This window comes from Callithrix jacchus, chromosome 9, assembly GCF_049354715.1.
Source record: "Callithrix jacchus isolate 240 chromosome 9, calJac240_pri, whole genome shotgun sequence".
NCBI lineage: Eukaryota > Metazoa > Chordata > Mammalia > Primates > Cebidae > Callithrix > Callithrix jacchus.
In genome coordinates, this window is record NC_133510.1 from 88,193,464 (window position 1) to 88,265,552 (window position 72,089).

Genomic DNA, 72,089 nt, shown 5'->3' on the forward strand with positions numbered 1-72,089 from the left:
GGTAAATTTCATTTTGGGACAATTCAGGCATTTTTACAAAACTGAATTATAAATCTAGTGATAATTATTTTTGAAAGACAATGGAAAATAGAAACAAATTTCTAGAAAACATTGTATTTTTACTGGCTCTTCCAAATGTTCTGCTATATTATTGAGCAAGTTTTTTTTTTAACATCAGGTTATTGAGGTTCTTAGTATTGGAAGATTATTAAAGAAGAAACAGTATAAGCAGTTGACATTTCCTTCTGGGGATTTTGCCCAGGATTTAGGAAACTGAATGAGGCATGTGAGAAACATTAACAAGGCAGTGTTAGCACATTATACAAACATAACTGTGCATTATTTCTTAAAACTATGACACATTTTTAAAGTAGATATTTTAAGAGAGAAAGAGATAAGTTCACTGTAGCATAAAAGACGGTAAAAAACCTGTTATAGAACTCCAAATATACTAGGAAACAGCAGTGGAAGTAGTAATTCTCTCACGAGGAAAAAGTGAGACATTATTACCAATCAGTTCTGCTTCTGTGTGCCCGTTTAGCCTTCTACTTCCTCTCCTTTTTCCATAGTGGGAACTGGAAGGGAATTAAAGTATCTGGCGCACCTGTTTCTCTGATAATGTAACAGCCTACATAATTTCCACTAGGGCAAGATCCTCATCAAAACTCAGGACAAAGCTGTTTTGCCTGAAAATTTCTGGGCCATCAAGCATGTCCTAAATGTGACCTGATTCTCTGTGATTGCTTTTGAAGATGATGAAAAGAGTTTATTTCGAGGTACCTTGTGCCTGCTAGGTGATACTACCTAATTTTGAGCTAAAAAACCAAACAAACAAACAAACAAATAAAAAATAAATACTCTGTAGATAAAATATAGATCATCTTTTTTTCTTGTTGGATTCTTGAGAAGCCACTCCAAATTTGAGAGATTTTAAAGCAGAGCTGATAAATGCAGGATTTTAATTGAACTATTTTATGTAAATAGTAGTATCCATTTGTGAAGATATGAGATAAGGTTGTGTTAGGATAATTTCAGTTTTTTAGGAACTATTCATCTTATGGCATCATTTTAATTAGAATAAAGACATTCTTTATGTGGTACGCATTGTAAGTAAATTAATAACTTTTCTTTCACAGTTTATATGTACTGTTGGTTGTATTATTTTGAAAAGCCTGTGCTAAAAGTCAAGTTGCCATTGTATATATATATATTTAAGTGAAAACTCTTCCATTTCTCACTTGTATGTAAACAAAATACCAAGGCCTGAAAAATCTGCTGAAAAGCTCTATTAATACAGAACAATTAAATGTGGTCATCAAGGAAATAGCTGAACATAAATTTTAAAAATTTCTTAAGCCCAGAAAAACATGTTATTTCTTTCCTACAAAAATCTTGAAAGTAGCCCTGAGAAGACTAATGATCGAACATCAGTCTACTATCATTTGGAGAATGTGACATAAACTCCAGTTTTGTTTACTTTAGAGTTGAAAAATGATCTTCATTTCCCTGATTTTCTTCACAGTTTATTCTCATGTAAGCATAAAGTACATATTTTAAAAATATTGTTGAGCTTGCATATCTGGTCACTTGAGGACATGAATTACAAATCACAGTATAAAATAGTGTTTTTCCTGGCCAGAGAAAAAAAGAGACAATGAATGACTCTATTTCATTTCATTGGAGGCAGGTGAAAATTAAATGTAATGAAATCTGCAGCTCTAAATGGATATGATTAGACACAATGGCATTGGAAAGTTAGAGGATAATATTAATGAAAAGCATATTTTTATTAGGATATTCCATTCCTAAATGCTAACAAACTTAAAAAATAATAAACTGTGTGAATACATAAATATATACTCCGTATATCTTTTAAAAATGTTTTTAAATTGTCATGGCTTATTGGGCAGAGAGAAACACCTCTTGTGGCAATTATAAAATCTCCCAGTTGGGTATGAGTTATGTGTAAAGAAAAAGTATGTTTTGCCTCTGTACTTTACAGACAATGGTAAAAAAATGAGAAACCATTAATTTAGAAAATAGACAATGAGATACTTTCTAATTAAACAGAAAGTTTCAGGAGCTGGACTTTTGCTTCTCTTCTACCCATCCCTATTATGTGCATGAATGAGCTCAGTGCCTTAAAGATTGGAATTTAGTCTAAGGTAATTTAGATCATAGAAAATAGGAATATGCAATGGTACCTGAAACATATAACTGTAGGGGAAAAAAGATATATGTGGTGCAAAAGTAGTCTCTATTTGGAGATATTATGACTTGATTTATGTATTTTGCTGGGAAATAATTTTACTAAATTAGTTTTCAATTTTTCTATATTAATAGAAAACCTCATCAGGCAATTTGGTGTGCCTAACACCTGCTATGACTAATACTGTTAATGCTTTCAAAATTGGACATAAACACTAGGAGGTATTCATCTAAATTAACTTAATCATAATTTAGTTACTCTACACCAAGGCACACCCATTGAAAAATTCAGACCCATATTGGCCAAATAATAGATTACAAATACAGTGGGATCACGCAAGACTGGATAATAAACTCACTTATAGATGATTGAGAACATATTTTAAGAAAAATTCTTAGTTTAGTTGTAAAGAAGAGAAAAACTCCACTTTTAAACTCTAGAATCTTAATTTTCCAGTCTGCTATTTTTCTAGTTTGATGATTGTTGGAGGATCAATGGCACTATTGGGTTCCAAAATATAAATGGAAACTTATTACAATATATCCTAACTCTTGCAGCTTCAACAATTGGATACTCAATTTCTTTTTTCTATGATACTAAAATTAACAGAAATAGATCAGAATATTTTTAACCATTAATACTTTCAATAAGCGAAATTTCTGATGGGAGGTGCTCATTTGCCATGGAGAAAATTCCCTCCCAGTTTTTCACAAGTCAATCCTTGTGAGAGTAAAGGTTTGAGAGTCACCTTCTTTAGAACACTCAAGTTGTGGGATAAGAGGACTGACTCTCTTGTTAGGTAGGACACAAGTTTAAACATATTTGTCTGGACTGTTCTAACACAAGTGATTTTTATGTGAGTTCAGTAAGAAACTGTTTCAGATTAAGCTAAATCTAGCTCCAAAAATGTTTATAGAGCACATAGTGTTTCTTTTTTTTTTTTTTTTAGATGGAGTTTTGCTCTTGTTTCTAAAGCACAATACTGAAGACTAAAATCAGTTCCCGGCATCAGCCTATACAACACTCAAACACATGATCCTTCAGAGTTCTCTTCTTTAAAACAAAGCTTACTGTATGGAGATTATAACCCACGAAGCTTAAGCAAAAAGGGGATGCAACAAGCAAGCAAGGTCAAGGACATTGCTCCAATGCTTCACATTGCTCTCTGTACACAATCTAAATTTTTTACCTTGAAGTACAACTTATCTCAGAGCTTGGACCCCATGTGGGGCTAACCCACATTCCTGCCCTCCTGTTTATTATTTTTTCTTTCTATTACCTTTCCTAAAACATCTAGATTAATCATATTCTTTCATTACATGGTTCATTCAATACCACTCATTAGCTATAAAAACCCTTCCTTCATTTTAAGAGCCAGATGAGGTAATAAATCCTTTGAAACCTCTTGTCTCCTGGGGGAGAGTTGCCCCATCTCTACATTTCTAGAGTTTGTTGCTTATATCACTGTAACTGTGTTTACCATATTATCTTGTAACTTAAAGTATGTAAGTTTGTCTCTTGAGAGCAAGAACTTTGTATTATTCATTTTCATATATTTAGAATTAAGAATATCAAGCATTTACTGTTCAAAAATGTTAAATGTTCATTAAGATTTTTTTTTCTGGAGGGATCTCATGAGCTAGTCAAAAAATAAGCATGAAAAGAAGACTACATCACAAGAGTAAGAGCTAACTTCTATTATGTCCTTACTCTGTGCTAATTACTGCTCTAAAGTATTTTTAGGAATTATATTGAAACTTCATGCCAATTTTAGTAGACATTTTCACTATTTCCATTTTATATATGATGCTGTGCTCTCACATGGTATCGGCATTCCTTTGTTGTCTGTCTAACCCACATTAGACTGAAACTCTTTGACTACATGGACTATACCTGGCAGTGCTTCATCCTCAGAATCTTACATGGTGCTGGACACCTAATTGATAATCAAAACACTGGTTGATACATTTGTTAATGTATTCGTGCATTAATGAAAGGATTCTTTTTCCCAGTGTTTTAAAGATTATGACAGCACATGCTTATGTAATGCTTATGTTGTGCCAGATGCTGTTCTAAGTGCTTTACAAATATTAGCTTACCAAACCCTCACTACACCTTGGGAGCCAGCTTTTGTCCCAGTATACTGAGTAATATTTTACAGATGAAGAAACTGAAGCACACATAGGTAAAGCAATTTAGCTAAGGCCATATAGCTAGTTATCTATTGTGGATAAGGCTCTTAAAGAGGACTAGATAAAACCTAGACTCTGAAATCAGCCATGCAAAATCTACTAAAATGACAATTTAGAGATCGTAAATAGTTTTAAGTGGTTTGATGATGAGTTTTCATCTTTCTTATCTGGTGAATCCCTTAGCCTATTTTGATCAATTTTCTTTATTTTCTCTCATCACTAACCTGTGCTGTAAGCTTAGCTCTCCTTTGTTGATACAAAGAAAATGCTCACTATGTATTGTATATGCTTTATCTTGGAAATTTCTCCTTAAAAATACAATTTTTGTTATAATAATCCAGAATTAGGGTCTGTCTGTCAACTGCCTTTATAATTTCTGTTCCTAATTAGTATTGAATAATTTTGTATGTACTGGAAATTGCCAGAAATAAGATCTTTCAAATGTAAATATGGCTCTGATTGAGTTTTGCGTATCTCTGCAGTTCTAAGTAGGAGGAAAAATCTTTCATGCACATTTACCACATTGTTCAAAATTTCTTTTCTCCAACAATTTTTTTCTTAATTTATTTCACAAGTGTCTTTTGTTTTTCAAAGATAAAATTTTGTGTATTTAATATGCAAAAAGATGGCTTATGGGACATATACATTGTAGAATGATAAAATCTAGTTAACATATACATTACCTCATGTAATTATTACTTTTGTGGTGAAAACAGTTAATGTTTGCATTCTTCAGTGTGTCTTCATATGCTATAGTCATTATGCTGTATAACATATCTCTTGAATTTATTTCTTCTATCTAACTGCAATTTTGTATCCTTTGACCATCTTCTCCCCCGGGTCCTGTCTGGTACAACTTCTGCATCCTCTGATAAACACTATTCTATTATCTGTTTCTATGAGATCAACGTTTTTAGATTCCACACATAAGTGAGGTCTTGTGATATTTCTTTTTCTGTGTCTGGTGTATTTAACTTTTCTTCCAGTTTCATCCATGTTGTTACAAATGACCGAATTTCCTTCTTTTTGTGGCTGACTCGTATTCCATGTGTTACCACATTTACTTTATCCATTCATCTGCTGGTGGACACATAAATTGATTCCAAATCTTGGCTATTGTTAGTACTGCTGAAATAACAGTACTAACTGGAGTGTAGATGTTTCTCTACATACTGATTTTATATCCTTTGGATTTATACCCATTAGTGGTATTGTTAGATCACGTGGTAATTCCAGTTTTAATTTTTTGAGGAACTTCTATACTGCTTTCCTTAGCGGCTGTACTAATTTACATTTCTATCAACAGTGTGAAAATGTCTCTTTTCTCCACATCCTTTCCTAATACTTATTTTTTATGTTTTTGATAACAACCATTCTAACAATAATGAGGTGATACCTCATCATGGTTTCAATTTGCATTTCCTTGATGATTAGGTATGTTGAGCATTTCTCATATATCTGTTGGCCATCTGTATAGCTTTATTTTAGAAATGTCCACTGAGGTCCTTTATCCATTTTTAATTATTTGTTTTTCTTGTATTGGGTCATCAGAATTCTAATATATTTAGGATATTCACTTATCTGATATATATTTTGCAGATATTTTCTCTCATTCTGTAGATAATCTCTAAACCCTTGATTGTTTTCGTTGCTGTGCTAAAGATTTTTGCTTGATGTAATTTCATTTTTCTATTTTTGTTTTTGTTTTCTGTGCTTTTAAGGTCAGATCCAAAAAATTATTGCCCATACCAATGTCATGGAGCATTCCACCTATAATTTCTTCTAGTAGTTTTGTAGTTTCAGGTTATATATTTAAATTTCAAATTCATTTTGGGTTGATTTTACATATAATGTCTGATAAGGGTCTAACTTTATTCTTCTGCATATGGAGATCCAATTTTCCCAGAACCATTTATTGAAGAGACTATTCTTTCCTCATTGTGTTTTTTGGAACCTTTTGGAGATAATAATTGGCTGTAAACATGAATTTATTTATGGGATTTCTATTCTGTTTCATCGGCCTCTGTGTCTTTTTAGATCACTACCACGCTGTTTTCAGACATCCTTGCATCCCTGGGAGAATCTCACTAGATCATGATGAATAATATTTTTAATATTTTATTGAATTTAATGTACTATAACTTTATAGGATGTTTTGAAGTCAAGTAATGTGATGCCACTAGCTTTGTTCTCTTTTTTCAAGATTGCTTTGGCAATTCAGTGGCTTTTGTTGTTCCATATAAGTTTTAGGATTGTTTTTTGCTACTTTTTGTGAAAAATGTCACTGCTATTTTGATAGAAATTGCATTAAATCTGTAGATGGCTTTGGGGAATATAAATATTTTAACAATATTAGTTCTTCTACTCAATCACATGGATGACTTTTATTTGTGTCTTTTTCAATTTCTTTCATAAATGTTTTATAGTTTCAGTGTAGAGATCTTTCACCAGCTTGGTTAATTTTATTCCTAATTTATTTTGTAGCTACTGATAGTTTACTGTTAATACATAGAAACACCACAGATTTTTGCATGTTAATTTTGTGTTTTACATCTTTATTGAATTTGTTTATTAGTGCTAACGATTTTTTTCAGTGTTTTATTTTGAGTCATATAAATGTAAGATGAAATCATCTGCAAACAGCAGTAATTTAACTTCTTCCTTTACTGTTCGTATGCCTTTTATTTCTTTCTCTTGCTTAAATCCTTTGGCTAAGACTTTCAAAACTATGTTGAATAGAAATGGTAAGAGTGAGCATCCTTGTCTTGTTCTAGATTTTAGATGACAGCGTTCCATTTTTTTTTTTTTTTCCTATTTACCATGAATCTTAGCTGTGGTTTTGCTATACATGGTCTTTATTATGTTGAGATATATTACTTCTAAATATAGTTTGTTGAGTTTTTATCATGAAAGGATGTTGAGGGCCGGGCGCGGTGGCTCACACCTGTAATCTCAGCACTTTGGGAGGCCAAGGTGGGTGGATCAAGAGGTCAAGAGAGCGAGACCATCCTGGTCAACATGGTGAAACCCCGTCTCTACTGAAAATACAAAAAATTAGCTGGGCACGGTGGCGCGTGCCTGTAATCCCAGCTACTCAGGAGGCTGAGGCAGGAGAATTGCCTGAACCCAGGAGGCGGAGGTTGCGGTGAGCCGAGATCGCGCCATTGCACTCCAGCCTGGGTAACAAGAGCGAAACTCCCGTCTCAAAAAAAAAGCGAAAGCAAGTGGACCCCAGCGGCTCTGTCATCCGGTCCCCAGGGAAGTCGCTGCGCGCCTCCGACCCTGCCGGGCAGCTTTGTGGCTTCACTGCTTTCGCAACAAGCCCGGGCCTCCCGCGCCCCACTCACCCTGGCCCTGCCGCCTAGTCGCCGGCCGCCTCGCCGCCTGCCGCCTAACCGTCCGCCGCCCGCCCCCCGCCACCTTGCCACCCGCCGCCCGCCGCCTCGCTCTGCTCTCCGCGCTTCCCCTACCTCCCAGGCTGGGCCTGCCCCACCCGTCGCGGAGTCTTCCTGTCCCGACGCCCGTGACCGTCCGCGCCCGGCCGCCGCCTACAGGCAGCCCGGAGCAACCTGGAGCAACCTGGTGCCCGGCCCCGCTGAGAGCAGCGCTCTATCCGCAGAGGCGGCGGCACGATGCTGTGCTTCCTCAGGAGAATGGCTTTCCTCCCCTTCCTCTTGGTGACCTGGTCGTCAGCCACCTTGTTCACCTCCTATATGGTGGCCGCGCTCTCCGGGCACGTCAACCCCTTCCTGCCCTGCATCAGGTGAGTGGCAGGGTGGGCGCCAGGGCTCCGGGAGCAGGCGCAGGCGCCACAGGGAGCGCTGCCGAGGTGGAGGGAAGGCGTCCGGACCCAGCTGGGGGCGTCCCGCCGTCAGGCCGAGGTGTGAGCAGGAGGAGAGGTGCTCCCTGCAGCCTGGGGTGTTTAGGGAGGCAGCGGGTGCGGCGCTGAGAACCTCTGCCTGTACCTGGAGCACGGAACGATGGCGTGATCCTCCTCAGGTGGGTTCCAGCGTAGTGCCTTTCTTATAGCGGCAGGATTCGTTACACATTAGAACCATCCATCCTTATCTAAGTACCGTGACCCCTCTGGACCTGCATTGGTTGGTGAATAGATGATAAGGTTGGTGACACCCAAGTTTTGTTACTGCTATGATAGAAAATGTAGGGCGGCTTCTTTCCTGCAGCCATTCTGTCTGGTGAACAATGTTCTGTGGTTTTTGTCATTTTGGGGGTGGGGGGAGGCTGTATTTTTAATAGAGACAGAGTTTTATTATGTTGGTCAGGCTGGTCTCCAACTCCTGACCTCAAACGATCCTCCTGCCTTGGTCTCCCAAACTGCTGGGATTACAAGTGTGAGCCACTGTTCCCAGCGGAACTAGCATTAAAAGATGCAAGAAAGAGAACAATAGGTAGAATACTGCATAGAAGCAAATTTGCAGCAGTGGTGGTGGTTTTGCCTATGAAAGAAGATGTTCTGTGTATCGAGGAGACTTTCCCATCTGGCCTTTTGGTTTTTTGTTTGTTTGTTTGTTTTTTTCCATTTTTAAATTATTTGTAAAAATTTTCAGTAGAGACAAGGTTTCATTGTATTGCCCAGGCTGGTCTTAAACTCTTAGGCTCAAGCAATCCTCCTGCTTTGACCTCCCAAAGTCTCAAAGTGTTGGGATTACAGGTGTGAGCCACTACGCCTAGGCCTTGCATCTGGTATTATGCTTGGAAGAAATGTGGGCTTGGTTTCTCATGACACATCTCAGGCCTAAGCACCATCATCTTGCTTCGAAGGCAGAATAGATCCCTCTAGACTCATGTAAAAGTAAAGACCTGCTTACCTGAAGTGCTGCATTTTTTTTTTCAGACAAAGTCTCATTCTGTTGCCCAGTCTGAATGCAGTGGTGGGATCAAGCTCACTGCACCCTCGACCTCCTGGGCTCAACTGATCCTCCTACCTCAGCCTCCTAAATAGCTGGAGACTGTAGATAGGCACACACCACCATGCCCAGCTAATTTTTTGTTGTTGTTGTAGAGATGGCATCTCTCTCTGTTGCCCAGGCTGGAGTGCAATAGTGTGATCTCAGCTCACTGCAACCTCCTCCTCCTGGGTTCAAGCAACTCTCCTGCCTTAGTCTCCCAAGTAGCTAGAATTACAGGCATACGCCACCATACCCAATTAATTTTTTTTTTTTTTTTGAGATGGAGTCTCACCCAGACTGGAGAGTAGTGGCACAATCTCAGCTCACTACAACCTCTGCCTTTCGGGTTCAAGCGATTCTCCCACCTCAGCCTCCTGAGTAGCTGGGATTACAGGCGCGTGCCACCACACTAGGCTAATTTTTGTATTTTCAGTAGAGACAAAGTTTCGCCATGTTGGTCAGGCTGGTCTCAAACTCCTGACCTTGTGATCCACCTGCCTCGACCTCCCAAAGTGCTGGGAGACAGGCGTGAGCCACTGCACCTGGCCTTTTTTGTATTTTTGTATTTTTTTGGAGACAGATCTCTCTCTGTTGCCCAGGCTGGAGTTCAGTGGTGTGATCTTGGCTCACTGCAACCTCTGCCTTCAGGGTTCATGTGATTCTTCTGCCTCAGCCTCTGGAGTAGCTGGTACAGCAAACATGTGCCACCACGCCTGGCTAATTTTTGTATTTTTAGTAGAGACAAAGTTTCACCATGTTGGCCAGGCTGGTCTCGAACTCCTGGCCTCATGATCTGCCCTCCTGGGCTTCTGAAAGTGCTGGGATTACAGGTGGGAGCCACTGTGCCCAGCACCTTTTTTTGGTATTTTTAGTAGAGATGGGATTTCACTGTGTTGGCCAGGCTGGTCTCAAACTCCTGAACTTAGATGATCCACCTGCCTTAGCCTCCCAATGTGCTGGGATTACAAACATGAGCCACCACACCAAGCCCACATTTCTTCTTCTTTTTTTTTGGAGATGGAGTTTTGCTCTTGTTGCCCGGGCTGGAGTACAATGGCACTATCTGGGCTCACTTCAACCTCCGCCTCCCAGGTTCAAGTGATTGTCCTGTCTCAGCCTCCCGAGTAGCTGGGATTAGAGGCATGAGCCACCATGCTTGGCTAATTTTTTTTCTTTTTAGTAGAGACAGGGTTTCACCATGTTGATCAGGCTGGTCTTGAACTCCTGACCTCAGGTGATCCACCCGCCTTGACCTCCCAAAGTGCTGGGATTACAGGTGTGAGCCACCGTGCCTGGCCACCTGCAGTGCTTCTTATTGAGAAAATAGTAGCCATGTCCGTCCCGGATCTGAAAGTTGAGGACAGATAATAAGTAATATGTGACATGCATTGGCCAGGCTGTAGAAGGCAGGTTTTGAATGTTCGTGGAGGTGTCTGATGTAGCTGTGATTAACATCACTCCAAGGTGAAGTTGAAATGGGAAACATTCAGAAATGGGGAAATAAACTGACAAGGTGAACCACAGACACTATAAGGAAGGGGCTTAACATTTAACAAGGAAGCCTTTAGGAAAAGCAGAATGACAGGAGAAAAAGGCATGGAATTGCCCTCTTGTTGCCAGGAGTTCTCAGCCAACCCACAACAAACACATATATTGATTGCTCCCTTGTGCCTGGGGCTTTTGGGTTGTTTGCCGTCTGCTTACCTGAGCAGCTGGAGTACTGGATGGCCTCTGCCTCCTCCTAGAACACAAGTCCTTGGTGCAGCAGCAGGATGTGGATAAGAACCACACAGAGAGAAGAAGGCTGGGCGTGGTGTCTACTAAAAAATACAAAAAATTAGCTGGGCGTGGTGGTGCATGCCTGTGGTCCCACCTACTTGGGAGGCTGAGGCATGAGAATCACGTGAACCTGGGAGGCAGAGGTTGTAGTGAACTGAGATTGTGCCACTGCACTCCAGCCTGGGTGACTGAGTGAGACTCTTTCTCAACACAATAAAAGAACCAAACATAGAGAAGTGATGGAAGTAACTCTATATTCATCCACTGGCCCTGAAATATTCGACCTTATCTGTTTTTTGTTGTTGTTGTTGTTGTTGTTTTTCTGAGATGGGGTCTTGCTATGTCGCCCAGGCTGCTCTTGAACTCCAGAACTCAAGCAATCCCCCCACCTCAGCCTCCTGAGCACTTGGGATTAAAAGTGTGCACCCCCTTGCCAGGCTGACTTTATCTCTTAGCTCATCACCTCCTCCTCTCCTCTACCCCTTTTCTTTGTACTTCCCTTTAACCACACTGGCCTTCCTGTGCCTTAAATGCATCAAGTACCCGTCCTTCTCAAGACGTTTGCAGTGGCTGTTCCCTCTCCCAGGTGTTCTTCCTGCAGCTATTTTTCACTTACCTGCTTTGTTCAAATGTTACCATCCTGCAGACTTTTTCATGTACCTCCTTTATTTAAATGTTATTATCGTGATGAGACCTGCCCTGATCATTCTTTATTTATTTATTTATTTATTTATTTTTATTTTTTGAGACAAAGTCTCCCACTGTTGCCCAGGCTAGAGTACAGTGGCGTGATCTTGGCTCACTGCAATCTCTGCCTTTTGGGTTCAAGTGATTCTCCTGCCTCAGCCTCCCAAGTAGCTGGGATTGCAGGCACCCACCACCACACCTGATTACTTTTTTGTATTTTTAGTAAAGATGGGGTTTCACTATGTTTACCAGGCTGATCTTAACTTGTAACCTCATGGTCTGCCTGCCTCAGTCTCCCAAAGTGCTGGGATTACAGGTGTAAGCCACCAACACCCGGCCCTATTAACTTCTTTATACTCCAGTTTAAATATAAAGTGTTAGCAAAACTTAAAAAGTTCCTTGGCAGGAAGGCCTGATTTACCTGGCAGAGTTAATTGTCTGGCAAAAGTGCTGCCCAGGGTAATGAGCTGCCTCTGCTTTTTCCTCCGTTTTTGGTTCCCATTCCTGCCTCCGTGCCCATTCAGCATTGTGCTCAGAAGGCCATCTTCCACTTCAGCATTCCTTTAGCGTGAAAAATGGTTATCATGGGAAAAGTGCTAAATTCTAAACCCTTCAGTTTCTTTTTTTTTTTGAGACTGAGTCTCACTCTGTCACCTGGGCTGGAGGGCAGTGGTGTGATCTCGGCTCACTGCAAACTTTGCCTCCGGGTTCAAGTGATTCTCCTGCCTCAGCCTCCTGAGTAGCTGGGATTGCAAGCACCCACTACCACACCCAGCTAATTTTTGTATTTTTAGTAGAAACAGAGTTTCACCATGTTGGCCAGGCTGGTCTTGAACTCCTGAGCTCAGGTTATCTTCCTGCCTCAGCCTCCCAAAGTGCTGGAATTATAGGTGTGAGCCACTGCACCCAGCCTGAATTCTAAACCCTTCAGGTTCTTGCAATTATCAGTGATGTTGAGATTGAATTAATTTGGAATAAAGGCATTTGTTGTAAGGGAGGCTATTAACTTCTTCTTTTCTTTCTTTTTCTTTTGAGATGAAGTCTGGGTCTGTTGCCCAGGCCAGTGTAATGATATGATCTTGGCTCACTGCAACTTCCGCATCCTGGGTTCAAGCGATTCTCCTGCCTCAGCCTCCCGAGTAGATGGGATTGCTGGTGCCTGCCACCATGCTCAACTAATTTTTATATTTTTTAGTAGAGACAGGGTTTCACTATGTTGGTCAGGCTGGTCTCGAACTCCTGGCCTCAGGTGATCTACCTGCCTCGGCCTCCCAAAGTGCTGGGATTACAGGTGTAAGCCCCCACGCCCGACCTATTAACTTCTTTATACTCCAGTTTAAATATGAAGTGTTCGCAAAACTTAAAAAGTTCCTGCTTTCTGCACACACAGGCTCCTTGTGGAATTCTTCAAACGCTTCCAAGTGCATCATTGTCAACGTGATCAGTTTTTCATTACTTGAATTTCAGAGCTGTTTACAGATGTAGAAACACTCAAAATGGGTACACATTGTTTCATGTTGGCAGCTCTTTGGCCATCAAAGTGGGAAAGTTGCTATGTGAGCCGCCTGAAAATAAAAAATAAGTTAAAGCTTGGCACTAATAGAAAATAGATTTTGTTGGCCAGACGCTCACACCAGCACTTTGGGAGGTTGAGGCAGGAGGATTCCTTGAGCTCAGGACTTCAAAACCAGCCTGGGTAACATAGCAAAACCCTGTCTCTAAAAAATAAAAAAAAATATAAAACACCAAAAGCATTGGCAACAAAAGCCAAAATAGACAAATGGGACCTAATGAAACTCCACAGCTTCTGCACGGCAAAAGAAACAGTCACTAGAGTGAATCGGCAACCAACAGAATGGGAAAAAATTTTTGCAGTATACCCATCTGACAAAGGGCTGATAGCCAGAATTTACAAAGAACTCAAACAGATTTACAGGAAAAAAACAAACAAGCCCATTCAAAAGTGGGCAAAGGATATGAACAGATACTTTACGAAAGAAGACATATATGAGGCCAACAATCATATGAAAAAATGCTCATCGTCACTGGTCATCAGAGAGATGCAAATCAAAACCACATTGAGATACCATCTCACGCCAGTTAGAATGGCGATCATTAAAAAATCTGGAGACAACAGATGCTGGAGAGGATGTGGAGAAAAAGGAACACTTTTACACTGTTGGTGGGAGTGTAAATTAGTTCAACCATTGTGGAAGTCAGTGTGGCGATTCCTCAAGGCCTTAGAAATAGAAATTCCATTTGACCCAGCAATCCCATTACTGGGTATATATCCAAAGGACTATAAATCGTTCTACTATAAGGACACATGTACATGAATGTTCAGTGCAGCACTGTTTACAATAGCAAAGACCTGGAATCAACCCAAATGCCCATTGATAATAGACTGGATTGGAAAAATGTGGCACATATACACCATGGAATATTATGCAGCAATCAGAAATGATGAGTTTGTGTCGTTTGTAGGGACATGGATGAATCTGGAGAACATCATCCTCAGCAAACTGACACAAGAACAGAAAATGAAACACCGCATATTTTCACTCATAGGCCGGTGATGAAAAATGAGAACACATGGACACAGGGAGGGGAGTACTAAACACTGGGGTCTATTGGTGGGAAAAGGGGAGGGCCAGTGGGAGGGGGAGGTGGGGAGGGATAGCCTGGGGAGAAATGCCAAATGTGGGTGAAGGGGAGAAAGGAAACAAAACACACTGCCATGTGGGTACCTACGCAACTGTCTTGCATGTTCTGCTCATGTACCCCAAAACCTAAAATGCAATAAAAAATAAAAATAAATAAAAATAAAAAAAATAATAATAAAAAAAATAACAATTAAAAAAAAAGAATATGTCGCCAGGCATGGTGGCTCACGCCTGTAATCCTAGCACTTTGGGAGGCCAAGGTGGGTGGATCACCTAAGGTCAGGAGTTCAAGACCAGCCTGGCCATCATGGAGAAACCCCATCTTTAAAAAAAAGAACATGTCAAACAGTATTTTCCAACTCAACTAATTAATTGAAAGACTATACCTGAAAAATGTTTTACAGCAACATTTTTGTTAAAATAATTTACCACAATTAGTATACCCTAGATACCTTATTATTTCCATAAAATACTCCTAGAGATCAGTAATATTCCTCAGCTTTTTATCATAATATTTTCAGCAAATAATAAAATCTGTTATTAGAAAATAAAGTGATGTGTTTACATAACATCCCAATATTAGAATTTTCAAACATGATTTTATTTTATTTTGAGACCAAGTCTCTCTTTGTCACCCAGGCTGGAATGCAGTGCTGCCAACTCAGCTCACTATAACCTCTGCCTCCCAAGTTCAAGCGATTTTCCTGTCTCAGCCTCTGGAGTAGCTGGGACTACAGGCACCTGCCACCATGCCTGGCTAATTTTTGTATTTTTTTAGTAGAGGTGGGGTTTTACCATCTTGGCCAGGGTGGTCTTGAACTCCTCACCTCAGGAGATCCTCCCACCTCCGCCTCCCAAAGTGCTGGGATTACAGACAGGTGTGAGCCACCACTCCTGGCTTCAAACATGATTTTAGATCAGTTTTTTTTTTTCAAGGTAGTCACAATTTACCACTGAGAATGAACACATATCAAGGTTATGGGTTTGATCATTTGAGAAATGGCAACACCATTCAATTTAAACATTTTCTGACTTTTTACTATGGAATCTCTCATGGTACACAAATAAATTTTAGATCTTTTAGAGCCAAAATGAAAATACTTTAGAACAAAATCAGGCCAAATCATTGAAATTCAAAGTGGCTGAACACCTAAAAGAAACACGATATAAAACTTGCCAATTACATGTCTTCTCAGAGGTCTGGACTGAATTTCTCTCTAATAATTTGGATATTTCTTCTCTTTGCCAGCGATACAGGAACAATACCTCCAGAGAGTGATATTTTTAAATTTATGATGAACATCTCTGCACTTCTTGGTAAGTACACAATAATTATTATAAATAATCAAAAAGCTCACAATTCCAAGTGAAGTCAGATGTGTTATTTTTACTTTGTGTATAATTTTTATTTTATTTTATTTTATTTTATTTATTTTTTCTGAGACAGGGTCTCTGTTGTTCAGTCTGGAGTGCAGTGGTGTGATCACAGCTCACCGCAACCTTGACCTCCCCAACTCAGGCAATTCTCCCACCCCAGAGTAGCTGGTACTACAGGCATACACCACCATGCCTAGCTAATTTTTTGTAGAGATGGGGTTTTGCCATGTTGCCAGGCTGGCCTTGAACTCCTAGGTTTAAGTAATCTACCTGCTTTGGCCTCTCAAAGTGCTGAAATAATTGGTGTGAGCCACTGCACACGGCCTGGTGTATAATTTTTAAAAAGCACAACCTTTGCAGCTAGATTTTTGTGCTATTTTGAGAAACTGAAATGAAAAGATATCCAAAATTATGGCTTTATTAGAGAACTATACTTTATTTAGTAATTTATAACAGGATTTTCTGTAGGTGGTTTTAAATACCAAACTCTGGAATGGATTTTAAGTGTAATTTGGGTTTTAAAAATGTTGATTTATATTCAAGACACTTATGGAAACCAAAGACACCCAGTGCGTAAGCGAAGTTTCTCAAAGTGTGGTCTGAAGGCAACTAGATGCCACACTACTCAGCCAGAACCTTTGGGAGTGTGGGTTCATGACTGTGCCTTCTAAACAAGCACTCCAAGGGACTTGGATTCTCACTAAGTTTGAGAACCATTGACAAAGGCACTATCTTACCTGTTAGAGAAAGGGAAAAGGTGAAGCAAGAAATAGTATGATTTTTCTTTTCAGTTCCCCAGATACACCTGAGATGCAGTTGATAGGATACAACCTCATCATGAGCCAATTAATGTAATGCACAGTAATTACAACTATTGCACAATTAATGTAAGGCTCAGTCTTCTATAAGGCGATCCAAGTATATAGATGTTAGATGCAGGGCTTTTTCTCTTAGTCCTGCTGTAATCTACCCCCATGGAACAATCATGTGTTTGCCAAGGGCCTATCGCATAACCAGCGCTTTCTGTTTCTCTGTACTGGTACAGGGTGGGAAGGGACAGTGATGCTAACCCTACTTAGCGACTTGGCATCTTTAGAATTTGTTTGTCCTACTTGGTAGTGGCAAAGTTTCACCACATCACCCATTTGTAGTCCTAAGGTTTTGGAGGTGAGCAAGGGGAAGTAGGAATATGGAGTCTGTCAATCCTAGTGCCCTCTTATGCCATCTTTGCCATGAATCCCAACTTGGAAAACAGAGAGATTATTTTATCACAGCAAGTGATAAATATGGCGTTTGCTTCTGAATAAAGCAGAAGGTGACATTAATATATTCATTTAAAATAGTCTGTGTGAGCTAGGTGCAGTGGCTCATGCCTATGATTCTAGCATTTTGGGAGGCTGAAACAGGAGGATCTATTGAGCCCAAGAGTTCAAGACCAGCCTGGGCAATGTAGTGAGATCCCATCTTTACAAAAAATTGAAAAGAAAGAGAGAGAGAAAGAAAGAAGAAAGAAATTAGCTGGGTGTGGTGATGTGTGCCTATAGTCCCAACTACTTCGGAGGGTAAGGTGGGAGGATTGCCTGAGCCCAGGAGGTCAAGGCTGCATCATTGCGGCACTACACTCCCACCCAGTTGACAGAGTGAGACCCTGCTGCCAAAAGAAAAAAAAAATATTATGATAAGTTGTTAGTTTTTAGCCTGCTTTTTAAAAATTCAGGCATATATTATGGCCACCATACTATGTCTTTATACTTTATACTTACCATGCATGCATGCTATCCTTTGCAAGGATGTATTATGATTTATTTAATTAGTCCCCTATTGTTCAACATTTAGGCTATTTCTGGTGTTTTGTAGTTACAGTATTGAAGTGAACATCTTTTAAATATATCTTTGCATATTTTTGTTTTTCTATAAATTTGCTGAGTTAAAGGGAACACATATAAAAAATTATAACTATTCATTTATTCAACATTTACAAAGAACGTACTATATGATAGGCTTTTGCTTGTTTATGCTTAGTGTCGAGGTCACAACAGCAAACAAAACAGACAAGACCCCTGCTCTCATGGAAGCTACATTTTATTGCCAAATTACAACAAATGATATTTGGTTAATTGACTTGCTGTTTCGAAAAAAATACCTTTACTATCCTCCTCACATCATACACAAGAACCAATTGCAGTTTAGTAAACATGAAAAGCAAAACTATGTGGTAATTAAATTACAGGAGAATATTTTTAAACCTTGGAATAGAAACTTACACAAAACCCAGAAGCATGGACTGATATGAGTATATAAAAATTAAAACTTCTAAATGATGGAAAATACAAGAAACATTGTTAAAAGACAAATAGCAGAGCATAAAAAATGTGCAATGTTTATAACAGATAATAGACTAATGGACATAGTGTGTAAAAAGTAACTACAAATTAGAAATAGATAAGCCCAACAGAAGAATAAAAAGAAAATTGTAAACCTGCATTTCTCAGAAGAAGAAATGCTGAAAATTGCTAAATCTCACTAATCATCAGAGAAATGCAAATTAAACCAACAGGTTGCATTTTTCATTTATCAGATTAAAAGGAATAAAAAGGCAAGGGCATACAACATTGCTCTCAAATTCTGCCAGTGGGAGTCTAAATTGTTAACTGTCCTTGGAGCAATTTGGAGGTGTTTCTAAGCATTTTAATTGTGCGTGTTTTTTTGACCCAGTAATATTGCTCCTAGGAACCCATCTTTCAGAAACACCTGAAAGTGTGCCCAAAGATTTGTATACAAGGATATTCAGTGAATGTTGTTTGTAGCAGGAAAAATGTGGAAACGATGTAGAAATTCATTTTTAGGAGAACAATGAAATAAATATAGTGTCTCATACCATAGAGCATCATGAGACCCCCGAAAACAATGAAGTAAATCTGTTTGTACTTACATGAAAAGATCTCTCTGCTACATTGTTAAGTAGAAAAAGCAAGTCACTGAATAATGCATGTACTATAATAGCATCTACATGAAAAGGACAACAGCCAAGATGTGTGTGTGTGTGTTTGTGTGTGTGTGTGTGTGTGTCCATGTTGGGGAGAGAGTAAGATGGAGTCAGGAGGGACAGGGGTGGGAAAGTGGGGAGACTTGTCATCAGTACATGTGATATGAAGCTGCTTCTGTTTTTCATTCTAAAGAAATCAAATTATGAACATTCATCAAAGTTCTCTTCTTTTTCAGCTGCGGCCACAATATACATAAGATATAAAATAGTAGAGAAGAAGAATCGAACCTACTGTTTCAGCACTCCTGCTCTTAACTTGGTGTCTTTATTTCTGGGATTGTTGGGGTGTATGGGAATGAGCATTGCCGCCACTTTTGAGGTAAAAGCTGAAGCTTTTCAGTTATCAGGAGCGGTGGAGTGTATGTGTCTGAGGAGAGTAGCAGGAATGCAAGAGGCACACTATGCCATTATAGCCATTAAATGCTTGATGAGTTTACAATAAGGGGGTTAGTCCACTTTTTAGAAACAAACTTTTAACATTTGAAAGTTAGGGCGGGGCACAGTGGCTCACGCCTGTAATCCCAGCACTTTGGGAAGCCAAGGTAGGCGGATCCTGAGGTCAGGAGTTCAAGGGAAATCTTTGGGCACATTTTTCAGCCGGGCCAACATGGTGAAACCCCGTCTCTACTAACAATACAAAATTAGCTGGACACAGTGGCACGCACCTGTAATCCCAGCTACTCAGGAGGCTGAGGCAGGAGAATCGCTTGAACATAGGAGGTGGAGGTTGCAGTGAGCTGAGATTGTGCCACTTGCACTCCAGCCTGGGCAACAGAGCAAGACTCCATCTCAAAACAAATAAAATTTGAAAGTCAGTTCTGTACTTGGGAGAAATGGGGTGCACATTTGCATAATTATGTGAGAGTGTGTGATTCAGAAGAGGCCTTGGGCTTTGCATTGCTCCATGTTCTCATAGATGTGGTTTGATGTGTTGGGGGAGCCACCTCAACTACTGTGATGATTTTGTTAAGGGTATGAAAATATTTGCATGTGTTTACCAATTCTACCATTTAACCTTCTGGTGTTCAAAGAGGAGGCTCTTGGTGACATTTCCTTATCTTTTATGGCAGTATGCATTCTGTTTTTCATAACAGCAAACATTTACTGAAATTTTCCTGTGATACGTTTATTGAAATATCCCATATTTTAATTCCTACAATTATAGTAAAAGCCTTGTAAGATATGCTCTATTATTTTCCCTATTTATCCATGGTGAAATGGAGGCCCAGAGAGGTTAATACTTGCCCAAGATGAGATAAGTAATGCATGGCAGAGAAGGGGTTTTTTTTTGAGATGGAATTTTGCTCTTGTTACCCAGTCTAGAGTGCAATGGTGTGATCTCGGCTCACCGCAACCTCCGCCTCCTGGGTTCAGGCAATTCTCCTGCCTCAGCCTCCTGAGTAGCTGGGATTACAGGCACACGCCACCATGCCCAGCTAATTTTTTGTATTTTTAGCAGAGATGAGGTTTCACCATGTTGCCCAGGCTGGTCTCGAACTCCTGACCTCATAATCCACCTGCGTTGGCCTCTGAAAGTGCTGGGATTACAAGCATTAGCCACTGCTCCCAGCCATGATTTTTTTAAATTTTAGTGGAGATGAGTACTTGCTATGTTGCGCAAGCTGCTCTCAAATTCCTGAGCTCAAGCAGTCTTCCTGCCTTGGTCTCCCAAAGTGCTGGGATTACAGGCTTGAGCTACTGCACCTGGCCCATGCTAGGTATCTTAGGTATACAGAAACTATACGATGTGTTGCAGAGTGTCCATGTGGTCATATTTGAATATAATAGAAATCATGTAATGAATTTCTTCCCTATTGCTAGGTTTGATACTTGAAAATATATTTCCTTAGAAATAAGTTAAAAGGTCTTTTTTCTGCATCTTCCTTTCTTATGTGGAGAATGACAATTTAATATCAGTTCATTTGTGCTCCAGGTTGAGGCTGAACTGTCTGGATGGCAAACACTGTGGTGCTAGGGGAGCCAAGGTGGCCTAGGTCAGAGGAAAGCTGGGGGAAGAGCATGTTCATGGTGATCTGGGGCCAAGGGGTGCTGTGGCCAAAACCAGGCTCTCCTGCACAACACTTTAACTTGCCCTTAGCAAAGCTTGCATTTTCAAATTTAAGCCAAGACCCAGTGGTTCCATCTTAATGTTCTTCTACTGGAAGGATGGTGCCCAGTGCACATTTAAAGGAGCTGAGGCCGGGCATGGAGGCTCATGCCTATAATCCCAGCACTTTGGAAGGTTGAGGCAGGTAGATCACCTGAGGTCAGAAGTTCGAGACCAGCCTGGCCAACATGGAGAAACCTTGTCTCTATGAAAATAGAAGAAGCTGAGCATGGTGGTGCATGCCTATAATCCCAGGTATTCTGGAGGCTGGGGCAAAAGAATTGCTTGGAGGAGGCGATGGAGGTTGCAGTGAGCCAAGATTTTGCCATTGCACTCCAGCTTGGGCAACAGAGTGAGATTTAAAAAAAGAAAAGAAAAAAGAGAGAGAGAAAGGAGCCGAAGGTGAGGTGCCTGGTTGGTTATTCTGAGTGTATACAGGATCTGCTCCAACTTTTTCCTAGACTGGCATAGGGGCTGCCTTCTAGTTGAAATGGCTGGTTACAGGATGGTCGGGGACAGGGAACTTGTTTAGAAGGTGCCTTTGAAAAAAAAAATTAGCCATAACTGGGCAGGGTAGCATGTGCCTGTAGTCCCAGCCACTTGAGAGGCTGAGGTGAAAGGATTCCTTGAGCCCAGGAGTTCAAGGCTGCAGTGAGCTATGATCATGCCACTGCACTCCCACCTGGGCAACAGAGTGAGACCCTGTCTCAAAAAAACCCAAAAAGTGAAGAAAAAAGAAGAAGAAGGAGAAGGAGGAGGAGGAGGAGGAGGAGGAGGAGGAGGAGGAGGAGGAGGAGGAGGAGGAGGAGGAGGAGGAGGAGAAGGAGAAGGAGAAGGAGAAGGAGAAGGAGAAGAAGAAATAGAAGAAAGTGCTTTTGCATGGCAAAAGCAGTGGTTTTACTTAGATAGTGTGTTCATTTGGGGTGCGTTGGGAGGAATGAGTAGGGATTATCAGGGAGCAGGGAGCCTAAAATCCCCAAACCACCCTTGGCACCATCATGGAATGAGTCATGTACTTTATTATTATTTTTTCAATCATATCATACCAAAGTTTATTGATTACATCAAATGAAAATTTCTGTAATAAAAAAGGCAAGTGGAAGTCATAAAAGATGGGATTCACATTCATTTTAGAAAGCACCAACGTCGATGTAAAGAAATTGCTTAAGAGAAAAACGTAGTATTGCAGTTCCATTTTGCAAGCTGAAAAATGATTCTGTCACCATACATAAAATCTGCACATTTATATGCTGCATGTTATTAGAAAATTCCACCCCTCAATTATTATGAATTTTACGAAGTTGGGCTTACAGTTATACTGTTGCTGATGTATATGTGGTAGATATGGAATGAGTGTTTTCAGTTTAGTAGATAACATCCTCAAACAATGAGTAGGTTGTGAAAATTACAAAGACATTTTGATAGCTCAAAATTATTCAAATTATAAATATATGATCCCATTATTACATTTTTTGAGTCATATACTTTTACACAAAATTTTTATATGGGCCTGGCGCAGTGGCTCATGCCTGTAATCCCAGTACTTTGGGAGGTCAAGACCAGCAGATCACCTGTGGTCAAGAGTTCTCTACTAAAAATACAAAAATTAGCTGGGATGGTGGCACGTGCCTATAATCCTAGCTACTTGGGAGGCTGAGGCAGGAGAATCTCTTGAACTTGGGTGGCAAAGGTTGCAGTGAGCAGAGATTATGTCACTGCACTCCAGCCTGGGCAACAAAAGTGAAACTCTGTCTCAAAAAAAAAAAAAAAAAAAGGAAAAGAAAAAGAAAATGTTATATGATGTGTATCCTATAATCTTCATTGCAAACATGCAAGACGGGGATGATTATGCCCATTTTTAGATACAGAAATCAAGGTTTTGCACTAAGGTCACAGAGCCTCATGGTGGAGTCAGGACTTTTAATCCAGGTGTGCCAGGCTCTGAAGCCCACCATCCTCAGCACTCCCACCTCTAAGGCAGACCTCCTCCTTTCCTTGTCCCATGAGTCCAGGTTCGCTGTGGAGCAACCAACTATTTAGCATTCATTCTAGCACCTGGAAGGCTTTTCTTCTGGTGGTCAGACAGCCACATTTTCCAAGGAGTGCTGCATCTGTGCTGAACAACGGCTCAAGGCAGCCTAGAGTGAGTGAGTGCTCACGGCTCAGCATTGACAGACTCATCCAGAGTAACAAACATTGGTGACTTTTTCTCCAGGAGTTAAATGCGCCAGTGGTTCATGATGTGGGCGCCCTCTTGGCTTTTGTCTGCGGTGCCATATACACTCTCCTACAGTCTATCATCTCTTACAAATCGTGTCCCCAGTGGAACAGTCTCTGGATATGCCATATACGGATCATCATCTCTGCCGTTTGTTGCGCAGCTATCGTCCTCAGTATCCTTTTTCACGTTTGTGGTTGTTAAAGAAATAAAGCATTCAATGACACTTGTTAAAGAAAGATAATGAAGACTTTATAGGGACCACTGCAATGGGGTCTGATGCTTGGGGTGAGAGATTGGGCTCTCTGAATACAGCATTGGCAAGTGCGAATTTATAGTCAAGGAGTAGGATGAGGTCAGTGGATGGAAAAGTACTAAAAGGAAACCTCAAGGATAAGGGGAATTTGGGCCAAACCAACCTAACATGATTCTTGCTGAGTACTGGCCATGTGATCAGACATCATCTGGGAAGGGTGGAGGAGGAGGAACCCAACCAGATACCAAGGGTGATCAGATATTAAGGTGTGGGGTCCTTGCTAAACTGACTTAGCCAGGGTTCTTTGCTAAAACTGGATCTTACAAGGAAGTGCACAGATGGACCTAGGAGAAGTATCAGGAGCTTGACTGAAGTTTGGCCAAGCTTGACACTTCCCTTCCCCCCAGCCAAAAAAAAAAAAAAAGATAAGAACCAAGTTTCCACATTTTTCAGAAAAACAATTGGGATAAAAGCGTAGATCATTAAGAAAATGTCTCAGCATTGGTTAGATCGAAAGTCTCTTTGAGGGAAAGAATGGTGTGACAGAAGGTGGGAAAGGTAAGAACACTTCAGTCTGTTTACTTTCCTTCTCACAGGGCCAGTTTCATGAACCATGTGAAAATATTTATTTTTCTTTGTAGTGCTTGGCTAAAGACACCAAACATTGATACTGTACTCAAAGGAATAGCCCCATGAAGTGCCTCAAGGCTAAACTTTCCCCCTCCCTGCACGTAGGTGGCAAGACAGTTTGATTTACTCGTCCATGTGAAGAGATTCTTAAAAAGCTCTAGGTCACTTATTACTGAGTAAATTAAAATACATTTAGCCTTTTCTTTTTAAAGTCACTAATTTCATTTTCAAAATGAAATCCATTTTATTTTCTAACTCAGCCATGTGAAAAGACATGAAAATATATATTTAGAATGCTTGTAGATTCCGATTTAGAGGAAATGAAAGCTTTTTCTTTCTTTTCCTTTTTCTCTTCTTTAATGAAATATTTAACAAAGGGGGAAAAAAAGCTGTGGTCTTAAAGAGATGCAGAATTCCCCATCTTTCAAAATACCATCTGTAGTCATATCAGAGAAAGCTGCAGGGTCATTAAAAAAGTGATGACTAATGTCAGATGGTAGGAAAATCGGAACTGCGTTAGCAGCAATTTTGTTAGTCTGGGTTGAATTACGGTATAAAGTGAGCAAGATTGAGTGAAAACACATCACTTGCTTCTAAATATTAAGCTTTGTGTTTCTTTTCTAAAATAGAAACTACAAAATGTGAAGTCTAAGAATGATTTTGGTTTTTCTTCCATCTTAGGGAAGGACATTTTTAATTACAAAATTTCTAAGCACAGAGTAGCCAAATCCTGGAACTGAGACATTTACCAACAAAATATATACCCTTGTTCCTAAGACAGTTGCTTCTCAAATTCCTTGTTCTGCTTATAGATTAAAAGCACACTTCCTCTTTGAATGTATCTCCTTCACATTTGTATCTTGTGTTAGTTGTAAAATGTATAACAGTGGTTGTAGTGTTACAAGTAAAGTTTCTCCATGCAGGAAACCTTCCTTGCTTCCAACTTTGGAAACAGATCCCCAGATATCAAACTCAGAGAGTTTTAGCAAAGTCAGCATTTCAGGCTTCAGAGTTTCACTTACTCATTATGCTCATTTCTAGGAAGTTCTTTTTTTTAGACGAAGTTTCGCTCTTGTTGCCTAGGCTGGAGTGCAATGGCGTGATCTCAGCTCACCGCAGCCTCCACCTCCCAGGTTCAAGCAATTCTCCTGCCTCAGCCTCCCAAGTAGCTGGGATTACAGGCACCTGCCACCATGCCCAGCAAGTTTTGTATTTTTGGTAGAGACAGGGTTTCTCTATGTTGGCCAGGCTGCTCTCAAACTCCTGACCTCAAGTGATCCACCTGCCTTGGCCTCCCAAAGTGCCGAGGTTACCGGCGTGAGCCACCGCACCTGGCCTCTAGGAAGTTCTTATTAGGAGCCATGCCAATGGGAAGCAGCCCCAGACAGAGAGGGATTATGACCCTATACCAGATTAACTTGAATGAATTCATCTATATGAAAAGGTCTCCTGTCTTAAATGTTAGTGTGTTATTTATATTTCATTGCAAATAATTGAAAGCATCTTTAAATAGGCCAGGCACGGTAGCTCATGCCTGTAATTCCAGCATTTGGGAGGCTAAGATGGGTGGATCACTTGAGGTTAGGAGTTCGAAACCAGCCTGGCCAACATGGTGAAACCCCCATCTGTACTAAAAATAGAAACATTAGCGGGGCATGGTGGCAGGCACCTGCCACTGCACTCCAGCCTGGGTGAGAGAACGAGACTCCACCTCAAAAATAAATAAGTGAATTAGTTAATTATAATATTAGAAAATTTAAGATTACACATAATATTTCTGTGGGATGGTGCTGCTCTGGAGAGCTCCTTAAACTTCACAACTTAGATCAAGTTTCACTGAATGAAGCTTTTTCCCATTCCATTCTGAATTAATAATTTTCCCTTGGAGTCATGGCTGTACCCAGTTCTTTTTTCTCTACCATGTTACACTCCCTGGGTCTGGTCCAACAAAGTTGTGATGTTTCTGAGAGCTGAGACCAAGTTTTCCCTCCTCCCACTCGCTTGACCAGAATGGTACCTGGTGAACTGAAGACGGAACTAAGAACAAATAAACTAAAGAATTAAGAGGCTTTTAAACTATCAGAAACAGAAGCGTGGTAATGAAATGATCAGAGAATCTTCTGTGCTCTCTACTTCTTTTATTTTGAGAATCAGAAGTGTTAAACTCTGCACAGTTTCATGAGGGGTGCGGGTTAAGAGAGGTGTCACTGACTGAATTCAGAGGAGGCTCTAAACTTTGCTTGGCTTAATTAACACTTTGAATTTCTAATATTTTGTAGACTTTTTAGAGCATCCTATTTCTCTCTAGCTTTCTCTTTTGCATTCTAAGTCAATCAAAATGGTTATCACTGGCTTTGTGCAGAAAGCATTGCCCATGGAGGAGAGGAGCCTCAGCCCTTGGTATTATTAGGCTGGACTGTAGGGGTTTGTCATTCATCCCTGAAGTCTGATACAGGGTGAATCGCTTTGATTTGCCAGCTCTTAGGCCAGGAAGGAAGGGCTCACCTTATACCCAATTACCCAACAAAAGTCTGTTTTTTTTAAAGATAATAGTTTGAGTTTCTGTAGCTTGTTTTTGTGTACGAGCCCTGGCACTTTGGAATTTTACAATTTTCTTGAAAGCTGTTACCTTGAAAATAGTATTTTAGATCAGGCAAGGTGGCCTACCCCTGTAATTCCAGGACTTTGGGAGGCTGAGGCAGTGGATCTCTGGAGGTCAGGAGTTGAAGACCAGCCTGACCATCATGGTGAAACCCTGTCTCTACTAAAAATACAAAAAAATTAGCCAGGCATGGTGGTGGGCACCTGTAATCCCAACTACTAGGGAGGCTGACGCAGGACCTCTTGAATGCAGGAGGCAGAGATTGCAGTGAGCTGAGATCACACAATTGCACTCCAGCCAGGGTGACAGAGCAAGACACCAGCTCAAAAAAAAAAAAAAGAGAGAGAGAGAGAAAATAGTATTTAGGGTGGGAAGTACTCAAAACGAGCCATTTTAGACTGCTACATTAGTCATTTTGACCAAATTCCAAATTGTGGAATTATTTTCAAAATTTTAACTAGCTGTTTAGCTAAGTTAAAGTGGGAAAATCCAGAAACATGCCAGGTTGTACAACATGTAGCCGCAAATATTAATAAATGTTGCTATACAAACTGAAAAAAGTATTGCAAAGCTATTTCCATGTTGTAATTTAACTCTCATAATCGAATTTAAAATTCGAGTTTATAAGAAACTAATGTAACTGGTTTGACTGTAGAAATGTTGGTATTAACATTTTAACACTGTATAATGATTTTATCATTAGGAGAACAATCTAGTTTTAACATTAAAGGAACTGTTTTGTGCTGTAGTTTTCTTAACCTTTTTTAGTGATTGTCTGTGCTTCATTAGTTTCCACAACCAAGCTGGAATGGGACCCAAGCGAAAAGGTAACATTTAAGTTGTTCTGAATGTGGCTGTTGGATGTGGTTACATGAGATTGTGGCCAGGCTAGGTCCGGGGAAGATCACTGCTGTTTTTTAGAACAAGGTGCAAAATGTGAAGTAAACACAGTATGTATCAATTTGCCATCCAATCATTTGGTAGTGCAGATCCAGTAATTAGCTAGCAGAGTAATTCCAAATGCTTCCTGGAATTATTTTCAAAATTTTAAGTTCCTGATTTCTCTCTTTTTTTTTTTTTTTGAGACAGAGTCTTGCTCTGTTGCCCAGGCTGGAGTGCAGTGGTGGAATCTTAGCTCACTGCAACCTCTGCCTCCCAGGCTCAAGCAGTTCTCCTGCCTCAGCCTTCCAAGTAGCTGGGACTACAGGCACCCACCACCATGCCCAGCTTTTTTTTTTTTTTGAGACAGAGCCTTGCTCTGTCACCCAGACTGGAGTGAAGTGGCATGATCTCAGCTCACTGCAACATTTGCCTCCTGGGTTCAAGCGATTCTCATGCCTCAGCCTCCTGAGTAGCTGGGACCACAGGGATGCGCCACTATGCCTGTCTAATTTAACTTTTATATTTTTAGTAGAGATGGGGTTTTTTAGCATATTGGCCAGGCTGGTCTGGAGCTCCTGGCCTCAAGTGATCCCCCGGCCTCGGCTTCCCAAAGTTCTGGGATTATAGGCATGAGCCACTACAATCGGCCCTCTAATTGCTTTCTGAAACATTTCAACTATCTATGCTTAGTAAAAGAGGGTAGAGGGACAGTGTGAATGAAGGTATTTGGTGGCCAAAGGGAGTGTGGAATGTTAAGTAGAGAGGACAACACCAGCTCCAGTGTGGTGGATAGTTCATTTCAAGATAGAGTGAGAAATCAATGTAGTCAGGGGTAACTGTGCAAGGGAGTAGTGGCTGTAAGAGGCAGGAGAGGCTGGTACTTGACATAGATGACCAGAGTAAGACTTTGAAGACTTTTGAACAGTTAAGCAAATGGAAAGAGTATTATTAGATGAGTGTTAGGTAGAAGCAATGTCTGGGATGGTTTGGGGAGCTTGGCATGAGGACGGCCAGGAGAAGGCAGTTCTACTAGTTTGCATTTCAAATAGGGAAAATCCAGTGGGTTTTGGCAAATGACTAACACGAGAATGAAGTGGCACGATGAATCAAAGACAACTTCGAGGATTTTATCTTAGGTGAACCAAAGAATTTATTTCCTTGACCAGAAATAAGGTCCCTAACAGGGATAAATAATTTAGTAAGTGGAAGTGGATGAGTTTGGTTAGAATTGATGACTCTGCAGATATCATGAGATATCAAGGTTAGAAACGTGGGCCTTGGCCAGGTGCTGTGGCTTACGCCTGTAATCCCAGCACTTTAGGAGGCCGAGGCGGGCAGATCACTTGAGGTTAGGAGTTCAAGACTAGCCTGGCCAATATGATGAAACCCCGTCTCTATTTAAAAAAAAATGGACAGGTATGGTGGTTCACACCTGTAATCTCAGCTACCTGGGAGACTGAGGCAGGAGAATCGCATGAACATGGGAGTCAGAGGTTGAAGTGAACCAAGATCACATTACTGCTCTCCAGCCTTGGCAACAAGAGGGAGACTCCGTCTCAAAAAAAAAAAGCAACTTCTTTAAAATGAAACATTAAATTGGTCAAATTAGTCTAGACCTAGGCTTTCCCCTAACGTGTGGGTAATAAGCCCCATCCTGTAAAGAGGGTTCAGTTCCCCTTTCCATTGGTGAGAACCTCTTTCCAAAAGCAGGACCGCATAGCAGTGGCTCAGGTGTACTTTACTTTTCAGCCACTTGGGGGAGAGGTTCTACCACAAACCCGCTGCTGGGTAGGGCTCATTGAAGTATACTCCCAGGCAATTAAAAATCTGTTATATTCCACTTTCTACCTTAAAAATGTGAAAAATTCTTGGTTTTCTATTCACCCCATAAATAACTGTGCATTCTTGTATTTCCTTCTGTTCCCAATATCGAAGGATGTAAAAAAAATCCCTTTACATTAATTCACTGAATAATCATTTAGGTACTGCCCCAAACTTCTGTGTAGTGCTTTACAGCTTTCGCAGCACATTTATATGCAGTGACTTACTTGGTAGGGAGGGTGAGAATTTTAATTTCACTGTCTAATTTCACATAGAAAAGATATTAGGGCTTTGCCTGCAGTCAGACTCTTAGTTCAATGTACTTTCATTAATATGCTTAAGAAATTCCTCCCAAAATTCTGCCTCTGTTTTTAGAAGCCATCTTCTTTGTTCAGAGATGATATGGGTTGGGGCAGGTCCCCTGGTGCTGGCACCAACAGGAGGGAGCCTCTGTTCTCTACCTCCTAATGGAAGCTGGTCAGGTTCTTCTCAGTGTGACCCAGTATGAGAACAGTGGGTGGAAGTGACCATAACAGGCAGAGTGAAGAGTGGTGGTCTGCGGGCCTGGTGTGCCTCCAGCAGATCTGCCTGGATGGGCACAGGATCAAAGAAAACAGCTGTCACCGTGGCATTGCCCTGTGCAGCCTGACCAACATGGAAAAACCCTACTAAAAATACAAAAATTAGCCGGGTGTGGTTGAGCACCTGTAATCCCAGCTACTCAGGAAGCTGAGGCAGGAGGATCGCTTGAACCTAGGAGGCGGCGGTTGCAGTGAGCCGAGGTCATGCCATTGCACTCCAGCCTGGGTGACAGAGCGAGACTCTGCCTCAAAAAAAAAAAGAACTGCCCTGTGATCCAGCACGTTTCCTCACCCTTCTAGCCTACAGCAGAGCAGAAAGTGAAGCAGGAAATCACACAGGCATGCAGACAGTCCCCAGGCCTCATTTGCATGTCAGCTAATGTCAGAATGCAGATGTGCATTTTTGACTTAGAATTTTATTTATTTCTATTTTATTATTACTATTATTTTTGAGACAGAGTCTTGCTCTGTCACCCAGGCTGGAGTAGAGTGACACAATCATGGTTCACTGCAACGTCTACCCTCTGGGCTCAAGTGATCTTCCCACTTCAGCTTCCCAAGTAGCTAGGGCTGCACGTGCAGGCCACCATGCCCAGCTAATTCTTTCTTGTCTTGTTATGTTGCACAGGCTGGTCTCCAACTCCTGAGCTCAAGTGATCCTCCTGCCTCAGCCTTCCAAAGTGCTAACAATACAAGTGTGCGCCACTGTACTTGGCTCACACTTGTAAAATTAGTTTCTAGCACTGAAAAATCAGGAGATATCACACACATACACACACAGACAGATGGACAACACACACACACACACACTTTTTTTTTCAAACCTCTCTGAAAGCAACACTAGTGTACTATTTTCCCATGGAATTGAGCTGATGAGGTGTGAGCCCCCTAATTTCTCTCTCTTTTCACAACCATTAATTTTATTTATTATTATTAATTTTCTGGCCTCCATATGCAGCTGAGTTTGGAACTTCTGATTTAAGCTGTTCTCCTTGGCCTCCATTCTCTCATTCTTTTTTTTTTTTAGAGACAAGTTTTCACCATGTTGGTCAGGTTGGTCTCGAACTCCTGACCTAGTGATCCACCCGCCTCGGCCTTACAAAGTGCTGGGATTACAGGCCTCCATTCTCTCATTTTTGCCTCCACGAAGATACACAGTTAACATGTGGATGTTTTTTATTTAGCATCTTCTTGGTAGCTGTATGTAGGAGGTTAAGGAGAACTATTTTCTGAATGAACATTTCTATATAAACAGAGAAAACACGAAACCTAGGGGGCTAGTCAGCCAGGTTGTCTAGATGGTAACACAAATTCTTTGGAACAACCACAAGGGTGCTTTTTTTTTTTTTAAAGACATGGGGTTTTACCATGATGGCCAGGCTGGTCTTGAACTGCTGACCTCAGGTGATCCGCCCACCTTGGCCTCCCAAAGTGCTAGGATTACAGGCATGAGCCACTGCACCTGGCATTTTTTGTTTTGTTGGGTTTTTTTTGTTTTTTTTTTTTTTTAATATTGGGGCAAGAGCGCTTGTTAAGTGTACTCTTACAGTTAGGGATTCCCAGCAAAGGGAGACCAAGTCATGCCTTGTATGGAAAGTTCTTTCTTCTGTTGAGTCCAAACTTGCTTCCCTGTCTCAGCCATTTGGTAGTCCTTAGTCTACCTTTTGAAGTGATAAACTCAATCGTAAAACGAGAGTTTGTGGAAGCCAGAAAGAACTTTGGAAAACCTGCCTTTGCATTCTCAGTGGGCAGGTGCCCTGACACTCAGTAACGTGGTTGTGATTACCGTATATCCTCAAAGTTCTGACTTATGCTCACTGGACAGCTTTTTCCTTTTTTCGAACCTCTTCGGAGTTATTTCAGTATGTACATTAAAGTGAATCTTTTGAGGCTAAATTCTATTTCTTTATTATTGCCATTAGGATTATGTATATCATGTAGTGTGTGCAATCTGTGAATGGACAGTGGCCTTTGGTTTTAATTTCTACTTCCTAACGTTCATCCCAGATTTCCAGGTAGGTGTTTATCAATTCAAACGTTTTAAATTGCTGACAATTAGGATTAGTAAAAATTCACTGAAGACATTTTGCATTTTTAAAAAGGGCATTTTCTTTTTATTCTTAATGTGTTTGACAAAAATATGTAAAAATTGCGCACCTTCATTCATTAGCTTCTCCCCAACAGGAGGCATCTTTAACAGCTCTCCCTGCAAAGAGATTTTCATATGTCCTCTGCTGTTTGATGTTGATAGTTATATCCCGATTCCTTTCCTTCCTTTTCCTTTTCTCCCCTCCCCTTCCCTTCCCTTCCCTTCCTTTCCTTCTTTTTTGAGATGGAATCTTGCTTTGTTGCCCAGGATGGAGTACAATAGCAGAGTCTTGGCTCACTGCAACCTCCACCTCATGGGTTCAAGTGATTCTCCTGCCTCAGCCTCCTGAGTAACTGGGATTACAAGCACCTGCCACTGCACCTGGCTAACTTTTTGTATTTTTAGTAGAGATGGGGTTTTACTATGTTGGCCAGGCTGGTGTTGAACTCCTGACCTCGTGATCTGCCTGCCTCGGCTTCCCAAAGTGCTGGGATTACAGGTGTGAGACACCGCCTTCAGCAATCCTGGTTGTTTTCTTTTAGGGGGTCTCTATTACTAGTTCTAAATGTAAGAAAGTAAATATATCTTTTAAAAAATAAAAGTGTGTTGTTTAAAAATATTCCCAAAGCAGAGAGAAGGTGGGGCTATATTAGATTTGTCCACAGGAAAAATCTTACATTTTGAAACAAGTGAATTATTAACTCAAAGGATATGGAAAGCCAAGAAAATTCCTTAGGATCTGACTCAAGCATAGCACAAACTATAGTGAGATCATTTCTAAAGTGGAGCAAAGCTGTTGGAAATGTGATTGTCAATGCTGATGTCATTGTCAGTGTTGGGATTGTTTAACTTATTTTAGACCATTTTCTTTTCATTTTTAAAATAGAGTTTCACCAAAAAAAAATCCATAGAATGCCTTGATGAGGTCTGAAGAAAGAATTGGACCTCAGGCTGGGTGCGGTAGCTCACACCTGTAATCCCAGCACTTTGGGAGGCTGAGGCGGGTGGATCGCCAGGTCAAGAGATCGAGACCATCTTGGTCCACATGGTGACACCCCGTCTCTACTAAAAATACAAAAGAATTAGCAGGGCATGGTGGCGTGTGCCTGTAATCCCAGCTACTTGGGAGGCTGAGGCAGGAGAATTGCTTAAACCCAGGAGGCGGAGGTTACGGTGAGCCAAGATCGTGCCATTGCACTCCAGCCTGGGTAACAAAAGCGAAAACTCCATCTAAAAAAAAAAAAAAGAAGAAGAAGAATTGGACCTCACTCAGTGAAGGTTGCAGGCCTTTTCTAGAAGTGCTACAGAGGACAGACAGGGTGTTCATGACACCCTGATTATTGGGATGTGTCTGCAGTACATCCAGGACTTAAATTTCATTAAGAATTTCTAGGCCGGGCACGGTGGCTCAAGCCTGTAATCCCAGCACTTTGGGAGGCCGAGGCAGGTGGATCACAAGGTCAACAGATTGAGACAATCCTGGTCTACGTGGTGAAACCCCGTCTCAACTAAAAATACAAAAAAAATTAGCTGGGCACGGTGGGGCGTGCCTCTAATCCCAGCTACTCAGGAGGCTGAGGCAGGAGAATTGCCTGAACCCAGGAGGCAGAGGTTGCGGTGAGCCAAGATTGTGCCATTGCACTCCAGCCTGGGTAACAAGAGCAAAACTCCATCTCAAAAAAAAAAAAAGGATATTGTGAAAAAAGAAGATGGCACAGTAGGAACAACTCAGGATTGCAGCTCTCAGTGAAGGCGCAGAGGGTGAGTCCAAGCCGCATTTCCAGGCGGATCTTTATTGCCCACAGAACAAGGAAATTCCCAGGTGTAGGAGAGAAACGGGATGCCAGAGAAGCCCTTTTGGCTGGTGTGGCCGTTTCTGCCAGCGCCGCAATGCAGGGGCACTCTGCACAAAATGCACTGGTCTGGGTGCCCTGTTAAACTGGCAATCTGAGATTTGGGAGGGCAGATTAGCATATCCATCTGATTCAACGGAACTTGGACAGTGAGCCAGACCAGGAGATTCCCGAAAAGTGACATTTGAGCCGGTGCAGTGGGTCGCTGCACGGGAAATCACACAGATCCCGGTGCCCTATCAGCAGGTGACTGAAACACCTGGGAGAGAGTCAACCGTTCAACTTAAAAAAAAAGAAAAGAAAAAGGGCTCTGAGGCAGGGAGACAGGTTATCAGGCTCAGTGGGTCCCAGCCCCACAGGGACAAAAAAAAACGGCAATTCGAAATGCTCGGGGTTGAGAGTTTCACTGCAGGCACAGCTGAATCCAGGATGATGCAGCTCAGTGGGGGAGGGGCGTCCGCCATTACCAAGGCATTCCGCCCTTACTGAGGTACACTCCCATTGCTGACGCAGCCTGCCATTGACGAGGCAACCCACCATAATAGAGAGACTGCGCCAACAGGGCAGAGCCCATGACAGCAGGGTGGAGCCCACGGCAGCAGGGCGCAGCCCACGGCAACAGGGCGGACCCCGCAGTAGCAGGGCAGAGCCTCGGCAGGCAAATAGTGATTAGACTGCCTCCTAGCTAGGCAGGACAGTGCAACGGATACTCATAAAGAAAGCCCTAACTTTCCAAGACAGAGCATCTGAGGAAAAAAAAGGGTTTTATAAGTTCTGCTGCAGCAAACTTAAACTCACCTGCCTAACAGCCCTGAATGAACGATGGAGCTCACAGCTCAGCACTTGAGCTCCTGAAAAGTACAGACCGTCTCCTCAAGCAGCTCCCTGACCCCTGTATATCCAAAGAGTCACCTCAAAAAGGACTGATCAGACTGACATTTGGTGGGCATCATTCTGGGACAAAGATAGCAGAAGAAGAAACTGGTAGCATCCCTCACTGTTCCACAGCTGCTACAGGTGTACCCCAGACAAGCAGGGCCTGGAGTGGACCTCAGCAGTCGTACAGCAGAGGGGCTAGACTGTTAGAAGGAAAACTAAGTCACAGAAATACTTCATCATCAACAATCTGGGCATCCACTCAGAGACCCAATTGAAAAGTCAGCAACTACTCAGATGACAGGTGGATAAACCCAAAAAGATGGGAAGAAACCAGTGCAAAAAGAAGGAAAACACCCAAAACCAAAACGCCTCGCCTCCTACAAAGGACCAAAACTCCTCACCAGCAAGGGAACAAAGCTGGATGGAGAATGAGTGTGAAGAAATGATGGAATCAGACTTCAGAAGGTGGATAATGAGAAACATCTGTGAGCTAAAAGAACATGTTCTAAATCAATGCAAAGAAACTAAGAACCTTGAAAAAATTTTTGAGGAAATGATAACAAGAATGGACAACTTAGAGAGGAATAGGAATGAATTGAAGGAGCTAAAAAACACAACACAAGAACTTCACAAAGCATGCACAAGTTTCAACAGCTGAATTGACCAAGAAGAAGAAAGAATATCAGAAGTCGAAGATTAACTCAATGAAATAAAATGAGAAGCCAAGATTAGAGAAAAAAGCGCAAAAAGGAATGAACAAAGTCTCCAAGAAATGCAAGACTATGTGAAGAAACCTAACCTACGTTTGATAGGTGTATCAGAATGTGACGAAGAGAATGAATCCAAGCTGGAAAATACTCTTCAGGATATTATCCAGGAAAATTTCCCCCACCTAGCAAGGCAGGCCAATATTCAAGTCCAGGAAATACAGAAAACACCACAAAGATATTCCGCAGGAAGAGCAGCCCCAAGGCACATAATCATCAGATTCACCAGGGTTGAAATGAAGGAGAAAATACTAAGGGCAGCCAGAGAGAAAGGTCAGGTCACCCACAAAGGGAAGCCCATCAGACTCACAGCAGATCTCTCGGCAGAAACTCTACAAGCAGAAGAGAGTGGGGGCCAATATTGAACATCCTTAAAGAATAGAACTTTCAACCCAGAATTTCATATCCAGCCAAACTGAGCTTCATAAGTGAAGGAGAAATAAAATCCTTTGCAAACAAGCAAGTACTCAGAGATTTTGTCACCACCAGGCCTGCTCTACAAGACCTCCTGAAAGAAGCACTATACATAGAAAGGAACAACCAGTACCAGCCATTCCAAAAACCTACCAAATGCTAAAGAGCATCAACAAAATGAAGAATCTGCATCAACTAATGGGCAAAACACCTAGCTAGCATCAAAATGGCAGTATCAAATTCACACATAACAATATTAACCCTAAATGTAAATGGGCTAAATGCACCAATCAAAAGACACAGACTGGCAAATTGGATTAAAAACCAAACCCATTGGTGTGCTTTATCCAGGAAACCCATCTCACATGCAAGGATACACAAAGGCTCAATCAAAATAAAGGGATGGAGGAAGATTTACCAAGCAAATGGAGAGCAAAAAAATGCAGGAGTTGCAATTCTCATCTCTGATAAAATAGACTTTAAAGCAACAAAGATCAAAAGAGACAAAGAAGGTCATAACATAATGGTAAAAGGATGGATACAACAAGAAGAGCTAACGATCCTAAATATATATGGACCCAATACAGGAGCACCCAGACATATAAGGCAAGTTCTTAAAAACTTAAAAAGAGACTTAGACTCCCACACAATAATAGTGGGAGACTTTAATATTCCACTGTCAATATTAGACAGACCAACCAGACAGAAAATTAACAAGGATATCCAGGGCTTGAACTCAGACCTGGAACAAGCAAACCTGATAGACATTTACAGAACTACTCTCCACCCCAAATTCAAAGAATATACATTCTTCTCAGCACCACATCACACCTACTCTAAAATTGACCACATAATTAGAAGTAAAGCACTCCTCAGCAAACGCAAAACAACTGAAATCATATCAAACAGTCTCTCAGACCATAGTGCAATCAAGTTAGAACTCAGAATTCAGAAACTAACTCAGAACCACGCAGCTTCATGGCAACTGAACACTGGCTCTTGAATGTTGATTGGATAAACAATGAAATGAAGGCAGAAATAAAGAAGTTCTTTGAAACCAACGAGAATGAAGACCCAACATACCAGAATCTCTGGGACACATTTAAAGCAGTCTCTAGAGGAAAGGATATAGAAATAAGTGCCCACATGAGAAGAGTGGAGAGATCCAAAATTGACACCCTATCGTCAAAATTGAAAGAGCTAGAGGAGCAAGATAAAAAAAAACTCAAAACCTAGCAGAAGACAAGAAATAACGAAGATCAGAGCAGAACTGAAGGAAATAGAGACACAAAAAACCCTTCAAAAAGTCAATAAATCCAAGAGCTGTTTTTTTGAAAAGATCAACAAAATAGACAGACCACTAGCCAGACTGATAAAAAAGAAAAGAGAGAACAACCAAATAGATGCAATAAAAAACAATAAAGGGGAAATCACCACAGATTCCACAGAAATTCAAACCATCATCAGAGAATATTACAAACAACTCTATGCACATAAACTAGTAAACCTGGAAGAAATGGATAAATTCCTGGACTCCTGTGTCCTCCCAAGCCTAAACCAGAAGGAAGCTGAAACTATGAATAGACCAATAACAAGGTCAGAAGTCAAGGCAGCAATTAAGAGCCTACCTCACAAAAAAAGCCCAGGTCCAGATGGGTTCACAGCCGAATTCTACGAGACACACAAAGAGGAGCTGGTACCATTCCTTCTAAAACTATTCCAAATAATCCAAAGAGAGGGAATCCTTCCCAAATCATTTTATGAGACCAACATCATCCTGATACCAAAACCCGGCAGAGACTCAACAAGAAAAGAAAACTTCAGGCCAATGTCCATGATGAACATAGATGCAAAAATCTTCAATAAAATACTGGCAAACCGACTGCAACAGCACATCAAAAAACTTATCCATCATGATCAAGTAGGATTCATCCCGGGGCTGCAAGGCTGGTTCAACATACATAAGTCTATAAACGTAATTCACCACATAAACAGAACCAAAAACAAAAACCACATGATTATCTCAATTGACGCAGAGAAGGCATTTGACAAAATTCAACAGCCCTTTATGCTAAATACCCTCAATAAACTCGGTATTGATGGAATGTATCTCAAAGTAATAAAAGCTATTTACAACAAACCAACAGTCAATATCATACTGAATGGACAAAAACTGGAAGCATTCCCTTTGAAATCCGACACTAGACAAGGATGCCCTCTCTCACCACTCCTATTCAATATAGTACTGAAAGTTCTAGCCAGAGCAATCAGGCAAGAAAAAGAAATGAAGGGTATTCAAATAGGAAAGGTAGAAGCTAAATTGTCTCTATTTGCAGACGACATGATAGTATACCTAGAAGACCCCATCACCTCAGCCCAAAAACTCCTGAAACTGGTAAGCAACTTCAGCAAAGTCTCAGGTTACAAAATCAATGTGCAAAAATCACAAGCATTCCTATACACCAATAACAGACTGAAAGAGAGCCAAATCAAGAAAGAACTGCCATTCGCAATTGCTACAAAAAGAATAAAATACCTAGGAATACAACTCACAAGGAATGTAAGGGACCTCTTCAAGGAAAACTACAAACCACTGCTCAACGAAATAAGAGAGGACACAAACAGATGGAGAAACATTCCATGTTCATGGTTAGGAAGAATTAATATCATGAAAATGGCTATACTGCCCAAAGTAATTTACAGAATCAATGCTATCCCCATCAAGCTACCATTGACTTTCTTCACAGAACTGGGAAAAAACCACCATGAACTTCATATGAAACCAAAAGAGAGCCCGCATAGCCAAGTCAATTCTAAGAAAAAGAACGCAGTGGGAGGCATCACACTACTGGACTTCAAACTACTACAAGGCTACAGTAATCAAAACAGCATGGTACTGGTACCAAAACAGAGATATAGACCAGTGGAACAGAACAGAGGCATTGGAAGCAACACAACATATATACAACCATACAATATTTGATAAATCTGACAAAAACAAGCCACGGGGAAAGGAATCCCTGTTTAATAAATGGTGTTGGGAAAAAAGGCTAGCCATGTGCAGAAAGCAGAAACTGGACCCCTTCCTGACACCTTACACTAAAATTAACTCCAGATGGATTAAAGACTTAAACATAAGACCTGGCACCATAAAAACCCTAGAAGAAAATCTAGGCAAAACCATTCAGGACATAGAAGTAGGCAAGGACTTCATGACCAAAACACCAAAAGCACTGGCAACAAAAGCCAAAATAGACAAATGGGACCTAATCACACTCCACAGCTTCTGCACTGAAAAAGAAATAGTCACTAGAGTGAATCAGCAACCAAGAGAATGGGAAAAAATTTTTGCAGTTTACCCATCTGGCAAAGGGCTGCTAGCCAGAATTTACAAAGAAGTCAAACAGATTTATAGCGGAAAAACAAACAAGCCCATTCAAAAATGGGCAAAGGATATGAACAGACACTTTACAAAAGAAGACATACATGAGACCAACAAACATATGAAAAAATGCTCATCATCACTGGTCATTAGAGAGATGCAAATCAAAACCACATTGAGATACCATCTCACGCCAGTTAGAATGGCGATCATTAAAAAATCTGGAGACAACAGATGCTGGAGAGGATGTGGAGAAATAGGAACACTTTTACATTGCTGGTGGGAGTGTAAATTAGTTCAACCATTGTGGAAGTCAGTGTGGCGATTCCTCAAGGCCTTAGAAATAGAAATTCCATTTGACACAGCAATCCCATTACTGGGTATATATCCAAAGGACTATAAATCGTTCTACTATAAGGACACATGAACACGAATGTTCATTGCAGCACTGTTTACAATAGCAAAGACCTGGAACCAACCCAAATGCCCATCGATGATAGACTGGACTGGGAAAATGTGGCACATATACACCATGGAATATTATGCAGCCATAAAAAACAATGAGTTCCTGTTGTTTGTAGGGACATGGATGAATCTGGAGAACATCATTCTCAGCAAACTGACACAAGAACAGAAAATGAAATACCACATATTCTCACTCATAGGTGAGTGATGAACAGTGAGAACACATGGACACAGGGAGGGGAGCACTACACACCGGGGTCTATTGGGGGGAATAGGGGAGGGACAGCAGAGGGGGGAGCTGGGAAGGGATAGCATGGGGAGAAATGCCAGATGTGGGTGAAGGGGAGGAAGACAGCAAATCACACTGCCATGTGTGTACCTATGCAACTATCTTGTATGTTCTGCACATGTACCCCAAAACCTAAAATGCAATTTAAAAAAACTCCTTTTTATTATATTATGCCATCCTAGAAAATAAAGTATCATTAATAAAAATTAAAAAAAAATTTATATGTCAATTCTGGGGCAATTTGACAGTATACACAAATACACATGTACACACACACACACACACACACACACACACATGCACACACAGTGTGCATATTCTTTACCCTGCAATTGCATTTCTAGAAATTCAACCTATGGAGATATTTAACAATTGTGAAAATATAAGTTTACAAAAGTATTCATTGAAGCATTTTATATGATGGCTGAAAATATATACAATCCATAAACACAACAATAGACTAATGACCAAATGGCTTATGCCATATCTGTTAGATTAAATATTATGGAGCCATTAAAACTATGCTAGTAAAGGCTGGGCATGTTGGCTTACACCTGTAATCCCAGCAGTTTGGGAGGCAGAGGTGGGCAGATCACTTGAGGTCAGTAGTTCAAGACCAGCCTGTCCAACGTGGTGAAACCTCATTTCTACTAAAAATCCAAAAATCAGTAGGGCATGATGGCAGGTGCTTGTAATCTTAGCTACTTGGGAGGCTGAAGCAGGGGAATCTCTTGGATAAAAGTTGAGGCACCTCAAGAAACCCTTCAGGCAGTGAGCCAAGATTGTGCCACTGCACTCCAGCCAGTGTGATGGAGTGAGATGCTCACTCGAAAAAAAAAAAATTATGCTAACAAAGTAATATATTTATTATATGTTGTTTGTATTTTTTTTTTTTTTTTTTTTTTGAGACAGAGTTTTGCTCTTGTTACCCAGGCTGGAGTGCAATGGCGCAATCTCAGCTCACCACAACCTCCGCCTCCTGGGTTCAGGCAATTCTCCTGCCTCAGCCTCCTGAGTAGCTGGGATTACAGGCATGTGCCATCATGCCCAGCTAATTTTTTATATTTTTAGTAGAGACGGGGTTTCACTATTGACCAAGATGGTCTCGATCTCTTGACCTCGTGATCCACCCGCCTCGCCCTCCCAAAGTGCTGGGATTACAGGCTTGAGCCACCGCGCCCGGCCCTATTATATGATTTTAAATGCCAAAGCAGTCTGTATGCATTCAGTGTAACTTCTTGCTGCACTCTGCAAGTGCAAATGAAAAAAAGCACCATAGCGTTCTCCCTGATTGATTCTCTACTGATAAACAGAGGATACTACAATTATCACTGTTCCTTCAACAGAGCTTGCACATCCACAATTAAGAACCTCAACAGGACTGACCTTCCAGGAGTAACACATTGTGCTATTTTATAGCTCAGCTTTTCCCTATTCGCAGAAGCTATCCTGGCAGCGAGATGGTGGGCGCTGTCCCTTCACAGAGTGCGTCCACTTCCCTAGAAGCTCAGTTATGCTCAAGACTAGGAAAGAAATACAAGTACTGACTCTTTTCTTCACAATCCTTCTTATGGTTGAGTTTTCCTTCCCCAAAGAACCATCCCCTGTTCTCCATGAATCAGCAAACTGCCCTGATCTTGTCATACTAATTCGTTTTCTCCCTTCCTTCCCGCCTCCCTCTTTCCTTCACTCCCTCCCTTCCTTTTTTGTTTCCTTTGAAGAAACATTTATGAGCAGTTTAAGTCTCAGGCACTGTATCCAGTGCTAGGAATACCCGCAGTGAACCAGACACTATCTGTTACCTGTGGAGCATATTATTCCTTGGAGAACAGGATAACAGCAATTGCAATATATCCCTGTGGCAAGCACTTCTGAGATGTCCCAAAGGATCCCTTCTTCCTGGTATTCATGTCCTTGTGTGATCCCCCTCTCCTGAGTGTTGGCTCAACTTATGACTCGCTTCTAACAAATAGAATATGGTAAAGTGATAGGATGTCATTTTGCGATTAGGTAATAAAAAGACTCGCTTCCATCGTGGGTCCCCATGCCCCATCCCTTGCTCTGGGGGAAGCAAGCTGCCAGGTGCTCCACTATTATGTTAATGATTGGTGTCATTTGTCAGAAAGAGAAGGTAATTGTAAAACTAATCACAATGAAAGCAAAACAGTGTCATTAAATCCTAACAGGATTGTCTACTGAAAGCTCTGAGCCTAAGGCTTCCTTGCATCTTCTCTAGCTATCCTTCTTAAGAAGATAAGTGGTTTAATGTGTGCAGCAGCAATAAAAAAAGAAAAAGAAAAAGAAGTGGTTAAAAAATAAATTGCAACACCAAACCAAAATTTTCTTCTTGATGTAATCAGAAGAATGAAAGAGAACTGGAAAAGAAATCATAAGATAACTATTTTAGCTTTGCTGTGTCTATATACTACTAAAACTCATCTCTTATTTGTGAGGAACTTTAAAAGCTCCAACCTACACTAACCAACCAAGACCCTCAGCCACAAAATTTTTTTTTTTTTTTTATTTGTCAAGGAAACCTTCCTTCTTAGCCAGGGAAAGCTGCTTTTTCAAACCAGGGCTAAGACAATAGTTCATTACCTGAATGCATGGCACAGTATTATACCATGAATTTTTATGGTCTTTTGACAAATTTTAATCAGTATATAAACTTGACTTCCCCCTTCCAACTGAGGATACACATTTTTATGTTTGTGTGACAGAAGGCTCTGTAGAGTGAATTGGGAAAAGTGTATCCCACTCTCCATCTGTATTAGTCAGGGTTCTCTAGAGGGACAGGACTAATAGGATGTATGTAAATACGAAACAGAGTTTATGAGGGAGTATTGACTCACATGATCACAAGGTGAGTCCCATAATAGGCTGTGTGCAAGTTGAGCAAGAAAGCCATTCAAGTCCCAAAACCTCAAAAGTAGGGAAGCCAACAGTGCAGTCTTCAGTCTGTAGCCAAAAACCTGAGAGCCCCTGGCAAACCACTGGTGTAAGTCTGAGAGTCCAACAGCTATAGAACTTGGAGTTTGATGTTTAAGTGTAGGAAGCATCCGGCATGGGAGAAAGATGGAGGCCAGTCCAGTCCTTCCACATTCTTCTGCCTCCTTTTTTTTTTTTTTTTTGAGACTGAGTCTTGCTCTATCACCCAGGCTGGAGTGCAGTGGCACAATCTCAGCTCACTTCAACCTCTGACACCCAGGTTCAAGCGATTCTCCTGCCTCAGTCTCCCAAGTAGTTTGGATTACAGGGTCCTGCCACCATATCTGGCTATTTTTTTTTTTTTTTTTTTTTGTATTTTTAGTAGAGATGGGGTTTCTTCATTAGGCCAGGCTGGTTCTGAACTCCTGACCTCAGGTGATCCGCCCACCTCGGCATCCCCAAGTGCAGGGATTACATGCATGAGCTGCTGCACCCAGCCCTTCTGCCTGCTTTATCCTAGCCATGCTGGCAGCTGATTAAATGATGGCCCCCCCAGATTAACAGTGGGTCTGTCTCTACCAGTCCACTGACTCAAATGTTAATCTCCTTTGGCAACACCCTCACAGATACACCCAAAACAATACTTTGCATCTTTCAATACAATCAAGTTGGCACTCAATATTAACCATTATACTATCCTTAAGAACTATCACCATCAGGCTTAGTGGCTCACGCCTATAATCCCAGCACTTTGGGAGGCTGAGGCAGGCAGATCACAAGGTCAGGAGTTTGAGACAAGCCTGGCCTATATGGCAAAACCCAACCTTCACTAAAAATGCAAAAATTAGCTGGGTGTGGTGGCACACACCTGTAATCCCAGCTACTTTGGAGACTGAGGCAGGAGAATATCTTGAACCCAGGGGACAGAGGTTGCAGTGAGCCAAGATCACACCATTGCACTCTAGCCTGGGTGACAGAGCAAAACTCTGTCTCAAAAAAACAACAACAACAAAAAAAACCACAAAACTATCACCCTACTGCTGGGCACAGTGGCTCACGCCTCATGCCTGTTATTCCAGCACTTTGGAAGTCCGAGATAGGCAGATCACCTGAGGTCAAGAGTTAGAGACCAGCCTGACCAGCATGGAGAAACCCTGTTTTTACTAAAAACACAAAATTAATCAGGTATGGTGATGTAGGCCTGTTAATCCCAGCTACTCAGGAGGCTGAGGCAGGAGAATCACTTGAACCTGGGAGGCAGAGGTTGTGGTAAGCCAAGATTGCACCATTGCACTCCAGCCTGGGCATCAAGAGCAACACTCCATCTCAAAAACAACAACAACAAAAGAAATATCACCTTTCTAAACTGCTTTAAATTTTATATGGAACCAAACAAGAGCCCAAATAGTCAACACAATCCTAAGCAAAAACAACAAAGCTGGAGGCATCATGCTACCTGACTTCAAACTATACTATAAGGCTACAATAACCAAAACAGCATGGTACTGGTACCAAAACAGATAAGTAGACCAATGGAACAGAACAGAGACCTCAGAAATAACACCACACATGTACAACCATCTGATCTCCAACAAACCTGACAAAAGCAAGCAATGGGGAAAGGATTCCCTATTTAATAAATGGTGCTGATAAAACAGGCTAGCTCTATGGAGAAAACAGAAACTGAACCCCTTCATTATACCTTATATAAAAATTAACTAAAGCCAGATTAATGACTTAAATGTAAAACCTAAAACCATAAAAACCCTAGAAGAAAATCTAGGCAATACCTAGAAGAAAACCTAGGCAAAGTCTTCATGACTAAAACACAAAAAGCAATTGCAACAAAAGCCAAAATTGACAAATGTGATCTAATTAAACTAAAGAGCTTCTGCACAGCTAAAGAAATTATCATCAGAGTGAACAGACAACCTACAGAATGGGAGAAAATGTTTGCAATCTATCCGTCTGACAAGGTCTAATATCCAGAATCTACAAGGAACTTAAACAAATTCACAAGAAAAAAATCAAAAAGTGGGTGAAGAATATGAACAGACACTACTCAAGAGAAGACATTATGTGGCCAACAAACATGAGAAAAAGCTCATCATCACTGGTCACTAGAAAAATGCAAATCAAAACCACAGTGAGATACTATCTCATGCCAGTTAGAATGGCAATTATTAAAAAGTCAGGAAACAACAGATGCTGGAGAGGATATGGAGAAATAGGAACACTTTTACACTGTTGGTGGGAGTATAAATTAGTTCAACCATTGTAGAAGGCAGTGTGGTGAGTCCTCAAGGATCTAGAACCAGAAATACCATTTGACCCAGCAGTCCCATTACTGGGTATATACCCAAAGGATTATAAATTGTTCTATTTTTAAGGACACATGCACACATATGTTTATAGCAGCACTTTTACAATAGCAAAGACTTGGAACCAACCCAAATGCCCACTGATGATGGACTGGAAAGGGAAAATGTGGCACGTATACACCATGGAATACTATGCAGCCAAAAAAACCGATGAGTTCATGTCCTTTGAAGAGACATGGATGAACCTGGAAACCATCATTCTCAAAAAATTGACACAAGAACAGAAAATCAAACACTGCATGTTCTCACTCATAGGTGGGTGTTGAACAATGAAAACAGGTGGGCACAGGGAGGGGAACATAACACACTGAGGTCTGTGGGGGAGGGGACTAGGGGAGGGACAATGGGGGGGATAGGGAGTTGGGGAGGGATAACATGGGGAGAAATGCCAGATATAGGTGATGGGGATGGAGGCAGCAAAACGTATTGCCATGTATGCACCTATGCAACAATACTGCATGTTCTTTACATGTACCCCAGAACCTAAAATGCAATATATATATATATATATATGAATGAGTTTATGTCTTTTGGAGGGGCATGGATGAAGCTGGAAGACATAATTCTCAGCAAACTAATACAGGAACAGAAAACCAAACACTGCATGATCTCACTCATAAGTGGCAATTGAACAATGAGAACACATGGACACAAGGAGGGAACATTACATACCAGGGCCTGTCAGGGAATGGGGAATGAGAAAAGGGGGAGCATTAGGAAAAATATCTAATGTATGTGGTGCTTAAAACCTAGATGACGGGTTGATAGGTGAAGCAAAACACCATGGTACATCATACCTATGTAACAAACCTGCACATTCTGCACATGTATCCCAGAACTTAAAGTAAAATTTAAAAAAGCCTCCCAAACCAGCAAAAATAAGTAACATGTTATTTAAGAGATAAAGGGAAAAAAAGAAAGAAATATCACCTTTCTATGGGAACAGTGAAGTGAAACAGTAGTCAGGTCAATCTACACTTGAAGGCTGCATAGCAATAAAGAATTACCAAGTGAGTAGTCAAACTGTCTTCAATTTTCTAAAACTTGCTATCTAAAAACTACCATTCACCTGTAGATGAAAAGATTCAAACTCTGTAAAATATTTGAAGAGATTTATTCTGAGTGTTAGTGATAGTGAACTCCAAGTTTTTCTTCAAAGAATCAGTATATTGGTATGTTCAGGTCTCTTATTCCTTAATTCTCTATTTTAAAGTTTAACTTCCTTGTAGTTTCAGTAAAAAACCTTCTCCACTGGTCCTAATCAGTAGTTTATATCTGTTTGCCCCCCCCACCCCCCCGTCCCCCACCCCTGGCTCTATCCTGACTCATCCCAGTCACCTGCTCCAGTCACCTTCTCAGGTCACCTTCTTTGACTTAAGTCACACCTGGCTACCTGCTCTGACCCACCCATATCCATCCTTTGCACCAAACCTACCCTACCACTCCAGCTTGGACCCCTGCTCTCTTTAAAATAGCCAATCAGGATTAGTCTAGCTTGTGCGGTCTAACCCTGGCCATTAGGGGAATGACACAGCAATAGGAGTGACCCTGTCAGGGGTAAGTACCCCTTCCCCTCCTTGTCTAGGCATGCAGCTGCCATTGCTCCATCTGTGAGTGACACCCTTCTATAGAAGTAAACTGCCTTGCTGAGAGGATTTATCTTTGAGTGCTATTTCTTTTGCAGCATTGAAATTTTACTTGCAACATGAGCCAAATATGAGTGACCATGGCCCATGACACAGCCCTCAGGAGGTCCTGAGAACATGAGCCCAATGTGGTGGAGGTGCAGCTTGGTTTTATAAATTTTAGAGAGGCATGAGACATCAGTTAAGTATATTTAAGAAATACATTGGTTTGGTCCAGAAAGGTGGGACAACTCAAAGTAGGGGCTTCCAGGCTACACATTAAACATTTTCTGGTTGACAATTGGTTGAGTTTATCTAAAGACCTGGGAAAGATAGAAAGGGGATGTTCAGATTAAGATAAAGATTGTGGAGACCAAAGTTCTTTTGAAGTCTTATAGAGGCTGCCCCCAATAGATGACAAATGTTTCCTATTCAGATTTTAATCTCTTTAGAATTGAGAGGGTCTGGAAGAAAAAGTTCTAGCTCTGTTAATAGAGATTCTTTACAGATTCAATTTTTCCCCCCACAAAGAGCAGCTTTGCAGGACCATTTCAAAATATGGCAAAGAAATATGTTTTGGGGGTAAAACATTTTGATTTTCTTCTTTGTCTCCTATTGTCATGCCAGAGTCAGGTTGGAAAGTAAATCATCATATATAGGGTTAAATGAAACCCCTCTGATGAGAGTTTCTGATTTGTCGGGCATGACTCCCTAGACCCCTTAGGTAGGGATTTGGGCAACATGAAATAAATCAGAGTTTAATCCTCACACCTTTTGATGCTTTTGAACGCACTATCCAAACTTCTAGAATTCCAAAATGTGGCTAATTCTCCCATTTTTGGGTTGACTTCAAATCCTAACGTATGAAAAGGGTCATAGTTCAGAGATTAATGGTCAGACTCATTCCACTAGCAACCACATCAAATTTCAGAATTCTTGCAATCACGGTTATACTTTTATGGGAACAAATATTTCTTATTCACTTGTTTTGCCAAGGCAATAAAATGTGACCAGTGATTTGCAGTGATAATATTTTCTCTGAAAAACTTCCTGATGTGCAAATTAGACTTTTTTTTCTTTTCTAAGTTACATTATGGGAACACTTTGACCATGTAAATGATTTGTTCCAAGTGCCAACAGAGAATAACATTTCCTGAAAGAACGATGGTTTCCTCTCTAAGAATTTTGGAATCTGCCCGTTATATTTCTGGACAAATGGAATCAAACAGTATAGTCATACCCTGGAAGTGCAGAGGTTGGAAAAGAGGTGTAAAGGGCATAGTTGGGAATGTAATTTTGTGCATAAGAACAGAAGAAGAAGGTACAAGGTTAGAAAATTTTTATTACACTTTTCTCTTTCACTGCAGAATTGGGCCACATCTGAGTGCCTGGAGTAAGCTTGGCAAAAAATCACTTGATTCCCAATGCTGCTATTTTTTTTTTTTTTAAGCCAAATTTTTGCTCTTGTTTCCCAGGCTGGAGTGCAGTGGCATGATCTCTGCTCACTGCAACCTCCACCTCCCGGGTTCAAACAATTCTCCTGCCTCAGCCTCCTGAGTAGCTGGGATTATAGGTGCCTGCCACCGCTTCCAACTCCTTTTTTTTTTTTTTTTTTTTTTTTTTGTATGTTTACTAGAGATGGTGTTTCTCCATGGTGGTCAGGTTGGTCTTGAACCCCCGACCTCAGGTAATCCACCTGCCTCAGCCTCCCAAAGTGCTGAAATTACAGGCATGAGCCACTGTGCCCAGCTTGCTATGTTCTACAGGACTTTCTGTTCACATTACTATTTAACTGAATGGTCTATTTTATAAACCAAATGCCACAGTATTTCCACATATCTAAATTCGAATAAATATGCTGACATAACGTATGAAAATCTGTTGAGATATCAGATGAATTTTTCTTGTTTAAATGTTAGAAGATACTTGCTTAGCCTTGCCAAAATGATTTTAATTCAGTATCTAACTTGGATTGAAATGTTTGTGTTAAAACATGTGCCCTGAATGAAGATTGCATGTTTTAACACAGGCTTTGTGTGAGCAACATGGCTGTCTATTCACCCGGGTGCGTGTGGGCTGAGTCCAGAAACAGTCAGTGGAGGGTGGTGGGATAGGAGTTGGTTTTATAGGTTTGGAGTAGGCAATGGTAAGTTATAGAAGTTACCGTTTAGGGCTGTTTTTGCAAGCTGGGAGGGGTTCATAGGGTCTGGAGTCACAAGGTTGACCAAGGTCAGTTACAAAACCCAATTGCCTTATCAATTCAGTCGGGAATAAGGAACAAAAGAGAATGTCTTAAAGTTAATTAGGCGCTGCAGGGGTTGATCATTTCTTCTCCTTTTCATGCTCTTCCAGTTACTTCAGATTTTCCAGGAACTCATCTGGGGTGTTCATGCAGGTCACAAAGATTCCATGGCATCCATGGTGCTATCAGTTGGCCTAAAAGACCTTACAGTTTGAATCCTGCATAAGAAAACAATAAAAGTTATGAGGGTTACCAAAAAAAAAAAAAAAAATAGCCGAGCATGGTGTCTCACACCTGGAATCCCAGCAATTTGGGAAGCTGAGTCAGGAGAATCGCTTGAGGCTAGGGGTTTGAGACCAGCCTGGACAAACATAGTGAGACCTCATCTCTATTAAAAATAAAAGAAGTTAAAAAAAAAATTAAGTCAGCTGGGCACAGTGGCTCATGCCTGTGATCCCAGCACTTTGGGAGGCCAAGGAAGGTGGATCACCTGAGGTCAGGAGTTTGAGACCAGCCTGGTCAACATGCTGAGACCCTTTCTCTACTAAAATTTAAAAAATAATCAGGCCTGGTGGCACACACCTGTAATCCCAGATACTTTTGGGGCTAAGGTAGGAGAATTGCTTGAACCCAGGAGGCGGGTGTTTGGAAAACTCTGCCCCTACCGCAAAAGCTCTCTCTCTCTTTCCCTCCCCCACAAAGAGGCTCCCTTATCTCTCACTTTACATACCGGCCCTAGCCCTCCCGCCGCCCAGCTTCCCGCCGCCCAGCTTCCCGCCCAGCAGTTCAAACTGACCAACAGTTGCCCACCACCTCGGCTTTTGGCTTCCCCACCCCCCAGCTCTTCAGCCCCCTATAAAACAACCCTGCCCCTCTGAGCGGTGCGGCCATTCTCCTCTTCCTCCCGGCTGGTCCGCCCGGAGGCTCTTTCCTCTCAATAAAGCCTGAACTTAAGGAATTTCCTCTAGCCTGCGGTCTGGTTTTTTCCGAACGAGCTCAGTCTTCCCGCAGAGGGTAGGTCGGACAAATGGTGACGGAAACCTGGGAGCTGGGGCCGTTGGCCTGGCCACGGCCCCCCTCCCCGACCTACCCAACACTGGCCCTGCCACCTCCACGTTCCGATTAAGGTAAGCCAAGTTTTTTCTTGCTTTGCCTTCCCCCGCTTCCCGTCTCCTCTTCCTATGGCACGGTGCAGTTGCTCCCTCTCCGGCATTCCACATGGACTCCTTGCCTAGTCTCGGCTGAGCCAAGGTAGTCTTCCATTCTGGCTCCAGGAGCCTTCCGAGGGACAGCCGCCAGACGGGGGATGCCCCTCTGACCGCTTCCCTTTCCGTACTTAATTGTACTCCGGGGAATTTGCAACGAACGGGGACGCCTTTTCATTGCATCTGACCATCCGTGCCGGAGAGTCTGTAGCTGCGCCTGCCATGGGAAATTCGGAGTCCAAAATACCTCTGAGCACCCCCCTTGGGTGCTTGCTGCGAATTTTACCAAATTGGGATATTCCCAAACCCTCAGAAAGAAAAAGCTTATCTTCCTGTCTCAGGTGGCTTGGTTACCCAATAACCAAGTTTGTCTCTGGTTACCCAATACAAACTCGGTAACCAGTCACATTGGCCCCCGACTGGCACTTTTGATTTCAACACCCTCCAAGATCTCGACGATTTTTGTCGCCATGCGGGCAAGGACAATGAAATTCCTTACGTCCAGGCTTTTTGGGACCTCCATACCCACCCCAACCTATGTTCTTCCTGCTCCACCTACCAAATCTTCTTATCTCGAACCCCCCGTAAATCTTCCTCCACTACCTCTCCCCCTCCCTACTCCTCACTGGAGGATCTGCCTGAACATCTGTCCTCTCCTGCCAATCTCAGCAACCAGTCGCCATCAACGGCACGCCCTTCCCCCACTCCCTCTGCACCTCCTACCTCAGAGGCCATGCCTCGCTCTCCCTCTACTCCCTCCGAGCCCCCTCCCTCAGAGGCCGCACTTCCTCTTGCCTCTCCGGTGGCGGCCCACACCTGCTCCCACCAGCCAGCTATCCTGGCCCCACTCCGAGAAGTAGCAGGCACAGAAGGTTTAATCAGGGTCCATGTTCCTTTCTCACTCCAAGACCTGTCCCAAATTGAGAAACATTTAGGATCCTTCTCAGCCAACCCGTCCACCTATATTAAAGAATTCCAATACCTCACTCAAACATAAGAAGCCCTAGTCTGGTACACTCGACTAGATCCAGCCTCCCAAAACGGGGCCACTGTATTAGCCTCCCATTTTATCTCCCAATCAGCACCTGACATAAGAAAGAAACTAAAGAAAGCAGAAGAGGGGCCAGAGACTCCCATCCAAGACCTGGTAAAAATGGCCTTTAAAGTATTCAATGCCAGGGAAGATGCGGCTGAGGCTGCCCGCCAAACTCGCATGAAGCAGAAGGCTGCCCTCCAGACCCAAGCCCTAGTGGTGGCTCTAAGGCCGGCAGGGAACCAGAAGCCCAAGGCCGAAACCCATGCCCCTCCAGGTGCATGTTTCAAATGTGGAAAGGAAGGACACTGGTCCCAAGCCTGTCCACAACCACGGCCACCAACTAAGCCTTGCCCTATCTGTCGGCTCCCGGGACACTGGAAGTCAGACTGCCCCAGCTTCCCCAGGGTGCCGGTTCCTCAAAACAGACACACCAGCGTTACGCAGCCGGCAGTCACCCTCAGTAGGGAGTAGCCTGCTTGCCAGGAGCCGACCTCCGAGGGAGCTCCGTTCCCCAGTCTACTAGGGCTGCTAGATGACTAGCGGGGCCCTGGCTTTCCGACTGCGGTTACCCTCGCCGAGCCTAGGGTCACAAGACATGGGGGCTACCTACTCCGAACTTCCTTCCTATTCTAGCCGTCTCACCCCTTCCCAGGTCTCGGTCATGGGAATCGACAGGACCCCGAGTATCCCCTACCAAACCCCACCACTCATGTGCTCATATAACTCCACTCCATTCACCCACTCCTTTTTAGTAATCCCCACCTGCCCAGTTCCCCTTCTGGGGCGAGACATCCTTTCAAAGCTGAAGGCCGTCATAACCTTCCCCACCGCCAGCCCACACAGCCTCTTTCTCCTAGCCCTCAATACTCTGCCTCGGAACTCCAGGCCCTCCAGTCTACCCCCGGGGTACGGTTCAAGGATGACTGGGCCTTCAAGCATAACCTCCTCATCCTCCCTGAAAAGCAAAGGTACCAGATAATCCAAGACATCCATAATTCACTCCACATTGGGCCTAAAGCCTTATACCGATTCCTCAACCCACTTTTTCACCCTCACCATCTCCTCAGTACCATACAGGAAGTCCAGTCCTCATGTACTGTCTGCGCGAAAACTAATTCCCAGGGTTCCTGTCATCCCCGGCGCCAGCTTCATCAGCTACGCGGGTTCCTACCTGGCCAAGACTGGCAAATTGATTTCACCCATATGCCAAAGCACAAACAGTACCAGTATCTGCTAACCATTGTTGACACTTTTTCAGGCTGGATTGAAGCTTACCCCACAGCCTCTGAGTCTGCTGGGACAGTAGCCACTCATCTCATTCAAGACATCATCCCACGCTTTGGACTCCTGGCTACCATACAGTCAGACAACGGCCCAGCCTTTATCTCCAAAGTCACTAATGCCGTTTCTACCTCTCTAGGAATTCAGTAGAAGCTACATGCCGCCTACCATCCCCAGTCCTCTGGTAAGGTAGAACGGGCCAATGGCCTAATAAAGGAGCATCTGACCAAGCTCATGCTTGAGCTCCGCCAATCCTGGGTAACATTACTTCCTATCACCTCACCAGGGTAAGAGCAGGCCCCTGGGGCCCATCACAGCTTAGCCCATTTGAGCTGCTGTATGGTTGCCCCTTCCTACTTTCAACTCCCCCACCACCAGAGACTACTCCTCTAGACAGCTACCTCCCCTACTTTACTCTCCTTCGCAGCCTTCTCCGAGAACACGCCAACGCTTCTCTTCCCCAACCCACCCAGCCATCTGAAAATACACAGAAAGTCTCCCCCGGGGACTCAGTTCTTATCAGGTCCCTCTCCCCAAAGCCCCTCGCCCCCAAGTGGGAAGGACCATACGCAGTCCTCCTTACCACTCCATCAGCTATAAGAATTGCTGAAATCCCATCTTGGGTTCACCTCTCTCGGGTAAAAAAGGCCCCTCATGGACCCTCCTTATGCTGGAAGGCTGTTCCTACTGGCCCTTTATCTGTCAAACTTACCAGGGCCTAGCAGCCACACCCCCTACAGATGGAGATTCTTCCTAACTGAAAACTATACCAAAACCACCTTCACCTGTAATACCCCCCCCATACAGCCACAACCACCTTCTTGCAACTTCCGACTGCCCCGCAGCCGGATGCCAAAGTGCCATATAGCTGAACTTCACCAAATTCCACAACGTCCATACTAGTATACCTCTCATGTGCTTCAACCATGACCAACCATCAGGAGCATGCAATAATACTCCTTGGCGCTCCTGCATGGGATGTACTTGGATGAACTGTCGACTACATATAGATATCGAGTCCACAGTACCTGCCCGATCTCAGCTCAAAATCATCCCAGATGTAGATGGAGAAGGAAACACCATTATCGGTTCTACACGGTATTCCCTTCTCATACCTGACCCCTGGGACAACCGGTGGAAAAGCCCCCAGAAAGCTGCCGTGTATGACCACATAGATACCAAATATCCCTCTTCCCACCTGTACATCTGGCGGGCATATGTACGTACAGTCCACCAAGTCCACTCTGACATTAGCCTACAAGAAAAATCTCTGAATGACCAATTGCAACCACATTCACATCCATTTTCCTGGTTAACCTTTCTCCAAGAAGGAATCAAGTTAGCTAACCTCTCAGGATTAACTGACCTAACCTCATGCCTCATGTGTGCCTTCTTAGGACAGACTCCCTTCATTGCAGTCCCCTACCCCATCCCTCTCAACCTTTCAGCCTCAACTTCTTCCTTCTCCCCCGTCAGGGAAGTCGATCTCTACACTCCACCTGATTTTGAACAGCTACCTGTGTGCTATTCCCTAGGCCGAAACTTCCCTAGCTGTAACAGAACTATACGGGTAACCACTAATATAACAGCCCCACAAGGAACATTTTTCGGGTGTAACAAGACCTTAACAAAAACTCTCTACATTGGCCTTTCCTCATCTCTTTTATGCCTCCCGGTAACCCTAGTCCCTCGACTCACTATATATTCCCCAGCTGAATTCCAGATGCTGCAAACTCCCCATCGCCGCACCCGATGAGCTGCCTTCCTACCCATTGCCGTTGGAGTCTCCCTTGCTGGTTCAGCACTTGCAGCAGGATTAGGAGGAGGGGCACTAGTCCACTCTCACCTGGCCATAGCCCGACTGACCTCACAACTCCAAGCGGCTATTGATGACTCTACTGAGTCTTTAGCATCACTCCAATGACAGATCACCTCAGTTGCCCAAGTTGCCTTGCAGAACCGAAGAGCCCTGGACCTGCTCACTGCTGAACGAGGAGGGACCTGTATCTTCCTACAAGAAGAGTGCTGTTACTACATCAATGAATCCGGCCTAGTAGAAACCCGAATCGAGAGCCTCCAGAAACTCAAAACTAACCTGCAGAGTCAGAAGTTCTCGGCTGAAGCCACAGCGTGGTGGTCTTCCTCTATGTATACCCTCTTGTCCCCGTTGCTTGGGCCCCTAGTAGCCGTTTGCCTAATCTTACTTATTGCTCCTTGCTTTCTACAGTTCCTATAGCGGTGCTTTCAAGAACTGACTCGAGTCACCATCCACCAGATGCTGCTCCAACCCTACCCTGAATGAGTGCAAGAAACAGACCTCTCCCCGAACATCCAGGCTCCTTAGGAAAAGAAACCTCTTCAGAACCCCCCCGCCAACCCTTGTCAGCAGGAAGTAGCCAGAGACAACCGACGCCCCGACCCCCTCTTTTTCTTTTCTTTAAGGAGTCGGGAATGTTTGGAAAACTCTGCCCCTACCACAAAAGCTCTCTCTTTCCCTCCCCGACAAAGAGGCTCCCTTATCTCTCACTTTACATACTGGCCCTAGCCCTCCCGCCGCCCAGCTTCCCGCCGCCCAGCTTCCCGCCCAGCAGTTCAAACTGACCAACAGTTGCCCACCACCTCAGCTTTTGGCTTCCCCACCCCCCAGCCCTTCAGCCCCCTATAAAACAACCCTGCCCCTCTGAGCGGCGCGGCCATTCTCCTCTTCCTCCCGGCTGGTCCGCCCGGAGACTCTTTCCTCTCAATAAAGCCTGAACTTAAGGAATTTCCTCTAGCCTGCAGTCCGGTTTTTTCCGAACGTGTTCAGTTTTCCCGCAGAGGGTAGGTCGGACAGCGGGGATTGCAGTGAGCCAAGATCATGCCACTGCACTCTAGTCTGGGTAACAGAGGGAAACGTAATCCCCCCCCAAAAAAAAAGAAAGAAAAGAAAAAAAAAGAAAAGGCCTAGCATGGTGGCTTATGCCTGTAATCTCAGCACTATGGGAACCTGAGGGGAGTGAATCACCTGATTCAAACTTCTATTTACAAGTTTGCTCTTTTTTTTTTTTCTTCATAAGAATAGTTTTCAATCCATGTTCTCACAAGCAGTGCAGTGGGCAGGCAGGCTGCCTTGAGCCCTTTCCAGCCTTAAGTATCTTATCCTAATCTTGGATGTGCTCATACAGGCTGTCAATTTGGGTCCAAAAGTATCTGGAAAGCACTCCCTGCTTTGGTTTCAATGTTGGTGTCAACAGCCCATTTTCAATAGAAAATGGCTCTGGATGAAGAAAAATGGCTTTGACCTGTTCAGAGGATTTAAGGCCACTTTCTTTCCCAATTTTCTGCATGTCTTCTAAAACAGCTTTTTTTACAACTTGGTTTTGGCACAGTTCCTCAAAGGAGTCCTTCACCCCAAGCTTGGCTGCAAACGAGGGAAGTGTACCTGTGTCAGGAGTTTGAGACCAGCCTGGCCAACATGGCAAAACCCCAACTCTACTAAAAATACAAAAATTAGCTGGGCGCTGTGACAGGCACCTGTAATCCCAGCTACTCGAGAGGCTGAGGCAGCAGAATCCCTTGAACCTGGGAGGCGGAGTTTGCAGTGAGCCAAGATCGTGCAGTCTCCAGCCTAGATGACAGGGTGAGACTGTCTCCAAAAATAAAATAAAATAAAATATAAACCAAATAAAATACCACAGGAACACCCTGAAGAGAAGGGTTACTTTGGCCATGAGGCAATTTCACAACTCCTTCCATGTCCTTGTAGATTACTTCAAGGGACTGAAATGAGGGAAGGGGTGACAACACCACATAACAAATGCATAGCAGGTTGAACTATATTCCTGGGCAATGCAGGGTGAAGCAAGAAGGCAGTTCAAGGGATGCAACTTGTATTCGAGCCCTACAAGACCGTGGCTGTGACCTTCTCTGCAGTATCTGTATCCAAGACTCAGAGATACACAAATAATAATTTTGAAATCTACACATGACCCAGAATTGAGAAGAATGATTGAAGTATTGTCCTGTCCTGAAATACTATTTCTACAAGTTTGTTTTAAACATGCATTCTATGTTGTATCCCTTAATGGATCATTTGCTTCCTATTACCATGTCTTTGTGTTTAAGTACATTTGTAATTAAATCCAAGTGACTTGGAAAATGGAGTTTCTAAGAGAACATATCAATGACTTGATATTCTGGAATGTTAAATATGTTACAAAGTAAATTCATGATGCCAGAGTTAACAAAAAAACATACAAACCAAACTTTTGACATTCCTTTTTCAAACACAAGCTGTGCTGTCATCCTTTTATTACCATAACATGATTATTATTAAACTCTTACTTTTATTCCATTTACATGATTAGACCTAAAATCCACATTTTAACCGCACCATGAAAAGACCATTAGCCAATTTATACTTACTCAGTGGTTGAAATGAAGTAGTAAAAACCATTTTGCCTTTTCTCTCTCTCTCTCTCTCTTTCTCTCTCTCTCTGTCTCTCTCCTTCCTTTCCTTTTTCTCCTTTTCCTCTTTTATTCCCCCCTCCTTTCTTCCACTAACATTCATCCTAGTGTGAGCCTGAAGCTTTTCTAATTGCACACATTTGCAATATATGATACTTAGATTCAAGCATACTTAACCAGTTATGTCCAGAATAACTGTAATATGATGCGGTTGACCTATTGTAATATCCATCCACACATCTCACATGTTTTTAAACTCTCATTTTGGTCCATTCATCTTTGGATACTGACTCACCACCATGCAGTTCCTGATTAGATTATTGTTCATCCCTACTTTGAAAGCAAAATAAGAGTGTGCTCAGCTGACTCTGTAGTGAGTCAGTGGACCCTCTCTTCATTTTCTAATTCTAGTTCTACTTCAGGATTGAATAAGCAATTCTCTACCCAGCAATTGTAATTAAACCCGTTAAGTTAAAAAGTACACATAGACCTTAACACATCAGTTAAAAATGGTTGTGGATTGTGCCTAATAAAGCATGGGAATCAAATAAGTAGTTCTATATACAAAGGCTAAAATAGAAAACAAGACTGAATATGTTTAATGTACCTGACATGTCACTATGGGCCTACTTCCATGTCTTCTGCTGTTTTTAGAAATTATTTTCTTTTATTGCTTTTGTTGTTGTTATTTGGTAGGCTGCCCAGGTCTTCTAAAAAGTAAGGACAAAAGATAAGAATTTGTTAGCTCTTGTACATGATGTTTATTAACATCCCAATGACACATGAAAAAGTATCTGTAAGGGTATATTATATTTGAATTTCTCTTGTCTGGGTACAGTGGCTTACACCTATAATCCCAGCAATTTGGAAGGCTGAGGTAGGAGGATCGCTTGAACTCAGGAGTTTGAGACCAGCCTGGGAAACATGGTGAAACCCCATCTCTACTAAAAATACAAAAATTAGCTGGGCATGGTGGTGCCCACCTGTAGTCCCAGCTACTTGGGAGGCTGAGGTGGGAGGATTGCTTGAACCTGAGAGATTGAGGCTGCAGTGAGCAGTGATCATGCCATTGCACTCCAGCCTGGGTGACAGAATAAGACCTTGTCTCAAAAAAAAAAAAAAATTAGTTTCTGTAAGTCATTCATTTAAAAATAAACTAGAAAATCCTGTATGTTTAGCTAAACTACTTTGTAAAATGAAGTCAAGAATAAATCTTAACAAACTTATCTGAATACAGATTAGGACTTTCCTATTTATTTTTAGGATAATCCTCTGTGATGCTGACAATAGGTGGGAAGTAGCCTCCATTTTAAAGATCTGAACACATGTGCACAGGCCTTAATTATGACACAGTCATTCTTTCTGATCCAAGAATCATCACTGCCAAAATCCTATAGCAGGGAAGGCCAGTGATTCATTTAGACAGGTGCATCTTTTGGGGGACTTCACAAAAAGAGAGAGCACACTGGTATTTCTTCCCTGTTCTACATGGGTTGGAGCCAAGTGAAGGGGGGCAGTCAGAGCACCCCTTAGAGAATCGAGGGGCTAGCCAGAAACAGGTGAGGGACTTTCACTCCTTGGCAAGATACTTGCTGGGCTGGAGAAATGTGTAGGCCTGCCCAGTACTACTACAGGAGTGAAAGTCAATTGAGTTTTGGGGAGAACCTAATAAGGGTTTGATAGAGGCAGGAGACAGTCAAATACCTAGGTATAGGTACAGGTCCCTGGTGAAAGCCAACCTTCAAGACGGAAACTGTCCTAGGTAAATACTCAGATCGGATTGAGAACCTCCCTTCCCATTTGGTGCATTCTCCTCTGATTGATCCCCACCCTTCACCTATTTTACATAGACCTACCCTTTCCTAATTGGTTTTCAACACTGTTGTGTCCACCTTTGAGTGGTGTCTTTGCTATGACTTTTTTGCATACTCACAAACTAATCAACACACACTCCCTATTCTGAGCCCATAAAAAGCCCTGGGCTCAGCCATATTGGGGAAATTTCCTGTCCTTCGGGTATGAGAACTACTTCCAGCCCCTGCTATGTCCCCTCTTTTGCTGAGAGCTTTCCTTTCACTTAATAAATTCTATTCCACTCACTTTTTGATGTTTGTGTGCCTAATTCTTCTTGGTTGTGAGACAAGAACCCAGACTTAGCTGAGCTAAGGAGCAAAAATCCTGCATCAGGTCTTCTGGAGTTTGAGGGGCATAGAGGAACTAGAGCGACCTCCAGTGGCAGGGCAATGACAGAAGGTTGCTCTGGGAGCAATTATACTGCCATTGTTTGGCTGGGCAAGAATGCATAAGGTTACCCATGAACCACGAGGACACTATGGTGACTGTTCACCAGATAGAGTAAAAGGACAGGCCGTGTACCATTTCTTCAGTGCTGGTCCTGCCTGTCAACTGTCATAGAAGAGAGGGGATGAATAGGGACGAGAAGAGAGGGCAGGAGATTTAAATTGGATGAGAAATTAAAGTTTAATATAAACTGAACTAGAATTTTCCATAGCTGAAACAAGACTCTTCTCACATCTGAGAATGGCCCCAAAGCTAAGAGATCTGCCTGAAATGTTATCCAGGGGCCAAGAAGGTAGAATTGCTTGTTTGAAAATAGCAGTGGAAAAGAAAAAGCAGCTTACTGATTATAAGCAGCCCATTCAATAAATAAGTTATACAGTTTATTTTAAAAGTAAGTTACTGTAACACCTATGGTATAACTTTGCATATATATATATATATAACTTAAGAAGAAAAAATTAAAAACAAATAAAAAAATAAAAGAAACTGGAACCTGAATTTAATCTAGTCTCTTCAACAAACTACCAGCTTACAGGAAATACAGGCAATTACATAACCCATTAATGACACCAGGAGAAAACTGTCAGCCCAATCTTGAATGTAAGAAATTCAACAGGACAAACAACCTTACTTCTTCAGTGAACACATACCATGTTACAAAGTTAATTCATGATACCAGAGTTAAAAGCATTAGGAAAGGGAGGAAAGACAAGGGAAGGGGAACTGTCATACATTAAAATAGAATTTCAAAAAAAATTTAATTTTAGAATGGGCATGGTGGCTTACCCCTGTAATCCCAGCACTGTGGGAGGCTGAGGTGGGTGGATCACATGAGGTCAGGAGTTCAAGTCCAGCCTGGCTAACATGGTGAAACCCATCTCTACTCAAAAATGAAAACAAGAACAATACAAAAATTAGCCAAGTGTCATGGCATGTGCCTGCAGTCCCAGCTACTTGGGAGGCTGAGGCGGGAGAATCACCTGAACCCAGGAGGCAGAGGTTGCAGTGAGCCAAGATTGCACCATTGCACTCCATCCCGAGTGATAAAGTGAGCCTCCATCTCAAATAATAACAATAATAATTTTCATAAATTAATTTATTTTGGAACGCTTCACAAATTTGCCTTGGCCATGCTAATCTTCCTTGGCCATGCTAATCTTCTCTGTATCCTTTCAATTTTAATATGTGCTGCTGAAGCGAGCACAAAACAGACTTAAGAGAATATGTAAAATATGTCATGTCTGCACTGTTTGAATTTTTATTTCAACAGCCATAAAAATACTGTTCAGACAATCAAGAAAAGTTAAACTTGGACTGGATATTAAATATTATTCTTTGAGAGCATGCCAATGTTATTGCTATGTTTATTTTTTTAAGTTCTTATGTATTAGGGAAGCATACTGAAGTATTTACAGGTAGAGAAATATGATGACTGGGATTTGTTTTAAAATACTCCATGATAAAAGAAAAAATGTGAGAATTTAGGGGGCAGGGAAGGATTCATAAAAAAAGAATGGCAGAGTATAAATAATTATTGAAGCTGGGCAATAGGTACATATGACTTTACTATGTTGTTCTGTCTATTTTCACATGTGAAATTTTCCATAATAAAAGGTTTAAAGTTCAGGAGCCATGGCTCATGCCGGTAATCCCAGAAATTTGGGAGGCTGTCGTGGACAGATCACTTGAACTCACAAGTTCCAAGACCAGCCTGGGTAACATGGTGAAACCGCATCTCTACAAAAAATACAAAAATTCGCCAGGCGTGGTGGCATATTCCTATAGTCCCAACTACTTGGGAGGTTGAGGTGGGAGTATTCTTGAGCCCAGGAGGCTGAGGCTGCAGAAAACCATGATCACAGCACCGTACTTCCACCAGGACAAGACAGCAAAACTCTGTCTAGATATCAGATACCTTGATTTTATTTTTTAAAGTGTGAATGTGATATGGAATAATGAAGTTAACCTCAGTTTTGAATACTGGCTACATCTTTTATCAGCTATATAACTTAGAAAAGTTGCTTAACCCTTGCAAGCTCCACTTTTTCTATTGCCAAATACAAATTATAATAATTCTTCTTAGCCAGGCCTGGTAGCTCACACCTGTAATCATAGCACTTTGGGAGGCTGAGGTGGGCAGATCACTTGAGGTCAGGAGTTCAAGATCAGCCTGGCCAACATGGTGAAACCCCATCTCTACTAAAAATACAAAATTAGCCAGGCATGGTGGTACATACCTGTAATCCCAGCTACTCAGGAGGCTGAGGCAGGAGAATGACTTGAACCCAGGAACGGAGGTTGCAGTGAGCCTAGATGGTGCCACTGTACTCCAGCCTGGGTAACAGAGTGAAACTGTGTCTCTAATAATAATAATAATGATAATTCCTCTTGTTGCAATAAAGATTTAATGAAGCTGGGCATGGTGGCTCACACCTGTAATCCCAGAACTTTGAGAGGCTGAGGTGGGTGAATCACTTCAGAACAGGAGTTCAAGATCAGCCTGGCCAACATGGTGAAACCCTGTCTCTACTAAAAATACAAAAATTAGCCAGCATGGTGATGCATGCCTGTAATCCCACCTACTTGGAAAGCTGAGGCAGGAGAATCTCTTGAACCCAGGAGGTGGAGGTTGCAGCAAGCCAAGATTGCACCACTGCACTCCAGCCTAAGTGACAGAGAATCTGTCTCAAAAACAAACAAAAAAAGATTTAACAAGATAATGTGTTTAAAATATTTTGCAAAGCACCTGGCAAACCCCAGTATTAGCCTTATCAGATTTAGTTTTCATTTCTCACTACATTCTCATTTTGTTTTTTTATTCTTTGAGACAGAGTCTCACCCTGCTGCCCACGCTGGAGTATACTGGCATAAGCTTGGCTCACTGCAACCTTACTCTGCTGGGCTTAAGTGATTCTCCTCTCTCAGCCTCCTGAGTGGCTGTGGGTACAGGTGCTGGCCACCATGCCTGGCTAATTTTTATTTTTAGTAGACACAGGGTTTCGACATGTTGGTCAGGCTGGTCTTGAACTCCTGACCTCAGGTGATCTGCCAGCCTCGGCTTCCCAAAGTGCTGAAATTACAGGTGTGAGCCACCACGCCTGGCCTTATATTCTCATTTTAAGCTACTATCATTGAGGTTATAGTTTGTCTTGTTATCTTCTGTCTGAAAACTGCAATAGTGAAAATGTACTTTTTAAAAAGTCCTCAGGAATGGGTAACTCATGAACTAGTTTTATATCTTCTCATCTTTGGAATGCATATAGACTTGACCTTTGATCTGTTAGGTTTCTATGACTGCAAGTAACACAAACAAAGTGTGACCAACTTAAGAAAAAGAAGGGTAGGATATCTCACAGAACAAGGAGAATCTGGATGTTGAAAGGCAGACTAAGGAAGGGAAATCTCAGGAACCAGAAAAATCCCAGAAATAAAAAATCTAAGTAGTATAAATCCATAATGCTTAGCTGAAGAAGCTAAGAGACTTGAAGAAGGTCTCCATTCAATAGGACGAATGAATCTTAACTATGTTAAGTCTCTGAATCACTCAACTATCAACTATTTTAAGCACTCTGTTTCACTTTGTTCAGTTTCAGAGAGGAAGTGCCTGATTGGCCTAGTTTGGATCCCATGTCTATTCCTTAGTTGGAATGAGGAGGTGGGTTGGGTACTTCTGGTGGCAATGCCACCAAGATTGTATCCAGTGAGGGAGAGATTATTGTAATTATTATCATTTTCTTTTTTGAGATGGAGTCTCGCTCTGTCGCCCAGGCTGGAGTGCAGTGGCACAATCTTGGTTTACTGCAACCTCCACCTCCCAGGTTCAAGAGATTCTCCTGTCTCAGCCTGCTGAGTAGCTGGAACTACAGGCACCCACCACCACACCCAGCTATTTTTGTATTTTTAGTAGAGATGGATTTTTGCCATGTTGGCCAGGCTGGTCTTGAACTTCTGATCTCAGGTGATCCACCTGCCTCAACCTCCTAAAGTACTGGGATTACAGATGTGAGCCAGTGCACCAGGCTGAGATTATTATCTATGTGGGACTACTAGTTGTTCTCCCCTACCCATTCTTCTTCTCTTTCTTGGTAATAGGGTTTTAGTTGGCTACATGCTGGCCTAGCTAAAGACTACATTTCCCAGCTTCCTCAGAAGCTGAATATGGAAACATTTTGAACCACGGAATATGCACGGAAGTCATATGTGACATATCCAGGTTTTGCCTTAAAGAGAACTGGACATGTGCTCCTCGAGCCTGCTTAAACCTTTCCCATGACTGAGTGGAGGCTACAAGTGGAACAGCCACCTTGTGTTGCACCAATAGCAGAAGTAGGGCTGGCAGATTTAGCAACTAAAATACAGAACACCGTGTTACATTTGAGTTTCATATACACAAGGAATACTTTAAGAAAAAAAAATGTACATCCCATGTTATATTTGAATATAATGAGAATAGAACAAGGAGCAGAATAATATGTATACAATGGTGAATGATTTATAGGCTAGGTTATGTTTAGGAAAAGGAATCTAGTTTATGTTTAAATATGACCATTCTGACTGTGATATAAATAAAGACTTTTTAATTTTTATTTTTCAGCCAAGGTCTTGCTCTGTTGCCCAGGCTAGAGTGCAATGGTATGATCACGGCTCACTGCAGCCTCGACTTCCTAGGTTCAAGTGATCCTCCTTCTTCTTCAGCCAGCATTTACCATCACACCTGGCTGATTTTCTTCCTTTTCTTTCTTTTCTTTTCTCCTTCCTTCCCTCCCTCCATCCCTCTCTCTCTCCCCCGTCACTGCCTCCCCTTTCTTCCTTCCTTCCTTCCTTTCCTTTCCCTTTCCTTTCTCCTTTCCTTTCCCTTCCCTTCCCTTTCCTTCCTTCCTTCCTTTCTTCCTTTCCTTTCCCTTTCCTTTCCTTTCCTTTTTCTTTCCTTTCCTTTCCCTTCCCTTCCCTCCCTCCTTCTCTCCCTCCCTCCCTTCCTTTTCTTTCTTTCTTTCTCTATCTCTCTCTCTTTCTTTGCCTACATACCTCCCTTTCTCCCTCCTTCCTTCCCTTCCGCCCTCCCCTCCCTCTCTCTTTTCTCTCTCTCTTTCTTTCAGGGTCTCACTTTGTTGTCAGGCTGGTTTTGAACCCCTGGGCTCAAATAACCCTCCTCCTCCTCAGCCTCCCAAAGTGATTGGATTACAGGCATGAGCAACTGTACCCAGCCAAACAATGATTTAGAAAGGAAGATGCTATAGTCATCTAGGGAAAAGATAATGGTCAAGTAGGCCAGAATGCAAAGTTAAAAATAAAAGATAAGAGAGAAAAATAAAGAACTGCTCATGCCTGTAATCCCAGCATTTTGGGAGGCTGAGGCAGGAAGACTGCTTGAGCCCAGGAGTTCGAGACCAGCCTGGGAAACATGGCAGAACTGTCTCTCTACAAAAAAAACAAACAAACAAACAGGTTTGGTTATGAGTGCCTGTAGTCCCAGCCATTCAGGAGGCTGAGCAGGGAGGATTACCTGAAATGGGGAGATGGATGTGGTGAGCTGTGATCTTGCCACTGAATTCCAGCATGGGTGACAGAATGAGACTGTGTCTCAAAAAATAAATAGGGCCAGGCGCAGCAGCTCACACCTGTAATCCCAGCATGTTAGGTGGCCGAGGCAGGTGGATCACCTGAGGTCAGGAGTTTAAGCCCAGCCTTGCCAACATGGTGAAACCCCATCTCTACTAAAAATAAACTAAATTAGCTGGGTGTGGTGGCAGATGCCTATAATCCCAGGGGCTTGGGAGGCTGAGGCAGGAGAATCACTTGAACCTGGGAAGCAGACGATGCAGTGAGCTGAGATCACTCCACTGCACTCCATCCTGGGCAACAGAGTGAGAGCCATCTTAAAAAAAAATGACAGAGGAAAAAGGTAAATAATGATAAACAGAAATTAAAAGAAGAGAATACAATGAACAAATTTAGAAGAAATCTCAATTATCATAAAAATTAAATTAGTATTTTAAAATTTTCTCATGCATGCAAAGAAAACCTACGAGGTCCAGGTAATCTTGCAGGTGATAATCTACCACACTTGCTTGCCGGCTTTTTTCTCTGTTTGAGATGTGATCTCACTTGGTCACCCAGGCTGGAGTCCAGTTGTATGATTATGGCTCACTACAGCCTCAATCTCCCAGGCTACAGTAATCCTCCCACCTCAGCCTCCTGAGTAGCTGGGACCACAAGCGTGTGTCACCACATGTGGCCAAAAAAAAAAAAAAAAAAAAAAAAAAAATGTGTGGCCGAGTGCAGGGGCTCACACCTGTAATCCCAGCATTTTGGGAGGTTGAGGTGGGCAGATTACGATGTCAGGAGATGGAGACCATCCTGGTCAACATGGTAAAACCCCATCTCTACTAAAGATACAAAAATTAGCTGGATGTGGTAGCACATGCCTGTAATCCCAGCTACTTGAGGGCTGAGGTGGGAGCATGGCTTGAACCCAGGAGGCAGAGAATACAGTGAGCCAAGATCAAGCCACTGCACTCCAGCCTGGTGACAGAGCAAGACTCCATCGCAAAAAAAAAAAAAAAAAAAAAAATGTGTATGGACAGGACCTCACTATGTTGCTTAGGCTGGTATTGAGCTCCTGGAGACAAGAGATCCACTTACCTTGACCTCTCAAAGTGCTGGGATTACAGCCATGAGCCACTGCACCTGGCCACTACCACACTACTAAGGAATAGAAAATGAGAGAGGGGAGGAAAAACAGTTCCCAACCAATTTTCTTTTTCTCTTTTTTTTTTTTTTTTTTTTTTGAGATGGAGTCTCACTCTCGCTTAGGCTGATCTCAGCTCACTGCAACCTCTGCTTCCTGGATTCAAGTGATTCTCCTGCCTCAGACTTTGGAGCAGCTGGGACTACAGGTGTGTGCCACCATACTCAGCTAATTTTTGTATTTTCAGTAGACAGGGGGTTTTGCATGTTGTCCAAGAGGGTCCTGTACTCCTGACCTCAGGTGATCTGCCTGCCTTGGCCTCCCAAACAGCTGGGATTACAGGCATGAGCCCCCATTTCCACCCTCAACCAATTTTAAGGGTTTTTTTTTTTAACATTTATTTTATTTTTTTATTTTTATTTTTTAAGATATTGGAGACGGAGTTTTACCATGTTGGCCAAGCTTGTCTCGAATTCCTGGCCTCAAGTGATCCACCCACCACAGCCTCCCAAAATGCTGGGATTACAGGCATGAGCCACCACGCCCGGCCAGTTTTTTTTCCTAACAACTTTCTTGAACTTGTCCGACTGTAAATATCAGACAAGTTCAATATAAGAAATGCAATTTTTCGGTCCTCTCACTTGTGAATATAGATGCCAAAATTGTAAAACAAAACAATGGTAAACTGAAAATAATAAGACATAGCAAAAGGCCATGCAGTTTGACAACTTGGATTTATTGCAGGGATGCAGGATTGGTTCAACATTAGAAAATCAATTAGTATGATTCACTGAATAGGAGATCAAAATATGTCACCCCCAAATGACCACTTTGGTGTAGAATTATTTTGACCTGAAGGAATTTAAGATTCAACAGATGTAGAAAAATCATTTCCAGCACGTCCCTTATCTGACTAAAAGCAGAACTCCTGAGAAATGACGATCACCACAAAGCACCTCTTCCATAAAGAGGCCATGAAGAGTAGCTGGGCATGGTGACTCATGCCTGTAATCCCAGCACTTTGGGAGGGTGAAGCTGGCAAATCACTTGAGTCCTGAAGTTCAAGACTAGTCTGGGCAAAATAGAGACACTGTCTCAATAAAAAATTAAAAACTGGACCAGGTGCGATGTCTCACGCCTGTAATCCCAGCCCTTTGGGAGGCCAAGGTGGGTGGATCACAAGGTCAGGAGTTTGAGACCAGCCTGGCCAACATGGTGAAACCCCATGTCTACTAAAAATACAAAAATTAGCCAGTGCTGGTGGTGCACATCCGTAGTGTCAGCTACTCAGGAGGCTGAGGCAGGAGAATCTCTTGAACCCAGAGGCGAAGGCTGCAGTGAGCTGAGATTGCGCCACTCACTTCAGCCTGGGTGACAGAGTTAGTCTCCATCCCAAAATAAATAAATAAATAATAAAAATAAAAAACTTAGCTGGCAGTGGAGGGAAGGCAAATACATAGGAGGAGAAATTAATGGAGCAAGGTTGATTTGTGCATGTTCACATCAACACCAACATGGACCTTGCCATGTTTCTTGACTTTTTAGTAATTGCCATTCTGACAGGTGTGAGATGGTATCTGATTGTGATTTTGATTTGCATTTCTCTAATGATTAGTGATGTTGAGCTTTTTTTCCCCCCATATATTTGTTGGCTGCTTGAATGTCTTCTTTTGAGAAGTGTTATGTATAACATTTTTCTTTTGGTGCTACAAAGAAAAATTAGTACTGAGACAAAGGATCTCTCAACAAAGCCATTCTTTCTACTTCCTGCAGAAAGGGTACTTCCACTAGCAATCTTGCCATGAGAGTACAATGAACAAAGGAAAGCAGACGTATTTATTTCTTACGTATTTGGGGTTGTCTAAACTGTTGTGTCTGATCTCCATTGGCTGGAGCCAGACCTCATAATCTAAACTAAAACCTGATTGGCTAACAACTTAAAACTTTCTAAACAGATAAAAGCAATGGAGAGCTGGGACATGCTTGTGAGCATGTCCAGCACAGATATTTTGGTTAAAGTACAAGGACATAGAGTGTACTACATGCCTGTAAGCATGTCTAACAGCTACATAGGATAGAGCTTCTAGCAAAAAGGCAAGAAGGCTTTTCAAGAAAGTGTTTAAAACAAACTATTATTTCTAATACTTACGAATTTTTCCTAAACAAGAAAGGAAACTTTGAAAAGGAAATTTTCGACTTCCCACAAGAGGTGTCTGTTCATGCCATCTGCCCACTTCTGAATTTTTTTTCTTGTAAATTTGTTTCAGTTCCGAGGATCGATCCAAGATGGCCGACCACTAACAGCTCAGGATAGTAGCTCCCAGTGAAAGCTCAGAGAACGAGACGACACCACATCTTTAGACAAATTTTTGTCACTCACCGATTAGCCGATTCCCAGTGGAGGAGCCCCACAGGTCGCCAGCACGACTCTTGTGGCCAGCGCAGTGGTTTTGCCGGCATCTCGGAGCAGCAGCTCTTCATGCAGAGCCAACGGGACTGCTTCCCCTACTGACCGGAGTTTGGAGCTCCGGGAAGTCAGAGCCGCTTGTTGCAGACTCAAGAGGGAAGCCAGACCAGAGATTCCCGGGCAGAAGAGCACCATCAGTCTTATCGCTGCTATTTAGGCTGCCACAGTGGGTTGCTTGGATCCCAGCACTGGGAATCAATAAGTCAGACATCGACTCAGAAACCTAATCAGAAAGGCGGTTCATCTACAATGAAGGGAAAAGAATAGCCTAAGAAGGCCGAGTATACTCAAAATCAGAACCCATCAGCAACGGAACAAGCCCTGATGGAAAAGGACTCATCAGCAACCGAACAAGCCCTGATGGAAAAGGACTCATCAGTAACGGAACAAGCCCTGATGGAAAAGGACTGTGTTCCATGATCTGAAGTAGGCTTTAAAAGGTGGATAATAAGAAACTTCTGGGAGTTAAAGGAACTTGTTCTAACCCAATGTAAAGAAACTAAGAACTTGGAAAAAAGGTTAGATGAAATGTTGAAAAGAATAGACAATATAGAGAGGAATACAAATGAACTTATGGAGTTGAAAAATACAACACGAGAACTTAGTGAAATATGTACAAGCTTAAACAGCTGAATGGATCAAGCAGAAGAAAGGGTATCAGAGGTCGAAGATCAACTTAATGAAACAAAACGACAAGACAAGAATAGAGAAAAAAGGATAAAAAGGAATGAGCAAAGTCTCCAAGCAATATGGGACTATGTGAAAAGACCTAATATACGCTTGATTGGTGTACCTGAATGTGACGGAGAGAATGAATTCAAGCTGGAAAATACTCTCCAGGACATTATCCAGGAAAAATTTCCTAATTTAGCAAAGCCGGACACTATTCAACCCCAGGCAATACAGAGAACACCACAAAGATATTCCTCAAGAAGACCAACCCCAAGGCACATAATCGTTAGATTCACCAAGATTGAAACAAAGGAGAAAATATTAAGGGTAGCCAGAGAGAAAGATCAAGTTACCCATAAAGGTAAGCCTATTAGGCTTACAGCAGATCTCTCAACGGAAACCCTACAAGCTAGAAGAGAGTGGGGGCCAATATTCAATATACTTAATCAACAGAACTTTCAGCCCAGAATTTCATATCCTGCCAATTTAAGCTTTACATTTGAAGGAAAAATAAAATCTTTTAGGAACAAGCAAGTACTCAGAGATTTTATTACCACCAGGCCTGCTTTATAAGAACTTCTAAAAGAAGCATTATACACAGAAAGGAACAACCAGTATGACCCTTTCTAAAAATACACCAAAAAGTAAAGAGCATTAACATAAAGAAGAATTTTTATCAACGAAAGGACAAAATAGCCAGTTAATATCAAAAGGCAGCAACCCTGAATTTAAATCGACCAAATCTCCCAATCAAAAGATGCAGACAAAATCTAACGGTATATCCAAAGATATACATAGACTCAAAATAAAGGGTTGGAGAAAAAAAATGTACCAACCAAATGGAGAGCAAAAATAAATAAATAAAAAGCAGGAGTTGCAATTTTCACATTTGACAAAGTAGATTTCAAAGCTACAAGGATACAAGGGTAAAAGGATTAATGTAATAATAAGAGATCTTAACACCCAGATACATAAGACCCATAATGAGATTTAGATTCAACGAGACAGAAAACTGATAATGATATCCAGGACTGGAACTAAGATCCAGAACAAATAAACTCAATAGAGCTCTCCATTTTAAACACACAAAATATACATTATCCACAAAATCTAACGATATATCTAAAGACATACAAAGACTCAAAACAAGGGGATGGAAAAAAACTCACCAACCAAATGGAGAGCAAAAATAAATAAATAAAAAGCAGGAGTTGCAATTCTCACACTTAATAAAATAGATTTCAAAGCTACAAGGATGCAAGGGTAAAAGGATTAATGTAACAATAAGAGATCTTAACACCCAGATACATAAGACACATAATGAGATTTAGATTAAACGAGACAACAAATTGATAACGATATCCAGGACTTGAACTCAGAGCCAGAACAAATAAACACAATAGAGGTCTCCATTTTAAACACATAAAATATGCATTAACCACTTTAAACACTCCAAATATTGATCGGCCATTATTGAAACCCATTTTAGGAATGAAGTAATATTCCTTTTTCCCTCTTTTTCTTTTTTTCCCCTTCTTTTTCTCTTTTTCCCTCTAAAAAAAAATTTTTGTTTCAGTTCCTTGTAGACTCTGGACATCAGACCTTTGTCAGATGGATAGATTGCAAACATTTTCTCCCATTCTGTAGGTTGTCAATACTAAAGTAAATCTGCACAAATCAACCTTATTCCATTAGTTTCTCCTCCTGTATATTTATCTTCCCACCATTTGCCCTTGGAAACCTAAACCTCTTTTCTGTTGTCTTGTCCCATCTCCACAATTTATCATTCTTGGTTTAAAGTGGCACTTAAGCTCTTAGGCCTGCTTCATTGATTTTCACTTCTTTTCTAGAAAAGCCCCTGTGGGCTGGGCATGCTGGCTCGTGCCTGTCATCCCAGAACTTTGGAAGGCTGAGGTGGGAGGATTGCTTGAGCCCAGGTATCCAAGAGCAGCCTGGGCAACATAGTGAGACCCTCATCTCTTCAAAAAACAAAAATCACCTCTGTTTTTTAAAATTAAAATTAAATAAAATTTGTATGTCTTCCCTCCCATTATTTTTATTTTTATTTTTTTGAGACAAAGTTTCACTCCTGTTGCCCAGGCTGGAGTGCAATGGTGTGATCTCGGCTCACTGCAACCTCCACCTCCTTCCTTCAAGCAATTCTCCTGCCTTGGCCTCCAGAGTAGGTGGGATAACAGGTGCCTGCCCCCACACATGGCTATTTTTTGTATTTTTAGTAGAGATGGGGTTTTGCGATGTTGGTCACACAAACTCCTGAACTCAAGTGATCCACCTGCCTTGGACCCCCAAAGTGTTGGGATTATAGGCGTGAGCCAATATGCCCAGCCTAATCTGTCTTTTGGCAGTCTAATTTGCAGGGACCCACACAATAAAAAAGAATAGATGAAAAAAAATTTTTTTTCTGCCCTGCATACTCAAGTTGTGTCCTTCCCACTTCACCTTTAGAATAATTGGTTAGTAGGTTTTCTCCAGGTTCTCCATGTTTTATTAAATCATCACATGTCATTTCTATTCATCTCTCCACAAATTGGTAGACAGCAGCTTTTCTCTGTTCAATCACCAATATGAGGGCTTGGGTATCCTTCATAGAGCTGATTTAACTTACATTTAAATGTACTTTGGGGTTGTTTACATTTTCCCCATTTTTTTCTTTTAAAATAACTGTGAGGTCTGGTACAGTGGGTCACACCTATAATAC

General features: G+C 42.0%; 1 protein-coding gene and 1 pseudogene across 3 annotated transcripts; one reads left to right on the plus strand and one right to left on the minus strand.

Annotated features, from left to right (window-relative positions):
- Nucleotides 1-7,637: 7,637 nt before the first annotated feature.
- Nucleotides 7,638-33,072, plus strand: LOC118144280 (DNA damage-regulated autophagy modulator protein 1-like). Of its 3 annotated transcripts, XM_035257169.3 has the most exons (7): nucleotides 7,638-8,164; nucleotides 15,690-15,757; nucleotides 19,040-19,182; nucleotides 23,186-23,363; nucleotides 27,445-27,503; nucleotides 31,883-31,975; nucleotides 32,936-33,072. In XM_035257169.3, exons 1-7 carry the CDS (start codon nucleotides 8,034-8,036, stop codon nucleotides 32,978-32,980), a joined length of 717 nt encoding a protein of 238 aa, XP_035113060.1. In that variant the 5' UTR covers nucleotides 7,638-8,033; the 3' UTR covers nucleotides 32,981-33,072. The 3 variants fall into 3 exon arrangements, with proteins under 3 accessions (XP_035113060.1, XP_054094670.1, XP_054094671.1); XM_054238695.2 differs by lacking the exon at nucleotides 32,936-33,072 and having other exon boundaries at nucleotides 31,883-32,398; XM_054238696.2 differs by lacking the exon at nucleotides 32,936-33,072 and having other exon boundaries at nucleotides 8,050-8,164; nucleotides 14,262-15,757; nucleotides 31,883-32,398.
- Nucleotides 33,073-60,656: 27,584 nt separating this feature from the next.
- LOC118144649 (U6 spliceosomal RNA) lies at nucleotides 60,657-60,745 on the minus strand (annotated as a pseudogene).
- Nucleotides 60,746-72,089: the final 11,344 nt, after the last annotated feature.

What these genes read in the sequence shown, in the direction of transcription:
- LOC118144280 (XM_054238695.2), top strand. Translation starts at nt 8,034, where the DNA reads ATGCTGTGCTTCCTCAGGAGAATGGCTTTCCTCCCCTTCCTCTTGGTG. An exon ending in CCCTTCCTGCCCTGCATCAG is followed by an intron (nt 8,165 to 15,689) that starts GTGAGTGGCAGG and finishes TCTCTTTGCCAG; the next exon opens with CGATACAGGAACAATACCTC. An exon ending in TTGCGCAGCTATCGTCCTCA is followed by an intron (nt 23,364 to 27,444) that starts GTATCCTTTTTC and finishes AACCTTTTTTAG; the next exon opens with TGATTGTCTGTGCTTCATTA.